Raw genomic sequence first — 71570 nt, 5'->3', positions numbered from 1 at the left:
AGTAGTAAGATGCAAGCTTCTATCCTAACTGCGGGTAAGCCAGGGTAGTAGGTTGCGACAAGGTAACGGCTCACAAGCATTTCTACCATGCATCCTATCTCAGATTATTGCAAAAGTAAAGCGCTAGCTTCTACATTCATGGCATGACTAATAGGATTCTACGAGGTTGGGTGGGATGTGGCACCTGGCAAGTCGTCCTCGAGCTCCTCAGTGTAGTCGGGGTCGTACTCCTCAGGTGTCGGCTCCTCCGGGTCTGTCAAACGAGACATATGGTCGCAATAAGCGACTCCTATAGATATCACAAAAATCCAATAGAAGAATCGAAAGAACCAAATACACTCATAAATAAGCCTAAGACATAGAGCTCATTTTTAGAAGAATTTAGATACTTGGTTTGTATTTTTCGGAAATCATTTGGGGGTTTTAAATTATTTATGCAAGCTATAAACTTGGAAAAAGAAAGAAAAAGGGTCAGGGGGGTTGACCCTGCGGCTTGGGCTTGGTTTCGGCCCGACCCAGCGGCCAGGGGGGGCGAGGTAGCGGGCCGGCGTCGGCCTTCTTGCGGCTGGCTGGCGCTGCTGGGCCTTGGCCTTGTGCTGGGCTCGGCCCAGCGGCCAGGGGGCGGGCGCGCGGGTGCACGGGTGCACGGCGGGGTCTGTGGTCCGTTGGCTGGGTCTACGTGGACCTAGTCCACCCGCTCTCTTCTCCTCTTCGGTCCACGGCGCGCCGGGTGCAGCCAGGAGGCTCTCTCCTCCTCCTTTCCCCTGCTCCCTTCTCCCACGACGCCGATGGGCAGCGCCACGCTCCGGTGGTGCTCCGGTGTACTCCCCCCCCTTTGCTCTTCCACTCTAAGCAGCGTCTCGACTTCCGTTCCCTCTACGCGACTCGGGTGGCGTCACTCTTTCCCCCTCTTGCCGACTACAGCGTCCTGGGGCGCTCCGTGTCGGGGCGGGGGCCGGCCATGGTGATCGCACGACCGCGCCTCGTCCCCGGCGTTTCCACGTCCCTTTCTTGGTAAAGACGCGCGCACGGTGCGTTCTCGAGCTTGGCGAAGGTGCTAGGGGAGGTTTGGGACCATCTAGTGGTGCGCAGCGGCCGGATCGGATGGCGTTCCACGAGTGCGCGAGTCCGCGGTGTTCGCGGCCGTGGGCGTGCTGGTTCGGACGCGTTCGCCGCGCCGTGCTGAGCGCGTAAGCAGCGTGAGTGCGGGGCGGGTGCGAGGTACGTGAAAGGCGGCATTTTTGGATTCCCCCGGGGCGTGTTCACGCCGGCGGCTAGAGGCGTGCCCACGGGATACGCGCACGGTGCTCTCGCTCCGGTCCCGGGGGGGTGTGTTCGGCAAGGCCGGGACTTGTTCCCGACCCGGGTGTGTGCTGTGCGCGGCGCGCGGGTGCGTAACGGGGTACGGGAAGGCAAGGTGGTGCTTTGTGCGTGCTTGTGACGGCAGCCATGGCGCGAGCGCCCGGTTTGGTGGTGCACGAAGACGGGGACCGTGAACATACCAGGGGTGGCGAGGGTGATGGTTGGCGTTGCAGTGGGGAGTTGAGGCCGTGCCGGTGTTCGCAGTGCCGAACCAGGAAACCGTCGCGGAGAAGAGGAAGAAGATGGCGGCGGCGATCTCCTTTGCCCCGACGGCTTGGGCGGCTCGACGGCGCGGACGCTCTTCCTCCTTGCTCCTCCCTCTGATGTGGCGCTTGGCGAGTGGTGTCTAGGCCGCAGCGCGGCGGCGGAGTGGATGGGGGCGTGCTAGGGCTCAAGGAATCGGATTTTATAGTCGACCTCAATCATGGTTCGCGGTGGACGGCGGGGACGGCATCTGGACACGTGTAGGGCTTCGGCGTCCCCTAAACTAGGGCTTGGGGTTGTGGGAGTAGTTGCGAGCGCACTGGCGATCTCCAATTTGCGCCCGTCCGGTCAAAAGTGGGACGCGAGTGGCTTCACCATGGTGCAGAGGCGCTGGGGAAGGAAAAGCAGAGGAGGGCGCCGAGGTGGGGGATGACAGGCTGATGCGTCACGTTGTCCCGATCTTCACGACGTAGGATGAACACCAATAACTAGCTGAAGAACAGCCGGATAACTTGCTGCAAGCAGCGATAACTAGTGCAACCTGGCAAATAAAACTCGAAGCCAACCACCGTCTATAACCGGCAACCTGAATCGAGGATTCGCCCAACCACACTCTCAAGGAACCAACCAACACAGCCTACAATCAATCAAGGAATACCTTGAAGGGAGTAGGAGCACCAATTGGGAGCGGATGAAGCCGCCGCCTATGTAATCCTGCGAGGAAATCACAAGAGCAAAGGGGTAGAGATCACTCTCTGGATTTGTTAGCACGCAGCTGAACAAAGGGGTTCTGTATTTCAATTCTCAAAGTCTTAGATTACAATGAGTCTTAGGGGGTATTTATACTAGCAACAGCCCTGCTAGATAGGTATGAAAACGAAATAGAGTTTCTGAGGGAAGCCAATGTGAAAGGTCCCCTCGAAATGGATTCCCGAAGTGGCTTCGCGTGAGTGTTGGCCTCCAGAGCAGTTTCCAATAAACTGACCATAACTTTTTATTGGGAAGTCCAAATGATGATCCGTTTCTTGGGTGTGAAACTAAACTCAAAGGGCATTCTAGCAATGTATGCCAAGCAGCACGAAACGTTGTAGATTGGTACAGTTTTACTTGGCAAGTTGTACCAACATTCTGTCACGACAGACTATTGACCTTCTGAGCAGTCTGTACTAATTCTGGTCTGCAGGAAATATGGAGTATCCAAACTGGTCGCGACTAGACTCATTGGAAAGTAGACTCGTCAAGCTTTCCAACAAGTACTCATGGACCTTCATAGCTTTCGTGAGTAAAAAGTTATGAAGATTCTTTGCACTGGTCCGTTTTTTTGACGTCCACTGGTCCGTTTTTGACTTCTTCTGGAACTCGCACTGGTCCGTTCTTCATGGTCCGATTCTTCCTTCTCTTCTTCTATATACCTGAGTACAATCAAGGTACAACACTTAGGTAGTATATAATTCTCATTAATGTTAAAATGAATCTCACAAAGTAGCGCGTGGACCTCTTGTTGTAGCTTCTTTGCACGACTACGTGTAATCGGTCCATCGATGACTTGGGCTGGTGTCGGTGTAGGTGAAACTTGAGTGGGTGTAGCTTGACTTGGAGCTTATGACATCTTGCTTGGTGACATGGTCATATCATCCTCCCCCCTTGAAAAGGAGTCGTCCTCGATTCTAAAGTGTCTTCACTTGTGAATGTTGAGAGATCAGCAACATTGAAGGAGTTGCACACGCCATAACTTGCAGGAAGATCAATCTTGTATGCATTGTCATTGATCTTCTCAAGAATACGAAATGGACCATCTACTCGTGGCAGCAATTTTGATTTGCGCTGCTGAGGAAAGCGATCCTTGCGCAAGTGTATCCACACCAAGTCCCCGGGTTCAAATAACACCTTCTTCCTATGTTTGTTCATACTTGCAGCCTTGCGTCCTGCCTTGAGTTCAATTGCTTCCTTGGTCTTCTCGTGTACCTTCTTGAAGTATGCAGCACGCTTGGAGGCTTCCATATTGGTTCTTTCCTGCAATGGAAGGGGCAACAAATCTATCGAAGCAATAGGTTTGAACCCATAAACAAATTCAAAAGGACACATATTAGTGGTAGAGTGCACTGCCCTGTTATGTGAAAACTCCACATGTGGCAAGCATTCCTCCCAAACCTTCAGGTTCTTTTTCACCATTGTTCGCAGCAACATTGACAATGTGCGATTCACTTTCTTAGATTTCACAATGTATGAAAATGTTTCGATGAACTCATCCCATTTGGCATGACGACGGTTCAGTTTTGCCTGTCCTTTCAAGTATTTCAAAGCTTCATGATCAGAGTGAATAACAAATTCTTTTGGCCATAAGTAGTGCTGCCATGTTTCAAGCACACGTACCAAAGCATATAATTCTTTATCATACACAAAATAATTCAGTTGGACACCTCCTAGTTTTTCACTAAAATATGCTACAGGTTTTCCTTTTGGCATTAAAACTCCTCCTATCCCAATTCCACTAGCATCACATTCTATTTCAAAAGTTTTAGTGAAATCAGGAAGAACAAGTACAGGTGCTTCAGTCAAACATTTATTTAATTCTTGAAATGCATTTTGTTGTGATTTTTCCCATTTAAAGTCAACACCTTTCTTTATCAATTCATTCAAAGAAGCAGTGATGGTACTGAAATCTCTCACAAACCTCCTATAAAACCCAGCAAGGTCATGAAAACTTCTTACTTGACTTACATTTGTTGGAGTTGGCCAATCCTTGATGGCTTTCACCTTGCTTTCATCCACTTCTATGCCCTTTCCTGAAACAACAAAGCCAAGAAACACAACATGGTCTGTGCAAAAATCGCACTTCTCAAGATTAGCAAATAATTTCTCCTTTCTAAGCTCTTCCAAGACTTGCCGAATATGATTCACATGTTCCTCAAAAGACTTGCTGTAAATTAAGATATCATCGAAGTAGACAACAACAAATTTTCCAATGAAAGCTCTCAAGACATGGTTCATTAATCTCATGAAAGTACTAGGAGCATTAGTCAAACCAAAAGGCATAACTAACCATTCATACAGCCCAAATTTTGTTTTAAATGCAGTTTTCCATTCATCCCCTGTTTTCATTATTATCTGATGGTATCCACTTCTCAAATCAATTTTAGTGAATATGGTGGAACCACTTAATTCATCAAGCATGTCATCTAAACGTGGGATAGGATGGCGATAGCGAACAGTAATGCTATTTATAGCTCTACAATCAACACACATTCTCCAAGAACCATCTTTCTTAGGTACTAAAATTACAGGAACAGCACAAGGACTTAAACTTTCACGAACAAAACCTTTATCAAGAAGTTCTTGCACTTGCCTTTGTATCTCCTTTGTTTCTTCTGGATTGGTTTGGCATGGTGGTCGATTAGGTAGTGCAGCCCCTGGAATGAGATCAATTTGATGCTCAATCTCACGAATTGGAGGTAGTCCCGCTGGTGTTTCTTCTGGAAAGATATCTCCATAGTCCTGCAAAAGATGAGACACAACACTAGGAAGAGAGGTCATGTCGTTAGCTGAAATTAAAATGTCTTTGTACACAAGTACAAAGAGCACTTGTTCGGGGTTGTTCCTCACTTCTCTCATTTCAGATTTTGTGGCTAGCATGTCTAAATTCTCTCTCTCTCCTTTCTTTTTCTCCCTCAAATTTGGCTTGTGGCACTCACTCACCGAATTGTGGATGGCACTCAATTTCTTTTGCTCTCCTTCCTCTCTACTCACTGGAACAATTTCAGATTTTTTTTTGTAAATGTTCAGCCATGATTTGTTGGGGTGTCAAAGGCTTGAGAACAAACTTCTTCCCCGTTAGATTGATAGTAAACTGATTTGTTCTCCCACAATGTTGGCTATATCGATCATATTGCCATGGTCTTCTAAGCAGCAAGTGACACACCGACATAGGTGCCACATCACTCTCCACTGTGTCAACATATTCACCAATCTTGAATGGATCTTTCACTTTATATCCAATCTTGATATCTTCCGAATCATTCAGCCACTGTACATTATATGGATGAGGTTGTCGTAGCAGCTTCAAGCCAAGTTTATCACCCATCTCACGACTAGCAAGATTATGGCAGCTCCCTCCATCAATAATCACCTTCACCTCTTTAATATGCACCTTTGCTCTAGTTTGAAATAATTTGTGTTGCTGCCCATTTTCAGCTTCATTTGCCTGAGCACTCAAGATTTGAGTCATCTCAAGAGCAGCTCCTTGCTCAAACTCACAGCTAGTAAGGTCCTCATCTTCATGGGCTTCCTCCTCAATTCCCTCTTCACTAGCTGATTCAAATTCTCCATCATCATTCACAATGATCACCTGATTATTGGGGCACTCCTTACTTATATGCCCATGGCCTCCACACTTGAAGTACTGAATTCCACTACTGTTGGAAGTAGAACCCACTGAAGTACTGGTTGATGCTGTTGGTTTTGAACTTGGGACAGCAATGTTCTTTCCACTAAAAGTACCCTGAAAATTAGATCGTGAGCCTCCACTTGAGCTTTTCACCGTAGATGGTTCAGCAGCAAACTTTGTGTTTGATTTGCTTCCTCCAAAGAAATTCCTCGTGGATGGTTCAGCAGCAAATTTTGGCATGGTAAATTTCAGTTTGCCAAATCTTTCTTCATGGTTGCCTCTTCTACGATGTCGGCGACCATATCGATATTGAGAATGATCATCATCATCCTATTTTCCAAATTCTTCATCATCATGATTTCTTCGACCTTAACCTCTTCCCCTACCTCGGTTCCTCCTTCCTTGTTCCCTTGAGCTTCTACTAGCAGCACTTCTATCACTCATCTTCCTGTAAGGTTAGCTGAATACAAATAATTTGTATTTGTGGAATATGAAAGTTTGGTGGCCCTCACAACTCACCTCTCTAACCACCAAGGCTCTTATGAATTCCTCTGCTGCATATTACAAGGAAAACAAATGTGTGGTGGCAACTGAAAGTGATGGCGAGGCGAATACAAGAACTGAGAGTATCGATTACGATGGTTTTTTTATATGGAGCTTGGTAGGGAGTAATACACAAGGAATGCAATCTGAATTCTAGTTGTTGTAAAGTTAAGTAACGATCCAAACTAGAAGTTCTCTGCCTAGTGCTGATCAAAAGATTCGAAGTGTATAAATAGATCACACACACGCAAAGAAATTTTAGAATTGATGCAAACAAGGAGTATGATTGGGATGCAAGTGTTGAAATGAGACCCAACCAAAGTTTTGCACCAAACAAAGATAGCAAACTGGTTGTAGAACTTGATATGAAACTTTCAGCACTTGTGCACATAAACCAACTAATCTTTCAGACTTTCTCTCTGAACCTTTCTCAACTTTTTTTTTACTTCACTTTTTTTTTTTGCACTTTCTTTTCTTTCTTTTTTGACACACTTTTTTTTATATATAGAACTAAAAACAGGGATCAGATTATGATACTTGCATAACTAAAGATAGAAATAAAACAACAACTAGTAGCTAGATAGGATCAAAGTTAACACAAAGGATGATATAGGCTACAGAGATTTTTTTTGTGGGGATTTTTAGATATAAAAGAGGCACAAAGAACACGCGAAGGATAAATGATCAGCAACTAAAACAAAGACTCTAATGGACTGCGACTTAACCGAACTCACTAAAATAATAGATTGAAACAAAGGTCTAAGCAATATATTTTTCTGGCTTTTTGGTGGATAGGACGAAGCAAAATATATATGTAGCTAGGGATAAAATTCCTACCGTGGTAACGAAAGCTTTGATACCAGATGATGCGTCACGTTGTCCCGATCTTCACGACGTAGGATGAACACCGATAACTAGCTGAAGAACAGCCGGATAACTTGCTACAAGCAGCGATAACTAGTGCAACCTGGCAAATAAAACTCGAAGCCAACCACCGTCTTTAACCGGCAACCTGAATCGAGGATTCGCCCAACCACACTCTCAAGGAACCAACCAACACAGCCTACAATCAATCAAGGAACACCTTGAAGGGAGTAGGAGCACCAATTGGGAGCGGATGAAGCCGCCGCCTATGTAATCCCGCGAGGAAATCACAAGAGCAAAGGGGTAGAGATCACTCTCTGGATTTGTTAGCACGCAGCTGAACAAAGGGGTTCTGTATTTCAATTCTCAAAGTCTTAGATTACAATGAGTCTTAGGGGGTATTTATACTAGCAACAGCCCTGCTAGATAGGTATGAAAACGAAATAGAGTTTCTGAGGGAAGGCAATGTGAAAGGTCCCCTCGAAATGGATTCCCGAAGTAGCTTCGCGTGAGTGTTGGCCTCCAGAGGAGTTTCCAATAAACTGACCATAACTTTTTATTGGGAAGTCCAAATGATGATCTGTTTCTTGGGTGTGAAACTAGACTCAAAGGGCATTCTAGCAATGTATGCCAACCAGCACGAAACATTGTAGATTGGTACAGTTTTACTTGGCAAGTTGTACCAACATTCGGTCATGACAGACTGTTGACCTTCTGAGCAGTCTGTACTAATTCTGGTCTGCAGGCAATATGGTGTATCCAAACTGGTCGCCACTAGACTCATTGGAAAGTAGACTTGTCAAGCTTTCCAACAAGTACTCATGGACCTTCATAGCTTTTGTGAGTAAAAAGTTATGAAGATTCTTTGCACTGGTCTGTTTTTTTGACGTCCACTGGTCCGTTTTTGACTTCTTCTGGAACTCGCACTGGTCCGTTCTTCATGGTCCGATTCTTCCTTCTCTTCTTCTATATACCTGAGTACAATCAAGGTACAACACTTAGGTAGTATATAATTCTCATTAATGTTAAAATGAATCTCACAAAGTAGCGCGTGGACCTCTTGTTGTAGCTTCTTTGCACGACTACGTGTAATCGGTCCATCGATGACTTGGGCTGGTGTCGGTGTAGGTGAAACTTGAGTGGGTGTAGCTTGACTTGGAGCTTATGACATCTTGCTTGGTGACATGGTCATATCATCCTCCCCCCCTTGAAAAGGAGTCATCCTCGACTCTAAAGTGTCTTCACTTGTGAATGTTGAGAGATTAGCAACATTGAAGGAGTTGCACACGCCATAACTTGCAGGAAGATCAATCTTGTATGCATTGTCATTGATCTTCTCAAGAACACGAAATGGACCATCTACTCGTGGCAGCAATTTTGATTTGCGCTGCTGAGGAAAGCGATCCTTGCGCAAGTGTATCCACACCAAGTCCCCGGGTTCAAATAACACCTTCTTCCTATGTTTGTTCATACTTGCAGCCTTGCGTCCTGCCTTGAGTTCAATTGCTTCCTTGGTCTTCTCGTGTACCTTCTTGAAGTATGCAGCACGCTTGGAGGCTTCCATATTGGTTCTTTCCTGCAATGGAAGGGGCAACAAATCTATCGAAGCAATAGGTTTGAACCCATAAACAAATTCAAAAGGACACATATTAGTGGTAGAGTGCACTGCCCTGTTATGTGAAAACTCCACATGTGGCAAGCATTCCTCCCAAACCTTCAGGTTCTTTTTCACCATTGTTCGCAGCAACATTGACAATGTGCGATTCACTTTCTTAGATTTCACAATGTATGAAAATGTTTCGATGAACTCATCCCATTTGGCATGACGACGGTTCAGTTTTGCCTGTCCTTTCAAGTATTTCAAAGCTTCATGATCAGAGTGAATAACAAATTCTTTTGGCCATAAGTAGTGCTGCCATGTTTCAAGCACACGTACCAAAGCATATAATTCTTTATCATACACAAAATAATTCAGTTGGACACTTCCTAGTTTTTCACTAAAATATGCTACAGGTTTTCCTTTTGGCAGTAAAACTCCTCCTATCCCAATTCCACTAGCATCACATTCTATTTCAAAAGTTTTAGTGAAATCAGGAAGAACAAGTACAGGTGCTTCAGTCAAACGTTTCTTTAATTCTTGAAATGCATTTTGTTGTGATTTTTCCCATTTAAAGTCAACACCTTTCTTTATCAATTCATTCAAAGGAGCAGCGATGGTACTGAAATCTCTCACAAACCTCCTATAAAAACTAGCAAGGTCATGAAAACTTCTTACTTGACTTACATTTGTTGGAGTTGGCCAATCCTTGATGGCTTTCACCTTGCTTTCATCCACTTCTATGCCCTTTCCTGAAACAACAAAGCCAAGAAACACAACATGGTCTGTGCAAAAACTGCACTTCTCAAGATTAGCAAATAATTTCTCCTTTCTAAGCTCTTCCAAGACTTGCCGAATATGATTCACATGTTGCTCAAAAGACTTGTTGTAAATTAAGATATCATCGAAGTAGACAACAACAAATTTTCCAATGAAAGCTCTCAAGACATGGTTCATTAATCTCACTAAAGTACTAGGAGCATTAGTCAAACCAAAAGGCATAACTAACCATTCATACAGCCCAAATTTTGTTTTAAATGCAGTTTTCCATTCATCCCCTGTTTTCATTATTATCTGATGGTATCCACTTCTCAAATCAATTTTAGTGAATATGGTGGAACCACTTAATTCATCAAGCATGTCATCTAAACATGGGATAGGATGGCGATAGCGAACAGCAATGTTATTTATAGCTCTACAATCAACACACATTCTCCAAGAACCATCTTTCTTAGGTACTAAAATTACAGGAACAGCACAAGGGCTTAAACTTTCACGAACAAAACCTTTATCAAGAAGTTCTTGCACTTGCCTTTGTATCTCCTTTGTTTCTTCTGGATTGGTTCGGCATGGTGGTCGATTAGGTAGTGCAGCCCCTGGAATGAGATCAATTTGATGCTCAATCTCACGAATTGGATGTAGTCCCGCTGGTGTTTCTTCTGGAAAGATATCTCCATACTCCTGCAAAAGATGAGACACAACACTAGGAAGAGAGGTCATGTCGTTAGCTGAAATTAAAATGTCTTTGTACACAAGTACAAAGAGCACTTGTTCGGGGTTGTTCCTCACTTCACTCATTTCAGATTTTGTGGCTAGCATGTCTAAATTCTCTCCCTCTCCTTTCTTTTTCTCTCTCAAATTTGGCTTGTGGCACTCACTCACCGAATTGTGGATGGCACTCAATTTCTTTTGCTCTCCTTCCTCTCTACTCACTGGAACAATTTCAGATTTTTTTTTTGTAAATGTTCAGCCATGATTTGTTGGGGTGTCATAGGCTTGAGAACAAACTTCTTCCCCGTTAGATTGATAGTAAACTGATTTGTTCTCCCACAATGTTGGCTATATCGATCATATTGCCATGGTCTTCTAAGCAGCAAGTGACACACCGACATAGGTGCCACATCACTCTCCACTGTGTCAACATATTCACCAATCTTGAATGGATCTTTCACTTTATATCCAATCTTGATATCTTCCGAATCATTCAGCCACTGTACATTATATGGATGAGGTTGTCATAGCAGCTTCAAGCCAAGTTTATCACCCATCTCACGACTAGCAAGATTATGGCAGCTCCCTCCATCAATAATCACCTTCACCTCTTTAATATGCACCTTTGCTCTAGTTTGAAATAATTTGTGTTGCTGCCCATTTTCAGCTTCATTTGCCTGAGCACTCAAGATTTGAGTCATCTCAAGAGCAGCTCCTTGCTCAAACTCACAGCTAGTAAGGTCCTCATCTTCATGGGCTTCCTCCTCAATTCCTTCTTCACTAGCTGATTCAAATTCTCCATCATCATTCACAATGATCACCTGATTATTGGGGCACTCCTTACTTATATGCCCATGGCCTACACACTTGAAGTACTGAATTCCACTACTCTTGGAAGTAGAACCCACTGAAGTACTGGTTGATGCTGTTGGTTTTGAACTTGGGACAGCAATGTTCTTTCCACTAAAAGTACCCTGAAAATTAGATCGTGAGCCTCCACTTGAGCTTTTCACCGTAGATGGTTCAGCAGCAAACTTTGTGTTTGATTTGCTTCCTCCAGAGAAATTCCTCGTGGATGGTTCAGCAACAAATTTTGGCATGGTAAATTTCAGTTTGCCAAATCTTTCTTCATGGTTGCCTCTTCTACGATGTCGGCGACCATATCGATATTGAGAATGATCATCATCATCCTCTTTTCCAAATTCTTCATCATCATGATTTCTTCGACCTTGACCTCTTCCCCTACCTCGGTTCCTCCTTCCTTGTTCCCTTGAGCTTCTACTAGCAGCACTTCTATCACTCATCTTCCTGTAAGGTTAGCTGAATACAAATAATTTGTATTTGTGGACTATGAAAATTTTGTGGCCCTCACAACTCACCTCTCTAACCACCAAGGCTCTTATGAATTCCTCTGCTGCAGATTACAAGGAAAACAAATGTGTGGTGGCAACTGAAAGTGATGGCGAGGCGAATACAAGAACAGAGAGTACCGATTACGATGGTTTTTTTATGTCGAGCTTGGTGGGGAGTAATACACAAGGAATGCAATCTGAATTCTAGTTGTTGTAAAGTTAAGTAACGATCCAAACTAGAAGTTCTCTGCCTAGTGCTGATCAAAAGATTCGAAGTGTATAAATAGATCACACACACGCAAAGAAATTTCAGAATTGATGCAAACAAGGAGTATGATTGGGATGCAAGTGTTGCAATGAGACCCAACCAAAGTTTTGCACCAAACAAAGATAGCAAACTGGTTGTAGAACTTGATATGAAACTTTCAGCACTTGTGCACATAAACCAACTAATCTTTCAGACTTTCTCTCTGAACCTTTCTCAACTTTTTTTTACTTCACTTTTTTTTTGCACTTTCTTTTCTTTCATTTTGACACACTTTTTTTATATATAGAACTAAAAATAGGGATCAGATTATGATACTTGCATAACTAAAGACACAAATAAAACAACAACTAGTAGCTAGATAGGATCAAAGTTAACACAAAGGATGATATAGGCTATAGAGATTTTTTTTTGTGGGGATTTTTAGATATAAAAGAGGCACAAAGAACACGCGAAGGATAAATGATCAGCAACTAAAACAAAGACTCTAATGGACTGCGACTTAACCGAACTCACTAAAATAACAGATTGAAACAAAGGTCTAAGCAATATATTTTTTTGGCTTTCTGGTGGATAGGACGAAGCAAAATATATATGTAGCTAGGGATAAAATTCCTACCGTGGTAACGAAAGCTTTGATACCAGATGATGCGTCACGTTGTCCCGATCTTCACGACGTAGGATGAACACCGATAACTAACTGAAGAACAGCCGGATAACTTGCTACAAGCAGCGATAACTAGTGCAACCTGGCAAATAAAACTCGAAGCCAACCACCGTCTTTAACCGGCAACCTGAATCGAGGATTCGCCCAACCACACTCTCAAGGAACCAACAACCACAGCCTACAATCAATCAAGGAATACCTTGAAGGGAGTAGGAGCACCAATTGGGAGCGGATGAAGCCGCCGCCTATGTAATCCCGCGAGAAAATCACAAGAGCAAAGGGGTAGAGATCACTCTCTGGATTTGTTAGCACGCAGCTGAACAAAGGGGTTCTGTATTTCAATTCTCAAAGTCTTAGATTACAATGAGTCTTAGGGGGTATTTATACTAGCAATAGCCCTGCTAGATAGGTATGAAAACGAAATAGAGTTTCTGAGGGAAGGCAATGTAAAAGGTCCCCTCGAAATGGATTCCCGAAGTGGCTTCGCGTGACTGTTGGCCTCCAGAGTAGTTTCCAATAAACTGACCATAACTTTTTATTGAGAAGTCCAAATGATGATCCATTTCTTGGGTGTGAAACTAGACTCAAAGGGCTTTCTAGCAATGTATGCCAACCAGCATGAAACATTGTAGATTGGTACAGTTTTACTTGGCAATTTGTACCAACTTTCTGTCACGACAGGTCTGTTGACCTTCTGAGCAGTCTGTACTAATTCTGGTCTGCAGGCAATATGGAGTATCCAAACTGGTCGCCACTAGACTCATTGGAAAGTAGACTCGTCATGCTTTCCAACAAGTGCTCATAGACCTTAATAGCTTTTGTGAGTAAAAAGTTATGAAGATTCTTTGCACTGGTCCTTTTTTTGACGTCCACTGGTCCTTTTTTGACTTCTTCTGGAACTCGCACTGGTCCATTCTTCGTGGTCCAATTCTTCCTTCTCTTCTTCTATATACCTGAGTACAATCAAGGTACAACACTTAGGTAGTATATAATTCTCATTAATATTAAAATGAATCTCACAAAGTAGCGCGTGGACCTCTTGTTGTAGCTTCTTTGCACGACTACGTGTAATCGGTCCATCGATGACTTGGGCTGGTGTCGGTGTAGGTGAAACTTGAGTAGGTGTAGCTTGACTTGGAGCTTGTGAAATCTTGCTTGGTGACGTGGTCATATCACAGGCGGGGGCCACCTGTCAGCCGCGCGCGGGAGTGGCCGGGGCGCTGTTGGGTCGCCCGGCCGATTGCGAGCTGGGCGCGAGCTGGGCCGCACGCTAGCTGGGCCGTGCCGCGGGGGTTGGGCTGCGCGCGGGGGAGCGCAGGCGCGGGCGGGGCGTGGCTGTGGCGCGGGGGTTGGGCCAGAAGCCGTTTTCTCAATTTCCAGCCCCAATTTCTGCTAATCCTATTATCCATCCCCTTGGTTCCCTAATTGCCTAACTTAGTTACCAACTCGTGCACAACCTAAAAGGAGGGTTCTCTAGGGGTCTAGGGGCCTCATGAGCACAAGCCAAGAGATGGCTTTACAAGAGAAATCTATATTTAAATAAAGGTTGTTGATTTTATTAATCACCACATAAAATCAATAAGAGCCAAATCACATGTTGAATTAAATATGCATATGCTCAAAAATTAAATAGGCTCTACTTGTGCATCTACAAGGGATTTTCTTAGTATGAATTCACCAAACAAGGGTTATTTTTAGAAAAAATTTTCAGGTGGTCTTTTTGGTAATTTATGAGAATTTTTGGGTCGTTACAGTCCTTCCCCCTCATTGGAATCTCGTCCCGAGATTTAAGGTGTGACGTACCTTTCGAAGAGGTAGGGGTATCGTAACTGCAGCTCAGACTCTTTCCCCCAAGTGGCTTCTCTTTCTGTGTGGTTGCTCCACAGAACCTTGCACATGGGAATGGTAGAGCTTCTAGTTTCCTTGGTGGCTCTGTCTAGAATCTTGACTGGGTACTCCCGGTACTCTAGTGTTTCCTGTAGGTCTAGTGACTCAACGGGCACTTGTGTCTCTGGCAGTTTCAAACACCTGCGCAACTGAGATACGTGGAACACTGGATGCACTCTGTCTAGCTCCTCTGGTAACTCTAGCTTGTATGCTAACTTGCCAATTCTAGCAACGATCCGGTAGGGGCCTACAAACCTGGGTGCCAGCTTCCCTTTCACATGGAATCTGAAAGTCCCACGTAGCGGGGAGACCTTGAGGTAAACATGGTCCCCCACTTTGAACTCGACATCCCTCCGATGGTTATCTGCGTAACTTTTCTGTCTACTCTGAGCGATCTTCAAGTTCTCTCGCACATGGGCGACTCCTTCTTCGGCTTCCTTGATTTTATCAGGGCCAAAGAACGCTCTCTCTCCCACCTGTGACCACATCAGCGGGGTTCTACATTTCCTTCCATATAGGGCTTCGAAAGGTGACATCTGAATGCTGGCCTGATAACTGTTGTTGTAGGAAAACTCTACATGAGGTAGGCTTTTTTCCCAATCTGACCCATACTTCAGTACACAAGCTCTGAGCATGTCATCCAGGACCTGGTTCACCCTCTCAGTCTGCCCATCAGTCTGCGGGTGGTATGCGGTGCTATAGTCTAGGCGAGTGCCGATTGCCTTGTGCAGGCTCTGCCAAAACTTGGATACCCACTGGGGGCCACGGTCTGATACTATGCTAGCAGGTGCCCCGTGAAGCCTGAGGATGTGATGTACGTACAAGTCTGCCAATTTGTCAGCTCGGTAGTCTGTCTTGACTGGCACGAAGTGGGCTACTTTGGTGAGTCGATCAACTATCACCCAAATGGAGTCATGGCTTTGCGAGGATCGGGGTAACCCTACGATAAAGTCCATGGTTATGTTGTCCCATTTCCACTGTGGTATGTCTAGGGGTTTGAGCAACCCAGCTGGCCTCTGATGCTCGGCTTTGACTCTATTGCATGTGTCACATTGAGCAACATGCCCAGCGATGTCTTTTCTCATATCTTTCCACCAGAAAACCTTCTTCAGATTAGCGTACATCTTGGTACTACCAGGGTGTATGCAATACTTGGAGTCATGTGCCTCCGACAAGATCTGCTCACGCAAGGCCTCGTCACTTGGTACACAAATTCTATTTTTGCACAAATATGTCCCTCTGTCATCAATTTGGAACTCGGGGCACTTTCCCCCTTCCATGCGTTCGTGGACCTCTTGGATCTCAGGATAGTCCTGCTGGGCTCTGCGGATTCGATCTTCCAGATCATATTGTATCCGCAACTCACTGAGCAAACCCTTTGGTACGATCTCGAGTTGTAAGTCTCCCATCTCCTGGCATAACTCTGGTGGTATGGCTCCCATGGACAAACTATGACAGTAGCTCTTGCAGCTCAGGGCGTCAGCAACTACATTTGCCTTCCCCGGGTGGTAGTGGATCTCTAGATTGTAGTCCTTTATGAGTTCTAACCACCTACGTTGTCTCATGTTCAGGTCTTCCTGAGTGAAAAAGTACTTCAAGCTCTTGTGATCAGTGTATATATCACACTTGTTGCCGATCAAGTAGTGTCTCCAGATTTTCAAGGCATGCACTACAGCTGCCAACTCAAGGTCATGGGTGGGGTAGCGTTGCTCATGGTCTTTCAGCTGTCGTGACGCATATGCTATCACTTTCCCACTCTGCATCAGAACACATCCGAGTCCCTGTCTCGAAGCATCACAGTAGACTACGAAGTCCTTCTGAATGTCAGGCAAGGCTAGCACAGGGGTGGTGGTAAGCTTCTGTTTCAAGGTCTGGAAGCTCTGTTCACACTCTGGTGTCCACTCAAACTCATTGGTCTTCTTGAGGAGGTTGGTCATTGGCTTGGCGATCTTAGAGAAATTCTCAATGAATCGGCGATAGTACCCGGCCAAACCCAGAAAACTGCGGATATCAGTTGCATTACGGGGTTGCTCCCATTCTTTCACGGCTTCTATTTTGGCTGGGTCAACTGCAACTCCCTCAGCTGTGAGAACATGTCCAAGGAAGGCGACTTCTTCAAGCCAGAACTCGCACTTACTGAACTTGGCATAGAGTTGGTTCTGCCTCAACTTCTCCAGAACTATTCTCAAGTGCTGCTCATGTTCTTCGGCGGAGGCTGAATAGACAAGAATATCATCAATGAACACCACAACGAACTTGTCTAGTTCTTCCATGAACACCTTGTTCATCATATTCATGAAGTAAGCCGGGGCATTCGTGAGTCCGAAGGACACGACAGTGAACTCATATTGCCCATACCTTGTGACAAAGGTTGTCTTAGGTATATCCTCCGGTCTGATCTTCATCTGATGGTACCCAGATCGGAGATCGATTTTTGAGAAGAACTTGGCATCCTTCAACTGATCTAATAGGTCATCGATCCTTGGGAGAGGGTATTTGTTCTTGACAGTCACGGCATTTAAGTTCCGGTAGTCAATACACATCCTCATGGAACCATCCTTCTTCTTAACGAACAAGACAGGGGAACCCCATGGTGAAGCACTGGGTCTAATGTACCCCTTATCTGCCAACTCCTTGAGTTGCTTCTTGAGCTCTTCCAGCTCATCGACTGACATGCGGTAGGGCCTCTTAGCAATGGGGCCCGTTCCCGGCAGAAGGTCAATCACGAACTCCACATCTCTGTCAGGTGGCATACTCGGCAACTCCTTTGGAAACACGTCAGGGTACTCACTCACTACAGGCACCTCCTCAACTGACTTGGATTCTAAGGCGCATATCATGGGCGCCTTCTTCTCATGGTTAGGCTCACATCGAAGCACACGACCACTCGGGTGCGTTATCTCTACATACCTCGGTGAACAAGATATCACTCCCTTGTGTTGGGTCAGCCAATCCTTTCCTAAGATGACATCCAGTCCATCTGATGGAAGTAAGGTGAGGTCGGCTAGAAAAGGGTAACCCTCAATGGTGATACTCACTCCCTGACATTTTTGGGTGCATCTGAGGTTGCCTAAAGGAGATATGGTGTCTATAGGTACCTTATGTGGTGACACGGGTAGGTTGTGCCCTCGTGCAAATCTAGAAGATACATATGAGCAAGTTGCACCAAAATCAAATAGAACTGATGCCATAACATACCGTACACCGCGTCGGGGGCGTCCTGAGCGTCCTGCGCTGTCAGGTGTATGAGACGGCCGCGGGTGGCTCCCACAGCTGGCTTCCGGAGTGTGCCCTGAGCAGGTGCCTGCCTGGTCGCAGCCGGGGCAGGTGGTGGAGCAGCCTTCGCAGGGCAGTAGGCCGCCTTGTGGCCTGGCTGACCACAGTTGAAGCAAGTGAAAGGCACACTGCCAGTGGAGGTGGGTGCAGTGGCCTTCCACGTGTTGGTACTCTGCACGGGGCGGCTCTGAGTGGGGCGGTGGTAGTTGGCGGTGTGGGTACCACCTCCTCGACTCGGAGCCGGTGCAGTACCCTGAGCAGAGCGGGGGCGCGACGGAGGGGGCACGTGAGCACGTGGCCTCTGGGGTGTCGGGCCACGAGAAGAACCCTCGGACCGGCGCTTCTTCTCCTTGTACTGAGCATCGGCCTCCAGGCGGTCCCTCTCCATCTCCAGGGCCTTGTTGATCATCTCCCGGAGGGTGTAGCAGGTGTGACCCGAGAGGGCCACCTTGAGGCACGTACTCAAACCCTTCTTGAAGAAGTACATCTTCTTCTTCTCAGTGTTGGACTCATCTGGAGCATACCTCATGGTGCGGGTGAAACGAGTGGCATACTCTTGTACCTTCTGAGTGCCCTGGGAGATGTTGCGGAACTCCTCCACATTGGCGTCCATGACACCCTCAGGCACATGCTGCTCACGGAACGCCTCAGTGAACTCGGCCCAGGTTATGCCCCCGGGGTTCTCGTGGGTGTCACTGTAGCTGTCCCACCATGCGCGTGCAGCGCCAGTGAGCTGGTGAGCGGCGACTCCCACACACTCCTCATCTGTGCAAGTGGTGAGGTCCAGCTTCTTCTCGATCTCACGCAGCCAGTCCTCAGCGGCAATGGGATCATCGTCAGCACAGTCAAACATAGGAGGCCTCAGCTTGAGGAAGCCTTCTAGCTTCCTTTGGAAGTCATTGGGTGGACCTCCTCCAGGATGACGCAGTATGCCATCCGCCAGTGCCTCAAGAAGGCGAGTCTGGTGATCCATCACCTCAGACACAGACGGTGGCGGCGGTCGTGGTGCATCATTGTCCCCGAGTTGAGGGGACCTAGCTCTCCCGTGGGGCTCCTCTAGGGCAGGCTCTCCTGAGGCGGGCTCCTCCCCCTCCAGTTCGAGTCTGGGGGCAGGAGAGGCAGCTCCTCGACCACGCCCACGCCCACGGCCGCGGTACTCCATCTCGGGTGAAGGGGAACGAACGTTGAGGCGTTCAGAACGGCGGCACGCCATCTCTCTGCATGGATTAGGTCATGATTTAATGTGTTAAAACAGTGTTTAGATAATTAGGCAATTTAATTCATAAAACATTCTATCCAACACTCATACAAAGAAGCAAATAACATCGATAAAATCCATTAAGACCCAAACATTCATTACATGAGTTCATTACACAGCGATGCCTTGGGCAACTACACCAGAGGGCTTGCGGGAATCGCTCTACATGCAGGTAGGCTCCAAAAGAACAGGACATTCCGCTCTACTACAGATAGTGAGTTACATGTCGCATTATTTGCCACGTAGGGCACATCATTAGAAAGACTACTCTACTCTACTGGGTAGGGACGTAAGGTGGTGTGGTGGGGCGAGAGCTAGGGAGCTGCTCCTCAGAGTCCCTGTCCATAGCCTCGAGCTCGGCGTCAGTGCGGTGAAGTCGGCCGGCGTACTCCTCCACGGCCTCGAGCTGTATGGTCCTCGGTACCTCAGGGTAGTGCTCAGAAGGGCAAGCTGTGAGGTTGAGGGTGGTGGGTGCAGGACAGAAAGAGTGCTTGCGCGCCTCCTTGCGCATCTTGGGGGGAAGGGGCTCCTCGACACGGGCGATCTCCTTGACACACTTGTTGTCAGAAGCGATCCAAGCCTGACGGGTCCTCTGGGCCTTATCCCTGAAGTACTCTGTGGTCTTGATGAGCTCAGCTAGGAGACGAGTGTTGTGGGTGGACTCAGCCCTCAGCATCTCGTTCTCCTGTGACATACGCTCGTAGCGGGTCTCCAGGCACAGCTTGCTGAAGATCTTCTCCTTCTCCCTCTGACGGAACTCGCCCAAGAGCACGCGCTGGCGCTCAAGTCGGTTCTCCAGCTCAAGCACCTTAGCATCCAAGTGGTCGCCTCAGAGCTCGTAGTCCCTGGCCTTGTTCTGCCACTCCTAAATCTCCTGCCTGAAGGCAACCTCGCGAGCTCGGCTGAAGTCCTCCAGGCGGTCACGGTTGCGGCGCTCTGTTAGGATAGCGTCCCTCAGTATCTTCTTCTTCACCTGCTCCATCTCGATGATGTGGTCGGCTGTGAACATCAGGTCTCGGTAGCGCTTGTTCTCAGTCTCGACCGCCGTGATGTAGCGATCCTAGGCCAAGATGTAGCGGCCCGAGAACTGAAGACAGGGGTCTGTCTCCTCCTGAGCGAGCTGGTCCGCAGCCAACACTCGGATGGTGGCTCCCTCGACGTAGGTGAGGTCCAGGACGCGAGGAAGTAGACGGAATCTGCCTCCCTGGATATGGGCCTGGCGAGTCACGGCCTGGACGCAGTTGGTGACCGAAGTCTCGATCGACAACTCCTGGAAAGCTGTCACTCCAGGAAGTGTCGTGCTGGCGGGGACGGTGAGGTTGATCACAATGTGACCCTGAAGCTGTCCGTCCGGTCCCGCCTCTCCACGACAGACGTAGCGGATCGGCTCGGTAGGGACTCCAAGCTCAGTCAGCACGTCGTACAGCAGGGGCACAAAACCACCGTACTGCTGGGCGTCCACAGCCATCTCAACGATCAACATGGTGCTCTGCATTTACCCAAAGAATAGGGTTAGAGATGAACTTAGTGAGATTTTAGGTGGTGAAAGAATAGATGTAAAGTTAAGCCATGCACAAAAGATGCAAGGTCGGTGAATATAGGTCGAAAAGACAAGTCTCACTCCTGATGTTTGTCGTCCAATCCTAAGGGTCTCGTCCTAGGGTCAAGTATGGCTCTGATACCAACTGAAACGATCTAGATTTCCACGAAGGGAAATCCCCAGATTCGAATTGTAAAATGAATTAACGCGCGAAGGAGTCAATTTGAAATACCCGAATTTCAGCTGTTATACAAGTCATACACGAACAAAAGAGAGTACAAGAGGGGTTTACTCATTATTACATCGCCACTTGGCGGAATCACACTCACACACACAGCATACGGAACAGCATCGGGTAGATAGCGAAGGTGCGAACTCCGGATCCTCCAAACTTGAGTGTAGGATGAGACACCTACTCCTCCCAATCGTCGCCCGCGTAGTCGTACTCAGGCTCAGAACCTGCTGCCAAAGTATCAGTACGATTTGTACTGGCCACTGGCTCCCACCCTATGCTTTTTGTGAAGCTTTGTGGTAGGTGGAAGGCAAGGGGATGAATCAAAAGACCTAATATATGGCTGTAGTTTCCTATGCGAAAAAGTCAAATTTTATATTAATAAGTCAACTTTTATTCCAACTCCTTTCACACACATTCTCCCATCCCAGCACACACATCTCACCACACTCTCACTCTCTAGGCGGCAAGGACGACTCCAGCTCGTGCCTTGCCTCAGCGGCCATCGCCGGATCCAACACAAACCCAGGGGAAGGTAGAAAGGACTCCTCTCTCTAGTCAAGTGAAGCTGTACTTAGGAAAGATCCATAGCCGCGAACGGCATATGTATCGATCGATCAACCAGAAACTCTGCAGAGGTTTACACCACTCACAAGATCACCATCATCGATGCTGTACATCGTCTAGGTTGATTCCGGGCTGCCTTCCAACTAACACGATGCCACCCTACCACTCAGAACTGGGGCCATACCGGAGTACCACCGGCATGCTGAGACTGTGAGACGTAGCACCAGGCCCCTAGGGTCACTACGCTGTCTTAGGAGGGTGTGGGTCCCATGCCCGTACCTCCCTACACTATCCGCTAACAACCTAGTAGTAGTGGCATCGCCCTAGATGGCCGTACATCCGTCCTCCTCCCATGAAGGCGAGTGAGGGTGCAAGGCTTCCTAAGACCCGGTCCACAGAACATATCAGTCCTTAAGCGACCAAGCAAGACATCTTCACGTGGGGTCGGCCAATGCCCCGCTCAACGGGACATCCGGTCACCCCGTGCTAAACAGCACCTCCCATCCCGGCGCTTCGTCCCACGAAGACACTCCACTCCGGGACCTCACCCTGTCACATGTGCCTGCCACAGGCATCTCTCTTGGGAAACGCCTAGGTAGCATCTCCCGGCAAGACTCGTCCCAAGACTCGTCGTACATTCCTGCTCGGTCGACTCAACCCTCACCACACACCCAAAACACACGCCAAGATCTCCCCCAAATTCCGATATCGGCATTCCATGCCTTAACCAACCCAACAACTGCCCACCAAGCATCACATCACAGATATAATGCAGAGTAGGGTACCAGTAGTAAGATGCAAGCTTCTATCCTAACTGCGGGTACGCCAGGGTAGTAGGTTGCGACAAGGTAACGGCTCACAAGCATTTCTACCATGCATCCAATCTCAGATTATTGCATAAAAGTAAAGCGCTAGCTTCAACATTCATGGCATGACTAATAGGATTCTACAAGGTTGGGTGGGACGTGGCACCTGGCAAGTCGTCCTCGAGCTCCTCAGTGTAGTCGGGGTCGTACTCCTCAGGCGTCGGCTCCTCCGGGTCTGTCAAACGAGACATATGGTCGCAATAAGTGACTCCTATAGATATCACAAAAATCCAATAGAAGAATCGAAAGAACCAAATGCACTCATAAATAAGCCTAAGACGTAGAGCTCGTTTTTAGAAGAATTTAGATACTTGGTTTGTAGTTTTTGGAAATCATTTGGGGGTTTTAAATTATTTATGCAAGCTATAAACTTGGAAAAAGAAAGAAAAAGGGTCAGGAGGGGTTGACCCTGCGGCTTGGGCTTGGTTTCGGCCCGACCCAGCGGCCAGGGGGGCGAGGTAGCGGGCCGGCGTCGGCCTTCTTGCGGCTGGCTGGCGCTGCTGGGCCTTGGCCTTGTGTTGGGCTCGGCCCAGCGGCCAGGGGGCGGGCGCGCGGGTGCACGGGTGCACGGCGGGGTCTGTGGTCCGTTGGCTGGGTCTACGTGGACCTAGTCCACCCGCTCTCTTCTCCTCTTCGGTCCATGGCGCGCCGGGTGCAGCCAGGAGGCTCTCTCCTCCTCCTTTCCCCTGCTCCCTTCTCCCACGACGCCGATGGGCAGTGCCACGCTCCGGCAGTGCTCCGGTGTACTCCCCCCTTTGCTCTTCCACTCTAAGCGGCGCCTCGACTTCCGTTCCCTCTGCGCGACTCGGGTGGCGTCACTCTTTCCCCCTCTTGCCGACTACAGCGTCCTGGGGCGTTCCGTGTCGGGGCAAGGGCCGGCCATGGCGATCGCACGACCGCGCCTCGTCCCCGGCGTTTCCACGTCCCTTTCTTGGTAAAGACGCGCGCACGGTGCGTTCTCGAGCTTGGCGAAGGTGCTAGGGGAGGTTTGGGACCCTCTAGTGGTGCGCAGCGTCCAGAACAGATGGCGTTCCATGAGTGCGCGAGTCTGCGGTGTTCGCGGCCGTGGGCGTGCTGGTTCGGACGCGTTCGCCGCGCCGTGCTGAGCGCGTAAGCAGCGTGAGTGCGGGGCGGGTGCGAGGTACGTGAAAGGCGGCGTTTTTGGATTCCCCCGGGGCGTGTTCACGCCGGCGGCCGGAGGCGTGCCCACGGGATACGCGCACGGTGCTCTCGCTCCGGTCCCGGGGGGGTGTGTTCGGCAAGGCCGGGACTTGTTCCCGACCCGGGTGTGTGCTGTACGCGGCGCGCGGGTGCGTAACGGGGTACGGGAAAGCAAGGTGGTGCTTTGTGCGTGCTTGTGACGGCAGCCATGGCGCGAGCGCCCAGTTTGGTGGTGCAGGAAGACGGGGACCGTGAACATACTAGGGGTGGCGAGGGTGATGGCTGGCGTTGCAGTGGGGAGTTGAGGCCGTGCCGGTGTTCGCAGTGCCGAACCAGGAAACCATCGCGGAGAAGAGGAAGAAGACGGCGACGGCGATCTCCTTTGCCCCGACGGCTTGGGCGGCTCGACGGCGCGGACGCTCTTCCTCCTTGCTCCTCCCTCTGATGTGGCGCTTGGCGAGTGGTGTCTAGGCCGCAGCGCGGCGGCGGAGTGGATGGGGGCGTGCTAGGGCTCGAGGAATCGGATTTTATAGCCGACCTCGATCATGGTTCGCGGCGGACGGCGGGGACGGCATCTGGACACGTGTAGGGCTTCGGCGTCCCCTAAACTAGGGCTTGGGGTTGTGGGAGTGGTTGCGAGCGCACTGGCGATCTCCAATTTGCGCCCGTCCGGTCAAAAGTGGGACGCGAGTGGCGTCACCATGGTGCAGAGGCGCTGGGGAAGGAAAAGCAGAGGAGGGCGCCGAGGTGGGGGATGACAGGCGGGGGCCGCCTGTCAGCCGCGCGCGGGAGTGGCCGGGGCGCTGTCGGGTCGCCCGGCCGATTGTGGGCTCGGCGCGAGCTGGGCCGCGCGCTGGCTGGGCCGTGCCGGAGTGGAGCGCGGGCGAGGGTGCGAAGCTGGGCCGTGCGGTGCGAAGCTGGGCCGTGGCGCGGGGGTTGGGCTGCGCGCGGGGGAGCGCAGGCGCGGGCGGGGCTGGGCCGTGGCGCGGGGGTTGGGCCAGAAGCCGTTTTCTCAATTTCCAGCCACAACTTAAGTCTTTCTAATTTCTGCTAATAATATTATCCATCCCCTTGGTTCCCTAATTGCCTAACATAGTTACCAACTCGTGCACAACCTAAAAGGAGGGTTCTCTAGGGGTCTAGGGGCCTCATGAGCACAAGCCAAGAGATGGCTTTAGAAGAGAAATCTATATTTAAATAAAGGTTGTTGATTTATTAATCACCACATAAAATCAATAAGATCCAAATCACATGTTGAATTAAATATGCATATGCTCAAAAATTAAATAGGCTCTACTTGTGCATCTACAAGGGATTTTCTTAGTATGAATTCACCAAACAAGGGTTATTTTTAGAAAAAATTTTCAGGTGGTCTTTTTGGTAATTTATGAGAATTTCTGGGTCGTTACAAAGTCGTCAAAAAAGTAGATGCTGGAATATGAGTAAAAACTGGTGTTTGATTGATTGATTGATAGATTCCCGATTACAAGGCCCTAGGGTCTACATTTATACCCTGCTCAAAGAGCTACAACCAGACACGACTAGAACTCGAATTCCAAATTAAACAGAATCCGTATACAAAATGATTTAAATAACTAAGGAAAACATAAAACCATCCTCCCGTGACAAACTGGGACACCTCCACAAGCCAATCGGCAACCTTCAGGTTCTTCTTCCGTATCATCGGCAGACTCCCTCATCATAGCCATCGGCACAGATTAACGCTGACAATCGGCACAAACATATCACCACCCATAGACTTAGTCATATTCAGCTGTCCCTTCATCGGCAACCATCCTCATCGGCAAATTCTCCTGCAGACCAAGTATTGCCGCCCTATCTTGCCGACCTACACATTACCGATCATGGATACGCGTCCAAAAACGGTGTCAACAGAATCTCTGAGTTTTATTTGAAAATCTACAAAAACTCTAGAGCTATAGCTGATCAAGAATAAGAAACATGGCACTTGACTAGACTGTTCTATCTTTTAACTGCTCAAGACAGAAGTGACAGTTACAAGTCCCATGGTGAAAGGTAAAGTAAGTAAGTTTTAAGTCTTGATAGTTTACTCTAACTCAGAGATAAGACCTTATTTTTGAAGCATGTGTACCGTCAATTTTTAAAGTATTGCAGCAACTTCTAATCTATCCTTGCTTAGGGACGAGCAAGAGGTAAGCTTGGGGGAGTTTGTTGACGGTCCTTAAGTATCAAATTTAATTATCAAATAAACAAAGAAAAGGATCCAAATGAAATCAACATCTAGACTTAGGGTTTTATCTGACAGAATTCCACGAGTTTTGGTGTTTGTCTATTTCTACAGGGGGTTATCAGGAAATATGGAAGAAAGACCCACACGTCGGGATTACATAGAGATATTAACGTGCCTCGCAATTATCTTACATCTAGAAGACTCCAGAAGCCACGGGAAGAAAGCGGAAGCTGAAAGGTCCCAGAGGCAGGGCGCCCGCCCTCCTTCCCTGGGCGCCCACCCTGACTTGGAGTCCAAACAGGACTCTCTTCGGGGATTGCTCTCCACCGACCTAAAGGATCAAGGATAACAGTTCAATCAATGTCGGTTTGATCCAACGGCCCATATTCACTTGAAGGGACTATAAAACCAGACCCCCTGGCCCCTGGAGGAGAGAGCCTCTCAACCCTAATTCATTATTCTTCAAGAGAGAAGAAGCCTCTGATCAAGATTAGAGCCACCACATCAATTAGACATCTAGATTAGCATAGCTACATAGGATTAGAGCTAGAAGGAGTCAATCTTCGATTGGTTTCCGGATCTGTCAGGAGGATTCTTGGTAATTCTCTAATTGTTCTTCTAATTATCTTTGTTCTTCAATATTATGAATATGACTTTGTTCTACTTCAATATATTGCTTATGACTTTGCTCTACTTGCTTATATTCAAGATTATATTGTTCTTAGTTTATCATAGTTATGTACTTGGCTTAGTTAGATTGGATCTATATACATGCTTAGGATCGTATAATGTTTATCCATTGGATCCATGGGTAAATGATAGATATTGTGTAGGTGTGGTGCTTATACCGTATTTATCTGCGATTGTACCCAATATGCCAGATCGTGGGGTAGTTCGTGATAGTGACAGCTTCATTGATTCTTATATAGTCCCCCTCTCGTGTATTGGGCTGGCAGAGCAATATTATTACAGGGGAGTGATTGCTATGTTTCTCATTTACCTTGCTAATATCACTATGCATGGGCGTAGTCTTGTCGCACAATGATTGCTAAGTATGCTTGCACTAATTATGATAATGCTAGACTATACAGTTGAGAATAACTTAGGAAATATTCTTGTAGTTCATTCTAATTCCATGCTAATGACTTTCTAGAGTATCTAATTGAGGTGCTTATCATATTTATATGTGGCTAAGTTATGCTGATCAGATTAATTATCTTTGTCACTATTCATTATTTCATATATCTTTTATGTGACACTTATCCCTGTATGAAAGAGTTAGATAAATGTTCTCAATTATACATGCAATGATAGATACTCAATCTCATATTCTATTCTGTAATCAATATTGATGATTGTTAATCCCTTCCCAGTGGTAAAAATATAAATAACGATACCTGGAATACTTCCCGGTTAAAATGCTACATCGGTATTAATCTGTGCGCTTGCAGATCCCATTCATTATTTATTTAGAAGAGCAATTGCATATTTCAATACCGCGTCTCTCATGTCATGCTGGGGATGACAACTTGGCTTAAGTGGTATGAGGGATAGGTTTGGCATTTTTGGCACCAATTAGAAAACTAAGTCTACTTTTGGTAATGATGTTAAGAATACCCAACAGTGACTCCCGCGAATTCTCCAAATTTCCCACCGACGCAATAGAAAATATTCACTTAATTTTCTCAAAAGCGCCGAATTCCGCCTCACAAGCTCAGCGGAAGGGAGAGAGAAACTCACACTCCTCTCAACCCTAGGAACTAAACCTCCCTTGTAAATGTGCCAACACTACCAAGTGTACACCACCATGTGCAAGTGTGTTAGCATTTTTACAAATATTTTCCCAAAGGAGTTAGCCTCTCAAACTTGTCGCGCCACTCGATCCTAACACATATGCAAAAGTTAGATCGCTCAAGTGGCAATAGATGGCCGATATGCAAACAAGTTTGCCCCTCTTGATAGTACGGCCATCTATCCTAAATCCGGTCATAAACTTCTCTACACACCTATGACCGGTGAAATGGAAATGCTCTAGGTTATACCTTTGCCTTGCGCTTTCCATTCCATCTCCTCCAATGTTGATGCAACACATGCACCAACCAATCACCAAATGATATGATCCACTTCATATCATCACGTGACCGTATTGGTTCATCGATCTTGACCTCACTTGCTCTTCACCGTTGCCTCGGTCCATCGGCGCCAAGTTTTGCTCAAGCTTCACCGTCACACGCGGTCCCTCGCTTCAAAGCCTCCGACATTCCCTTCACTCTTGCAACCGGTCCATCGAGCCAAGCCTCATCTTGATCTTCTCCACCTTGGTCACATGACTCCATGTTATGTCTCATATGCAATGAGCTCCTTCATCATCACATCATCACCTGTGGACTAATCTCCTGTGTATCTCACATAAACACTATTAGTCCACCTAAGTTGTCACTCAATTACCAAAACCAAACAAGGACCTTTCAATAAGACCAGTCTCAATGCATAGTTTCATGGCACAGTTACCAAAACTATAAACTAGGTAACCGAGTCATATGAGTTTTATGGGGTTGAAACTCCTCTCTCATTTGATAAAACTTATTCATTTAATAACTCTACCAAATCAGTAATTTTGCTTGTGTGGCACCCTATTTAATGTGCATGACATTTCCATTAAACATGCATTAAGACTGGTCTAAAACTCATATGATTTGGTTACCTAGTTTATATAGTTTATAGTCTTGTTAACTGTGTCATTAATTATACATTAAAATTGGCCAAAGAGAACCAGTTTTATTTCTCGTTTCAAATTAAAATTGATGTGGAGTTTTAGAAATCGAGCTCTGAAACCTTGCATTGACACTAGCATCAAATCAACTCGCATCAAATCGCTGGACCCGCGCCCACGCATGATGACGACGCTGCGTTGGCCGTTGCTGCGGCTGCTCCACACCGGTCGCCACCGGCGCGTGCAACTGGCCAACTGCGGCCTCGCGCCGCCACCTGCGCGTTTTGCCGTGACCCGCTAGGGCCACCACAATCGCCGCCTCCGGCTGGGAGAAAGACGATCGCGGGGGAAGGACCCAGCGACAAGCGTGCGTGGGCCACGCGTGACCTCTTGGGCTCTTGGCTCAAGCCTTGTTTAGGTCTTATTTAGTTCCAAAAATTTTTTGGTTTTCAGTACTGTAGTATTTTCGTTTTTAATTAGCAATTATTTTCTAATTATAGACTAACTAGACTCAACAGATTTATCTTGCGATTTATAGGTAAACTATGCAATTAGTTTTTATTTTCATCTATATTTAGTGTTTCATGCATGTGCCGTAAGATTCGATGTAATAGAGAATCTTGAAAAGTTTTTGGTTTTTAAGGTGAACTAAACAAGGCCTTAGTTAACCCTAAAAATAAAAAAAATCAAGATTTCTGTCACATCGAATTTTGCGGCACATGCATGGAGCATTAAATATAGTTGAAAACAAAAACTAATTTTACAGTTTACCTGTAGATCATGAGATGAATCTTTTAAGCCCAGGTACTTTATGATTGGACAATGTTTGCCAAATAAAACAAAAATACTATAGTGTTAAAATCCCAAAAAAAATTAGATCTAAGGCCTTATTTAGTGCTACTGTAAATCATGACGAATCTTTTAAACCTAGTTACTCTGTATACAAATAAAAATACTACAATAATAAAAACCATAAATTTTCGTGAACTGAACAAGGCCTAACACAAGGCCTCAGATTGGCCCCGGCTCTAGTGCGTGTTTGGCTTCGAGTTTTGCAGGGCCACGGTTCGATGGGAAATGGACAGTGGTATTGAGGTCTTGTTTAGTTCACCCCGAAAACCAAAAAGTTTTTAAAATTCTCCGTCACATCAAATCTTTCAACACATGCATAAAGCATCAAATATAGATGAAAATAAAAACTAATTACGCAGTTTACCTGTAAATCACGAGACGAATCTTTTAATCCTAATTAGTATATAATTGGATAATATTTGTCGCAAACAAACGAAAATGCTACAGTAGCGAAATCCAAAATCTTTTCGCATCTAAACAAGGTCTGATTCGTGAGTGCAGAAAGAAGTTGGCACCACGCCGGATTTCATAATCACTGTCGGCGCCGGGTTGAAATCATAGGTGATAAAATAAATGTGTTTCTAGGAGTCAACCTAAAACCTCAATGTTCACTCCTGCAAAGTTGTAGATCTCGTCGAGTACTACAACCTCGATATTGACTGTCTTTTTTTTATATTGTTAACTATCTTAATAAATCTCTTCTTAGAATTTATATTGAATATTTGGACATATATAAATCATCTTAAATTAAAAAATATCAACTACAAAGTTTTAGATGTCTTTGAAATCTACAATTTTTATATAAACTTTATCTTAATCCGGTCTCAGATGAGTGTGATTCTGGGGCCAAGTAGGTTTTGGCACCAGGAGGAGCTCGTGCCCCCGCACACCAGAAGTGTCATGTGGCGCCGAGGAGGTTCTGGCGTGAGTGGGGTGAGTGTGATGGTCCTTTCCTAGGGGTTGCTAGGGATTACCTAGGGGTGATGGAGCGACGGCAACGCTGTTGCATCGACATTAGTGGGTGTGGGGGTGGCGGCGTGTCCTGGCGGCGATGGCATGTGGCTAGGGCAGGGAGGGCATACATGACGGAGAGAGGAAGGAGGATGAGGTGTCAAGAGAAGGGATAGGGGAATAGATTATTTCTCTTGCCTGCCTTGAATTGTTGCAATGCTCCTATATTTATAGTCTCGTCTTGATCCTCAAGCAACCTAATCCTATGAAAAGGAGCTCTTATAGATTCAGACTTGTTTCATTACAAGTAAATATTTATTTATTCTAGCAAAAATTTTATCTATTTTATCTAAGAAACTCTGTTCATTTTCCTACTTTTTCTTACTTTTCTTCTTTTATTCTGGATTGCCTCGAATGTCAGGAATTCAGTGGAGCAGTGGTGTCCCGTTTGGACCGACTTTTGGCCCCTTGATCTAGGCACATGACAGTGGGCTGGCCGGTGACCAGCCCCAAGATGGGGGGCATGGGCAGAGCGAGGGCAGCACAACCATGAGCGTGGCGGGGGCCGGCGCGGCTCTATTAGTCGTGTGGGGAAGATGATGATGGAAAATAAGAGTGAACCATCTTTTTCTATGTAATAAATGACATTGTGGGTAATTACTAGCTAACTCCATGAAGAGGTATAGATCCCATGTTTTCCAGAGCATCCCTTGAGGCGCACCATGAAATCCTTGGGGTCCGGACCTCGGATTTGATTTTCTAGTGAATCTAGATCCCACGAAGAAAGAGTGTTTGTCAAAAAAAAAAGTTTAGGTCCAAAGCTAATTTTAGTAGGTTTGAGCATTTGGTGTTGTTCTACACATCTTGGAGACTTTGCCTCTTGGAATGGGCAATGCTTTCCAACGTGCTCTCTTCGTTCATAAAGAAATGCAATTATAGGATTCACGCTTGTCAAATTAACTCAAGTTTGATTAAATTTATAATAAATAATATTAGTTTTTATGTCTATAAATAAATTTATTATAAAAATATATATATTATAATTAATCTAATGTATTTATTTGTATAAAAATGTTATTATTTTTATATAAATTCAATTAAAAATTATTTTTTGACATTAAAAAAATAAAAATTGCATTCTTTTGTGGATAGATGGGCCACTTGTTATTATTCTCTTGACCCACTGTCCTCGCTCTGTTCAAGCACAGGAAATGTATGGATGTGCAGCAGTAGAATATGATTAGCAACTCCCTGTTAAAGCAGTGTTCTGAATCAGTTTCTGTTGTCGCGCTGTGCTTGCTCTGTTCAAGCACAGGGAAATGCATGGAAGCGCAGCAGTGGAATATGATTAGCATCTCCTTTGTGTGGGCTGTTTAGTTCGATTTTTTTTGCCTTGGCTAATGTAGTACTTTCGTTTATATTTGATAATTATTATATCTAATTATGAATTGTCTCGTAAATTACAAATGAAATATACAGTTAATTATTTTTTATCTATATTTAATGCTCTATGTATGTACCGCAAGATTTGATGTGACTGGAGATCTTTAAAATTTTGCAAAAAATTTCAGAAAAATCAGTTATATTCTGTTGCCCCTTCGCTCTGTTCATGCACAGGGAAATGCATGGATACGCAGCAGTAGAATATGATTAGCAACTCCCTGTGAATGTGAAAGCAGTGTTCTGAATCTTTAGGATAGAGAAGGATTAGTAGCTGTGTGTCAGTGTGTGTTGAGTTCATTATGACGGCCGAGCGAATAAATAATTAAATAAATCCGGTCTTATTCTAACACGTACTACTAATCTCGAGAACAAGTATCAACTGATACAAATGATAGGGAGGTGGACCAGAGAATACGGGGAGTGTCAGGGGAAGCAGACTTACACCTACTGTGGCTCTAGTAGTACCTCTGATTTGCTGCTAGGAAACACTTTTTGCTTTTTTGAAAAAGTAAGAATAAGAAACTCAAGATACTCTCCTCCATTCCATATGCTGCGACCTTTCGATTTTTCTCTTTTTTGAAAAGTTCAATCTTTCTTTTTGTTTTTTCTTTAGCTCACACATGCAGGCACGGACCGGATCAAGAATGCTTGTTGTCGTTGTGACTTTTCAAATGAAAAAAAAGGATGCTTGATGTTGATCAATCAGTATATTTATTTATCGTACCATATGCATGCATCTTGCTCGCTTAAGTGTGCTTAACCAGTTAACCCACTATTTAAACTCAAAAGGGCACGTGCGTGTTTTGTTCCTTAAAATAATTACACCCAAGGACATGTTTGAATGTTAATTAGCATCACAGTTATCCTAATTGGCATACAAGACATACACTAATCAACGTATTAGCACTTATAAAAAATAATCTTGCCATCATAATTACTAAACAATACTATAACATACTAATAATCCTTAATTATTTAAAGATACAAATAATCATGCCATCATATTACTAAGCTATAATCTTGCCATCAAAATTATATAGAAATATAAATGTTACTAATATTGACCAACACGAATTCTATAGGGACATTTTTTATGGGGGAAGTAAGTTATTAATCTACCTTTTTTGAGGAAATTTATCAGTCTATCTGACTTGGCTCATATACCTTTCATCCTTTGCACAATTGTACTTGAGACTTCTCAAGATCACGATTAATTCATTGACTCCCTCCGTCTCACAAAGAATATATCATTTTTTAGAAGTCCAATATTTTTTACTTTGACCAATTATTTATAAAAAAATATTAATATTTATAATGCATAATTAATATCATAGCTAAATTATGGAATATATTTTTATAATAAATTTATTTAATGGTGTAAATATTGTTCATATTTACTATAAAATTAGTTAAATTTTGAGAAAGTTTAAACTTTTTTTGAACAGTACTAGACAATATACTTCTGCTACTTTTGGTAGAACATCCTAGATGGAGGGAGTACTTGATTGTGAGTCTTGGAGGATCATCTACTCATCTGACGACCATTTAAAGCCGATCGCCACCTAGTAACGTCCTTCCTCGTGCTCGTTGTGACGAACTAGTAGCATGGTCTGTATGGACGACAATGCATTCACAATTTTCGAAAAGTTTTCTATACTATAGGCCCAGTTTAGTTGGAACCATTTGCAAAATGGTCAAGATTTCTCGTCACATTAAATTTTACGATATATATAAAAAATATTAAATATAGATAAAAAAATAATTAATTATATAATTTATCTGTAATTTGTAAGATGAATTTTTTTAAACCTAATTAAATCTATAGTTGGACAATAATTACCAAATGTAAATGAAAGTACTATAGTAGTTAAAGCCAAAAATTTTGGCGAACTAAATGCCTCAGATGCCACTTCTTGAGAAAAAAATTCCTATACTTTTGATACTTTTGCATGAGGTGCCGTAGCTGTCTTGTGAGCAACCGGAGAAAAAAAAACATAGCTTTTCTTAGCTTCTCCTTATAAACTTTATTACAAACTACCACTAGATCCATTTTTGCAAAACGTTTCGAAACATTTTCAACTTCACCAAATAAACTACTATACGAGAGGAGTTGAAACCAAAGCCCTGCTAAACTGGCCTTATAATAAACAACATCGAAGTTTATTCTTTTCCTAGTTCAACCAAATTTGATCAGCTCAACGTATTTATAAACACTTAATTTGCATTGTGCATCTATATTTCATTAATCAAATGATTTATCATTCCACCCTCAAAACAATCAAGCAAACACATTTGTCGATTTAAATTTCTACCGTGTAAAGAGATACTGAAACATCATGTCCTAAAGAAAAGCTAAATCCTTTCTGTATCTTCAATTTATTAGCCAACCGATAGTTTAATTATTAGTCTTACTAAAACTAGTTTATATTATTACTCCTTTTCTTTTTGAAATGGGGTATTAATACTGTTTGAACGAAGTCTACCAACTCTACCATACACACAGTAAAAAGTGATACGGGTGACAATTGTCCGGATGCCACCCATTATCCATCCCAGCATCGGCAGTGAAGTTGAAGTCCGGCTTCCTGCCTTCTTTATATTAGCATGCTTTTCCTCCGCTCCAATAGGCCACGGCAGCAGCCTCGGTTCTCTCCGCCGTGCCTCCCTCGCCTCCGACGCGGCTTCCGGGCGCCTCCTCGCCGCTCTTCGCTCCTCTCGTCTCCTTACCAGGACGCCTATCGGACCGCTGGTAGGTAGTCGGTGCGCAGCGAAAAGCCGATAAAAGGGCCGGTTTTTCTATTCTCCGAGTTTCCGCCGCGTTGCTACTCCTGGCAACTTTTGATTTCTCATTTTCTCCACGGTTTCTTCCCAGGGCTTGTTTCTTCGATCGCTGATGGAGCAGCAGGCGATTGAGATTTATCGACAGCCGTTGGAAGAGCCGGAGTTGTTTTGGGCGCCGATTGAACAAGCGGAGCAGGGACTCTATGGCTTTCTTGGCGATCTGCAGCTCAGCGTCGCGAGTGGCAGCCCCCGCGGATTACAGGTAACGAAGATCGCCTCCTCGATTACACTTATCCGTTGGTCGCCAGCTGAATCTGGGCGAAAAATTGGATATTTTTTTTGGTTGTTGTTGTTGTTGGATGAATCATGAATGCAACCAAGCATCAAAGTTGGCACCTTTTTACTGATCTCTGCCTGCATTTATGCTTCTTGGTTCCGCTACGTTTTTGACGGCTGCGTCCTTGATGTCCGACGGTGCTGCAGGAGATTAGTGAACAGGGAGTGTCGTGGGTTTTGGCTGGTGCTAAGGCCGGCACTAGGGGAGATTTTGGGGGGCTGTTCTATTCTATCTTTTCATGGGCGCGAATGTGTTAAAAAAAACTAATCCTCGTCGATCGTGGAATCGGCTCGTAATTGGGTTGTTTTTCTATCTTAATACAATGACCCCCCCAGTTCTCCAGTGTATTTGAGAAAATAAAAATTGGTACAGGGGAGGCCACCGCCGACTGCTGTCATTTGTTTCAAAAAGTCAGTTTTTTTTTAATCTCAAATCTTCAGAGCAATATCTCTCAAATTCTGAAAAAAAAAACACCCTGCACGAAATCAAGGTGCACAATCTAAACAGGAACACTTGTGTCACCTTGATCTCCAGAAGTCCAATAACAAGATCCATCTGTTGTAACAATACATCCTGCCATCCTGGTAGATTTTTTGTTTTTTGTTTTTGAGCAAGATTGGCAGGGGCTCTACCTTTTCATTCAGTAGGAAGCAGTTAACAAACTGTACAACAAAGATAATCAGAACAGAAAAGTGAAATAAAAAAAAGGACATTTAAGCAACGTAAACATAAATAGCTACAGCCATCCAAGGCCTGTAACTATGAGAAGCTATTCAGGGTCCTCTCTTGCCATTTGAAACGACTGAATGTCATCCTTTATTGAATCCAGTAGACGCTGCGCATCAGTAGCTTTGTTGTCGAAAACTCACACTCACCTGCATTGCTCCTTCCATAGATTCCAAGCTGTGTATACCACGATTTGTGCACGTTTAGATTCCATAGAAAACTCGCCTGCTTTATGTCCCATGCGCTGTGTTCAAGTGTCCACCAGTTTTTGATCCTTGATGAATGTTGGTTTTGCTTCAATCCTTGTTCTCCTGACCAGACCTCTACCTGCTGCCACACCTGCTTGGAATAGGCGCAGTTGGCCATCTTGGTAGATCAACCCCAAATTCTTAGCCATCTTCTACTAAAGATTACCTGCAGAAGGTTCACGTTTGATTTGTGAAGGCACATTCTACAGCATGTTAAGGCTGGACATCCTTTTTGAGTGAAATTTCTGGATGATCATCTTCAATTCTTCATCACTAGTAAAAGAAATGGACCCATGAGTTTCTCATCAACACGTCTGACAATTTCATATGTTGTAAAACAAAGGAACAGGGCAATCAATATTGACGTTATGTTTTCTTACAGATAGAGAATTCTGGAGCACGCGTTGAGGATGGCGTTTTGATCCTACAACTGCTGGAAGAGCCCCAAGATGAGGCAAACCTAAATGATTGGTTGTCAGGTATGTGCAATGTTTAACTGTTACTGACAATTCCCAAGGTTCCCTACACATGATAAATACCATTATGGCATTATCTATGGCTTGGAGGAACATTTATAGAACCTTTCTTGCAGGTGATTTGCATCCATCTCCATTGTTGGACACAAATGCACATTATCAGGTATGGTTGTCGAATTTATCAAATAGATATTCAGATGTTTAAACTTTAACCACCTGGTAGATTTTTGCACAACTAAACTTTTTACATGCTAGATAAAGTGGATGAGATAAGCTATTGACAGTCAATTTTCTCATGGCAGACAAAATGTAGGAGAAGTGGCCGAAGAGGAACTCGGAAGAGAAGGACGTCTCCTTGGGTAGACACAAGTTTATTGTGAACAATGTCCCTTTAATTGAACTAACATAAGAAGAAACAAAAAAAAGGATGAAAAGTTGCTTGTGTACTAATCCTTGAGAAAACTATGTGTATCTGCTTTGAAGAATTTATTAATTATTGCTCTCCATGACTAAATAAACAAAAACAGCTAATATATTTTTTTTGGATAAAGAAGTACAATATAATTTTCAGGTAACCAAACCATTCATTTGGTTACCAAAGAGTGTCTGAACATTAAATTTAATAGTTTCATTGCACCCACTTTGTATTCAGATTCTTTCTTAGCCTATCACCCATCAGCGGAGAAATTTTACATGACTTTTGGTTGTTTGACAGAACCCGATGTTCTTTGAAAGTCGTGTTAGTAGGGAGTACACAAGTAGGAAAAACAATAGCCGGTGGACTGCTAAAGAAGTGGAGATACTGGTACAAGGTGTCTCTAAATTTGGTGTTGGACGATGGGTCATGTTGAAGCGGCAATTTTTCAAAACGTCAATTAGGACATCAGTTAATCTTAAGGTGAAGTATATTACTAATGCATTGCACTATGAAGTAAATTCATTCTTAGATGCTATTGGCTAATATGATACTCTTGTATTGTTGTTTCATGGTTCAGGACAAGTGGAGAAATCTGTTGAAAGCTTACCAGGTCAGAATGCCATCTAATAAAAAAGTGTTGTTTCTTTAGCCTTCTAATACTAACTGCTAAGTACATTTCTTGAATTCAATCCAGGGAAATTCACAAAAAACTACACAGCTGTATCTTGAGCCATCATTGGTTGAACAGATCAGGAAGGTGGCAGAAAAACATCCATATCCAAATAAAAGGCACAAATAAGAACTGCGACTTAATCATTGTATAGACTCTATAGCATGGAGTTAGCCTTATCTAAAACTAAAAGGGAAGGGAACTGTAGAAAGCAGGTTATTTGTGAAATGGAGGGAGGGTTTTTGAAGATGCTGAATCTTTTACTTTTGTCCATCTCTGTCCTCTGTAAAGACCAAAACCACTCTCTGTAAAATGTTTGGTGGTTCAATTTCAGTTCTTGCTCATTTGGTGGTTAACCACAGTAGGGTTACTGATCCTGCTCGTGACCACCTCTATGGGAAGTTCACAGGTTCTTATCTTGATTCTCTAGGAGTGGCAGCAAAGTAGCAAACCAGAAACTTACTGCTTATGAGGAGCAACTTGTAGCTGGCGTAACACTGTTTGCTATGTCATCAATTGGTAGAAAAAAAAGTTACCTGAGTTCCCGTTTCTCTCTGTAGTTTGCTGTAAAGTACAAGATTCAATTTTGGTGTGTGCAAGGTTCTATTCATAGAAACCTTGGAATATTTGAACCTCTCTGAATATTAAATGCTTCATGGGAATTGTTGCAGTTGCAGGCTGGCATGTACTACTCAGAAAGTAAAATGCAGTAGGAACATTTTCAAAGATACAGGATGAGGCACTTCCTTTAGCAGGACGTGAGTCTTGTAACCCTTGCTTGGAACTTGAGAATTTTTTTTTTAATTTTTAGCCCAAATTTGAAACAAATTTCAATTTTCACCCGGTTTGCAAAGTTAGGCCGTTTGGCCCCGCCACCATGCATGGCGGGGCAAATACACTGCACCCCGCCATGCATGGTGGCGGGGTACACCCTGCCACGTGGCCGCTGCATGGCTGGCCTGGGCTGACGTGGGCCGACGTGGAACCCTCCATGGATCATGGCGGGGTAGGGAACCCCGCTGTGGATCATGGCGGAGTGGTTCCTGGCAAAATGGCCCGCCCCGCCCTCGGCTTTCGAACGCCTCGTCCAGCTCTCACCCGCAGCCCCTCCCCACGTCCGCCCGCCGCGACCCGCGCCCGCGCCGCTGCGCCCCGCCCCGCGTCGTCGGTGGCCGTGCGTGGTTGGGGCAAGCGCGATGAGGAGGAGGATAGCGATTGGCTTTACGATGGCCCACTGATCTTCTTCCACGTGGTCGAGATGCACTACCCTTGCAGGGTTTACAGACAGTTCGGGAGGCTGCAGGGGATTCCACCGCTGTATTCCACGAACGCTGAGCTGCATAAGTATGATGACACTTTGTTTGTTACCATTAAGTGGCTCATTGCTAATGCAATATGTTTTTGTGGTATTAATCGTAGGTTTCGGTCTACGCAAAAGGATTGGGCGGTCAGGCACGAAGCACATTTGCAGACTTGGTATCACAGGCATGTTCCCCTCCTCAACGAACTGCCACCGCACGATCCGGCCACATGGATGGAGTACCTACAGTGGCTGCACCGGAGTAAGAGGACTCATCTCATGGTCCCGTACACCAACACCCCTGCAGATGAGGGTGGTGAGGATGACATCGCCGATGCGTTCGACGAGGCGCAAAGGGTTGACAAACAGGTTCTTAGGGCCCCCTTAAATAGATATGTGGTAAGTAACTTGGACTTTCATCTATTATTTGATGATTATGGCACAACATTTGTCAAAATGATCGAGTTAATCTTGTGTGTGATGTTGTAGTCACAACAGTTGTCAAACTACTCCGAGAAAGCTAATAGGCAACTTTTCCGGACTAGAGACGACAAGAGCAACCCTCTTTGCAGCTTTGTCAAGGTACTTTCGACAAAATAATTCATTATTACAAGTCAATTACAACTCAATAATGCATGTTGTCATTTTATCCTGCAGAAAATCAAAAAGGACTGCAAGAAGTTAGCGGCTAAGCTGAGCTATGCAGACATAACGTATGAGCCTCCGTTGAACCCCATGTTGTCTAGGAGCCAGACGGCCTCGATGTCCACCAGAGCTGCTTCGGCTAGGGCCGCTTCCTTCTCTGTACGTACTCCGCAGTACACAGGAAGGGTCCGGCGGACGAGGACGATGAGAACGAGGCCCTTCAGTACTCCACGACTAGTGGCGACGACGACGACGACGAGTTACAGTGGGAGTTCACCGGTCACGAGAAGATGGGTACCTCACAGCTAGGTGGTGCTCCTATTGGTACACAGGGGGTGGAGTACACACAGGAGGAGTACACACACGTCGAGCACCAGGTGCCTATGCTGTGCTTTTACTTTTCTATATTTGCATGATTCAAAAATTAGAGTTGCTCATTAGGGTGCTTGTTTGCATGGTACTACGTCCACATAGGAGTTGGAGCGTGTCGATAGGCGGCAGCGCGAGAGGTAGCGGCGGGACCGCACGGACGTGGGGTGGACAAGCAACGTGGTGCCTACCAATCCTAAGAGGTGACGGAAGCCACGAAACCGCTACACCCTTGGCGATGATTAGACTAGACATGTTTAGCAGTTGAGACTTGTCATATAGTACCTGTGACATATTGTTATTTCCAGCACGTTGGTCTTGGTTGTACAACTGATGTACCTTTTTTAAACATTAGTGAGAATTATTTTAGTTGTTCATTCTCTAGTATCTTTGGTATTTGCGTAAATATCTCTATCTTGCCAAACTAGCTGTGAACCAGTACTTAGCACGACAGAAACCAAACAAAGGCAGTGCAGTAAAGGTTCTGGGCATTTTCTGGCAACCCCGCCATGGCTGGTGGCGGGTTAGGGGTACCTCGCCCCATGGCGGGGTACCCCTAACCCGCCACCAGCCATGGCGGGGTTGCCAAAAAATGACCAGAACCCCATATACCTTTCATGGCACTACTCAAAATGGCCAGAACCCCATGTGCAGTAAATATTCCATAAAAACTAGCTAGTAAACCTGTTAAACATGCAAAAAAACAAAACTTTTAAATGTTATATTAGTTCAACATATTAGTAAATCTTTTAAATTGTTATGTTAGTTAAACATTTAGACAGCTGTGGACTTTGGCGAGAAGCGATCAAATTGAAATACGTCGGAATACAAATTATTATATGACAAGTTTCAAAGTACAAAATCTCATCCCTAAGCCACTCACATACATTACCACATCAATCAAACTACGTGCACCACTGCGTAAGCAACTCGTCCTCGAACTCCCAATCATCCACTACAACCTCCTTACCCATGCTCGCCTCCGCTGCCTTGGCCTCACTGGCCTGTCTCTCATAGTAAGCCACCTCCGCCTCTTCTGTGGCCTGAGAGTATAACTGCCCCTCTTCCTCGGTCATGTCTGTTGGCCACCATGAGTCGAAGACCGATGTCTTCTGGTTGTGGTATGCAGCCTCACCCTCGTCTAAGCCACCGACAGGCATCGGTCCTGACGCCTCACCCTCCTCCGCAAGACGAAGTAGCTCGCCTATCCTTCCCATTTCATAGTCATGCTCGTCCTGAGGGTACCCCAATTCCTCGGCAAGACGAATGAGGTCGCCTATCCTTCCGGTGTCGTCGTCTTCCTCCGCCTCGGCCTCCTCTTCGACCACAATCGGACGGCTAGCGGTGCCACCAACTCCAGTGTCCCGCCCTAATATCCTATTCTCCGCGTACTTAGCACGACCCACATCTGCTTGCCAGTTCCCGGTGCATCCAATCTCTGTAAGTACAAAATTTAAAGAATTAATAACATATTCATTCCAGAGAAACAAAAAGTTTGACTTTCAAAAATGAAATGACTCACTAGCACATAATGAGGCAATAGTATCGTTCAAGCATTGCATCTCAGCTCTCTCAGCCTCCTCCGCAGCCTTCCTTGCATCCTCTTCAGTCTTTCTTGCACGGTACTCCTCTATCTCCTTTTCCCTCTCCTCGGACCACTTCTTCCATGCAATACTCGCAGGGTTACGAACACGCAACTCCTGGGCGAATGCAAACATTTTCTTCTTATGGTCCTTCACAAAATCAGTGACGTAGTTTGCAGGATAACCTCTCATCTTGCGAACTGCTACTCTTGCCTTATACTCATCTTTGAACTTAAACACGTCATCAGATGATTCCCATTTGCATTTCTGAGTGCTCTGTTACGGGAAATATATGAATACAAAGTTAGCGTACAAAAATAAATATATGAGTACAATAGTACTAAATGTGCACAGTCCTAGCAAACCTCATCATAGTCGATCATGTGGCCACAGAAGTGGCCAATACCAAGACCTGAAGGGACTAGGCCGTAGCTAGCTTCAACACCACATTTGCACATCACGGGATTCGCAATAGACCTCCGCTTCTTCTTCCACTCTGGAACCTCCTCCTGCTTCTCAGGCTCTGGCAATGGCTCTTTGGACCATAGATCCACTCCGCGAAGTAGGGCTACAAAAGAGTTTCAATTGTCTCATTGGGAATAAAAACATCAAAAACCAATAAGAAAAACAGAGGGCACAGTGACTTACGCTACAACTATAACATGTATAGAAGCAACGTGCCGCAGTATTCGGATGTCTCGACTGGCTCACGTGTGCCGGATGTCCACAATCACAGTTAGGAATAGGTTCCTTGAGAGGCACGGGGGCATCCTTGCAAGACACATCGGGGTACAACTCTCTAGGACGACCCTTTTTTCGCCAAATCGACTCACGATACGAGTCCTCCATCTAAAAACGTGAAAATAATTCAACACAAATCACATAACTAAACAAAGTAACGTAACAAGAGATTTACTAAACATATTAAAAATAAACAAATGAACTTATCTAAACTATGGAAACGTAAAGGTTGTAAGAAATTTATCTTCTTCAAACGAGGGGTGACCGGAAAAACGACCGGGAACGGCCGGCCGCAGCGGGGAGGGGCGACGAGGCGGGGCAATGGGGGTGAAGGACGACGCGGAGGGGCACTGGAGAAGAGCGGAGCTCGGGTGTGACAGAGGGAGAGAAAGAGAGACCCTCATGGTGAGAGAGGGAGAGAAATGAGAAGAGGTGGGTGTTCGGCCGGCTAAGTAGGGCATGGGCATACCCCGCCATGATCCACGGCGGGGTACCTCTACCCCGCCATGATCCACGGCGGGGTCCACGTCAGCCCACGTTAGCCACTGAGGCCATGCACATGCCAAGTGGCAGGGTGCAGTGTATTTGCCCTGCCATGCATGGTGGCGGGGCCAAACGGCCTATTTTTATAAAAACTTTCGAAAGCGTGTCAAAATTGAAATTTGTTTCAAATTTGGGCTAAAAATAAAAAAAATCGAACTTGAAAGAATGTACTTTTGATCTTCTTTTTCAGTTTTATTTTCTTTTCAAAACCTTTTGGAAAGGTTGCAACTCAAAAAAATTTTTGAATCTTATATATTGTACTTCCAACTGAAGAAGTTTCAACTCTTAATGAAGTGTCTGCATCTGCTTTAATATTTTTTTTTGCGAGCAATCTGCTGCATTATTTGACAGTTTACATCAAGGTTTGCAGTGTGCAACCAAAGCTCATACTCCGACCAAGTTTGTGGTGCTCTCTACATATATCTGCCCTCTATATGCAACATGCTTCAAAACCCATATTTATTTATGCAGCCGTTTCTCTCGCATTTTTTGCATATATGTTGTTGAGACTTTTTTTTCTCAAGTTTGTCCACGAAGCAGCAGCATATACGAAACCAAAATTTCCGAACCTTCAGCTGCGTTGATAGACAAATGCAGCTTCGGACTGGTTTGTCTTAGCACTGAGCATTGAATATGCAGACATTAAGGCCTTGTTTAGGGGGTGTTTGGCACTGCTCCACAAACTCCACTATGGTCTTGTTTAGTTCCGAAAAATTTTGCAAAAACGACACTGTAACACTTTCGTTTGTATTTGACAAATATTATCCAATCATGGACTAACTAGACTTAAAAGATTCGTTTCGTCAATTTCGACCAAACTGTGCAATTAGTTTTTATTTTCATCTATATTTAATACTCCATGCATGTATCTAAAGATTCGATGTGACGGAGAACGTGAAAAATTTTGCAAAATTTTCTGGGAACTAAACAAGGCCTATGAAGCAGCTCTAAAAAAAAACTGGAGTTCGTGGAGTACCTCTTTAGGTGCTCTCACAACTCCATCTTTTTTTTCTCGAACTGAGTGCGTGGAGCTGAAACCGTTTAGCTAAAAACGTAGAGCGGAGCTAAAAACATAGAGCAGAGCAGTCTCAAACACCGTTTTCAAAAAAAATTGGTTTGGGGTACTGTAGTACTTTTGTTTGTTTATGGCAAATATTGTCTAATTATGGACTAACTAAGTTCAAAAGATTTATCTCGCGATTTACAGGTAAACTGTGTAATTAGTTTTTGTTTTTGACTATATTTAATGCTTAATGCATGTGCCGTAAGATTTGATGTAACGGAGAATTCTGAAAAGTTTTTAGCTTTTGGGGTGAACTAAATAAGGTCTAAACATGAGTGGTCTACCTATCATTTACAGTGCACATATTTGATGACTGGAGATGATGAGAACATCTGGATTCAGGCTTTAGTTACTACAAGGTGAAAGGAGAACCTGAAGAGTTTACTATAAGCCCTGGGATGGGAAGTATCGTCAACTTTGGCCCTGAAACAATCCACAAGCAGCCGCTGTGCCCCGTGGTAACTGATAAAAGGGGCCTGGGGACGCACATGATCTCAGACCCAAAAATGCCAAATTCACAGATTGTCAGACAAAAATGCAGTTGGCTTTCAGCCGCTGGCACAGAGCCGACGGAATGCAACTTCTCCAGGGCTTCTCTGCCGCACTGACCAACACTGGCTGCATCAGTCATGGCCGCCATTGGCCACAGGACCTCTCTCGGACTCGCCTTGCTTGTCCTCACCGCTCGCCAACCGGCTCTGTCTGCACGCCAACCGTGCCTGCACGCCAACCGAGGAGGCGGGAGCATCGCCAGCCCGCAGCGTTGGTTGTTGGGCTGGCCTGTTCCGGTCAGTGCGTGTAGTCTTTGGGCTCCTAGTCCATTTCAGCCAGGCATTCAGTGGGCTCTATGACAAGCGACGGGCCGAATCGCTTCACAGGTAGGCCGAGAAAATTCTGTATCTGGGCTTTTCTTCCTCGAGCCGCCTGCAATTGGTACCGTTTTATTTTTCTTCTCCCGTGTCCCGTCATCTAGGATCCGTGTGTCTTGTGCTTAGAAATGAGAAATGATAGAGGTTGAGAGCCTTGGAGATGGTTATGCAGATATATATATATATATATATGCGAAATGGCCGAGTCGTTGAGCCATCTTATCTCTCAAACTGCATGCGTACAGGACTGCCGACGCATGACCGATTCCATCACCCAACACATGCGCTGCTGTTGCCTCTGCTTTGCCCAACATCTGGCCCAGCTCATGCAGATCGGACATGAGATGAGATGAACCCATCACGAGGCTGTTGCCCAGATTCGATCCAAAGAATTACGGACACGGATCCCGCGGCGCGGCGGCCCGTCCATCCTTTCTCGCTTGGACTCCACTTGCTTGTCCTCATCATCACCGCTCGCGCGTCACTCCGTCGTGGGCTCGGGCCGCTCGGCCCAGCGCCACCCGAACCTTCTTCCTCTTCGGCCGTTTCCCACTTCCCTTCTTGGGCCCCACGCGTCATGCTCCGTACCCAGAGACGAGGAGGTGGCAATGGTTCCCGTAGCGGGAGGGGTTTGCACGAATCCAGCACGGCTCGACGCTCTCTCCAACAGCATCTCGCCAGCTACGCGCACCCGCGCCGTGACCCCACGAAAGCCGCATATTTTACTGACTCCGTGGGCCCATGCGACCTCGTGACCTCTCTCTCTCTCTCTCTCCGTGCGTGTGCGGGTGCCGGTGCGTGCTCCTCTCTTCTTCTATCTCCTCGCGAGCCCCGCTGGCTTAACGGCCTGATCTCCCAGCCGCCGCTTCCGCCTCCGACGGCCTATCGCGTCCCACCCACCGGCCTCCATCTCCATGCAGCCGCGCTCTCCGGCGGTGGCGGAGGCCGCCGGCGCCGGCGCCACCATGGTGCCCGGCGTGGGCGGGGTCGAGCCGGCCGTCACGCTGGACCAGGTGCCGCGCTGGAGCGACCCGGACCAGCGCATCTTCCTCGCCTCCGCGTCCGACGAGGCGTCCGCGGAGGGCGCCGGATCCGAGGCGACCTCCGCGTCCGGCTTCATCTCCTTCTCCGACCCGCTCACGGTCGACGACGACGACGGCGCCGGTGCGGGTGGCCGCGCCGGGGCCGCCTCGCGCTTTCCCGTCGACCAGGAGATCAACTCCAGGATCTACCTCTGGCGTGGCCAGCCCTGGAACCTCGAGGTCGACGCCGTCGTCAATTCCACTAACGAGGTCTCGATCCCTGTCCCCCGCTCCTCCTCGCATCAGTGCTGCGAATTGGTTGCGATTTTTTGGGTGCTAGTGCTATAAGCTCCTGTCTCTGTCTGCAGAGCTTGGACGAGGCGCACAGTAGTCCCGGGCTGCACGCTGCTGCTGGGTCAGGGCTCGCCGAAGAGTGCGCCACCTTGGTACTGTTTGTGACAGAGCTTCTGCCAAATTAATGGCCAAAGTTTGTTCAAATGTGCTGATGGTTACTGTTAAGCATCAACTCTTTTCTCTGTTAAGCATCAACTGTTTTCTTGGTCGACCATTTTGTAGGGAGGTTGCCGAACTGGGATGGCCAAGATGACCAATGGCTACGATCTGCCTGCAAGGTAAGCTGGGCCTATGTTATTTGTATTTTCACTTATTGGAAAATGTATATATGTGTTTGAAGATCTTTAAACACCGTGGACACCTAAGCTACAACATTGATGTGTTATGTAGTTCCACAATGACAACTGTACCCCTTTACAGTAAATAAGTTACTCGATTCAGAGTTCCCAGCTTCATGTTTCCTGCAAGTCTCGAGCAGCAAGGACAACATAAGAGTTTCTGCTTATGGAATCACAATAGCGATCCTTTTGTCTGCATTTTGTACAGAATATTCTGATATAGCACTGCTGCGATGGTTCTTTCTGATTAAGCAAATCATACCTTTTCCTTCCTTGCGTCTTATCATACACCACATATCCATACCCTGGTTCCCTTTATATAACAAGCGCTGTTGTTGAACCCATATAAGTTATTACTTCAAGCAAGCCCAGAGGCCAGTAGTTTCTATGAAAATTGGCTAGTAGTTGAAGCTTTAATGAAAGTCTTGCTGCAGCTAGCTGTTGAACACTCACAGATTTACTCATATCCAACATGCTGTTCTGTGGTTGTCTGTATTCTCAGTTATGCTAAGATGCATGTACCAATTCGTTATGCAGGAAGGTCATCCATACTGTGGGCCCTAAATATGCTGTCAAGTATCACACAGCTGCAGAGAATGCACTTAGTCACTGCTATCGATCCTGCTTGGAACTGCTCATTGAGAATGGTCTTGAAAGGTACATGTAGGATCATATTGCTTAAATCTAATTGCTAATTTTAGTTTAACAAATTATGTCTGAGTCGTCCTGTTTCACATAGTGAACTTTATAGATTTATGGACAGTATTAGTAATTTTTTCGTTGCTTATTTCATTAGCATCGCAATGGGTTGTATATACACAGAAGCTAAAAACTACCCTCGTGAACCAGCTTCTCATGTGGCAATAAGTAAGTTCTTCTTACCTTTGTTTACTTTGTCTTTACTTGTGCTGTGGAATCTTTCTTATCATCCTATGCATGAATGAAAATATTTTATCTGTAAATATTGATGTTAGCTGTGGTACAAACCTTAACAAAAAGTAACTCTCAACACCCCTCCCACTTCTCGCAACCATGTACAGGACAAATCAGTGAGTGGTAGAAAATGAAAATTATGGATGAATTGTTCTTTCTGCAGTCATGCTTTTACTCCATGAATATTATAGATAAATAGTTGTTTCATTCTTTGTCAATTTATTTATACTCTGTAGGAACTGTTAGACGTTTTCTGGAGAAGCAAAAAGGCAAAATAGCTGGTGTTGTTTTTTGTACTACATCATCATCTGATACAGAGATATACAAACGGTACTTAAACTGAACCCTGAAATCTGTATTACCTTCTATTTGTTCATCAGCCGATTATAAGCAATTATACAATGCAGATTGCTCCCACTATATTTCCCTCGGGACAAGCAGGAGGAAGAGATTGCGATATTAAAGCTCCCAGCTGATGTTGGGGATGAGAATGGTGAGACGGTAATAGACGAAAGGAAAATAAGAATAAGACCTTTGCCTGCTGGTGTGGTAGACAGAACAGTGTCTGCAACTCTTGTTGATCTTCCTCTTTCTGATTCTGGATCGGCATTGAAAAGGTGAAATTTAAAGTTTGACATACTTTTCTGCTTTCAATATTGGACGATACAAATTCAAATATATTTTTAAATTTTGGTGATAGCTGGATTTATATAACTTGAAGACTTAATGACCTTCCTTGTTCCTGATGCTGATCTGCACTAGTTTTCCACAGCACACCATGCACATTAACCAAGGAAGTACTATTTCCAAGAAAATAAATCAAAGTGAAATGATCATCTATACCCCTAATAAATGGCATATATAACAACTTTTCTTTCCAAACATTTAACTAGGGTGTAGGTTAGAAAGATGACAATAACTACACTCTTGGTATCCTCGATGGAAAAACATTGTGGAACGTATCCCTAGGCCATGGACAAATATTGTTTAATAGATGGAGAATTTATCATATCCTTTTTCTCATAGTAATTAGCTTGAATTGTATTTTTGTCTTGTTTTCTGAAAGAAATATCCTTATTATACTTGCTAAGATTACTGTTCCTTTTCTAGAGAACCATTCCCTGTCTAAGTAATTTGTTACAGGTTTTTGTCTCATAGTTGTTTACTTTACATGGTCTCTTGTATTGACTACATATTGTCATAGATCTTTATCTTCAAATAGTTGTTCTTCAACTCACTTTGTCTGGTTATTCTACAGGGGTTCTTTCAAGTTGGATTCATATTTGGATCCTTCGTTTATGTCAATAATTAAAGATCCAGATCTGCGGCGCAAGGAGCAGTGGGAAAAATCCGCTCAAGCTCAAAAGGGATTTAATTATGCTAGGTTACTTGGATATGGGGATCTAGGTTGCCCTTCATTATCTTCAGCAGAGGAATACTCACTTCATTCACGATACCTCGCTAAAGCAAATTCTCTTAATCTTTCTGAGATTGCTGAAATGAAAATAATGTATGTAGGTTTCGTATTTTATGATTTTATACTTCTCGCTTGTGCTTAATTATGTTCGTATGTAGTCATATTTAATGACATACGTTCCAGTGTCTTCACTGCCCGTATTCTGATATTCTCCACCAACTGCAGTTATCGTGGTGGAGTTGATATTGAAGGGCGCCCGGTTATGGTTGTTGTTGGTGCACACTTTCTTCTTCGATGCCTTGATCTTGAACGATTTGTTCTACATGTAGTGAAGGTAATGGATCTTGATGCATATGTCCTGAAACGTTGGATTAAGTGTCAGTATGCACTCTCTAACCATGCAGGTGTGTGTATATCTCATCATGGTTCTATGTGCACTGACCACTGCATCAGTTAAAATTGGGAATACTAGTCTCTGGTATATTTTGTTAGTAAACCATGCACATGTTGTGTCTCAGTGAAAAAGAATAACCAGCCTGTTATATTTGCATGCTTTTGTTTATTTAAAGAAAGAAAATCCTTCATTTATTGAAAGCAAAAATGTTTTTACATACAAATGTTGGGATACCATTGTTCAGAATCAGTGAATCTTGATGAAACGAGAAACACGGAGCCACTTCCTCACAAACTACCTACTGAAGTATAACCGAATTGCCCACAATTTCCCATCAGCTTAACCATTTGGGTTGAACTGGTGGATATATGTAACTTAATATGGTATCAGGACCACTTTGATTAGCACAATTAAATAAATTACTTGTTCATTGATCCTATTCCGTGTCTAAAGCATGAGGGAGCCTCCAGTAAGTGAGAGCATTGAATTATAAGTTTGCAAAAGGTGGTCGCCATAACTCCAATTTTTCAATTTTTAAGTTAGTAAGTTACAAGAAGCCTCCACTTGAATTCTGCCAAAAAAAAGTTCCCACAAATGTCCCGTAATACTTGTACATTGGTGGGGACTGACAAACAAAATAATTAACTCCTCTGGTGCTAGGAAATAAAACTTGTTTAAACTGTAAAACTTTTATAAATGCCTCAATCCAAGTACTACAGTCATCTTGGTCACAATTATATGAAAGTGAGGAATGGTCTTGCAGAAAAACTAAAGCAAAGTTAATATGTAGAAATGGCCTCTAAGAATATTTCAGTGTATTGTGAGGGAATACTCTTGCAAATGTGAAACTGAAAGAGTTCTTGCTCTTTTCATTTGATAATTTCATTGATTTCTGCTGTCCCTGTTGGAACATTTATATATGCTTTACTCATTTTGTGCATCTGTTGGTTTTTTATGACACTCATCTTGTTTTGGTTTTCCTCAATAAGTTAATTCTGAAATTGTGTCATCTTTCTTGCCATAGGAGTTCGAACCTTTGATTCAGAAGCCATATACAATTGTATATTTCCACTCCGCAGCATCATTACAACCGTAAGTGTCTGAGAAATATGTCACTGAAATTCCGTATTTTTTGCTTTTAATCCATATAGTGTAAAAAATTAACATCTTATTGAATTTTCAGGCAACCAGATTTAGGATTCATGAAGCGGTTACAACAAATACTAGGGCGGAAACATCAGCGCAACCTTCATGTCAGTAATAATTATGATGAACCTGTATTCTATTTATCCTATATAAGGCAATAACAGGTTCACTCTTCTAACAACATTGACAAACAGGCAATTTATGTACTCCACCCAACATTGGGTTTGAGAACAGCTGTTTTGGCAATGCAGATGTTTGTAGATGGAGAGGTACCTCCTAGTTCAGACTTCAGACTACGGTTAAGACTTTTCCTCACTGTGCTGCATGAAATCTTAACATCCTTTTTTCCTCTAGGTCTGGAAGAAAGTTGTATACGTGGATAGGCTTGTGCAGCTGTTCAGATATGTACCACGCGAGCAACTTACAATTCCTGACTTTGTCTTTCAGTAAGTAGCCCTGCACCCTGCACGATACTTCCAGTTCTTGGCGCATTTGCACACGAACTAGAAAACTGACTTTTACCTGTTAACTTATTGCTGCAGGCACGATCTGGAGGTGAATGGTGGGAGGGGCCTAATTGTTGACCCAAGAACAAAGCACATTTATCAGAGGACGTCCAGTTGATATGTGCTGGTTCTGAGGCCTGAAGTTTGTTAGTTCTTGCACTGTACCATTCTAATGTTCATTCTTGTAACTGTATTCCATGTATTTCTTTCTGTATCTAGTTAAGTTAGTTTATTCCATTCGTTCATTCTCCTGCCTTCCGCAAGGGGATTCTCATCTGTATCTGTTGATATGTAGAACTGAATAAAAGTGGTGTTTACTCTAGATGTTTGTGTTTTGCTTATCCTGTACAAATTTTGGCAGTTGATATGTTCAAGTTTATTTCAAAGTTTCATCCCTTCTATTTTTTTTTCTGCGTATAAGTTCTGAATCATGATTTTTCCAAGTGATACCTAACTGGCATTAAATAATGGTCTTGTTTGAGTGCTTGAACTTCAGCTTACAGAACAACAGAAAACTTCGGAAAGTACAAGCCACCCCAGTACCGAAGAGTTGAAGCTTCTCTCAACAGGCTTCTCAGCTAAAGTTAAATCCTAAAGTATGGATATTTCATGACAAGGTAATTTTTCTTAGTCATCCAAAATGTATTTGGTTTGTTACGCTGTTGTGGAGACTAGGCATTTTGGGTTCACAATTAGTTCAAATAAAAAAGGGAATGGAAAATTGCAAAATCCATCTAGGGTTCCACTTTTTTTATAAAAAAGGAAAATGACCACATAAAGTTTATTTCCTTTCTCTGATGACTTCCAGTTTTGTGTTCTCAAATACCGCCTGCCCCTTGTGCTAGATAACAGCAAATTAGCTCAAACATAGTAACATGCATCGTGCTGTCAAGATACCAAGCAAGCTAAGCTCAATCAATGGCCTACCTTGTGAGAGACTGATTCATGACCCATAGAAAGCTTGATATTTGAGTTGATGTTGTGTTAGGGAAGTCAAGTGCAGCAAGTGCTAAAGAATGTTTTCTAGCTACATATTCTAACTAAAGTTGTGCCATAATTTCTTTGTCAGGTACTCAGGTGTATGAACCATCGACACATTTGTTTTATATATAGTAATATAGGTGATGTCATAGTTGATGTCTACTCTCTTCGCGAAACAATCAGTTTAAGTTTTCAAAGTAATAATCTCTTGTTATAGGTTCGGTAGTTCCACAAAATTGATATACTGTATCAGCAATTCAGCATGTTTTCAAGCATGTCTACTCTATCTCTATTTGTACGCACCGTAAGGGACAAATAAAATGAACAACATACGTACTGCCGAATAGGTGTGCCAGAGAGCACAGAGTTATCTAAGAATTTCATTTACATTTTGTCAGATATTGACGAAACGGTGGCCGTTTGTTTTTGTTTAGTTGCGGAAAGCTGATGAGCAGGCCAGGCAAGTAGGCGAAGCATATTCGCTCATAAACAGTCACTTCGGCTCATCAGCAGCCACACGACTATGATCGGACGGTTCGCACAACACGGCTGGAAGAAACGGAATCGTTCTCTGCACATTACAAATGGCGTTTGATGTGTGTTCAAGTTCGTGCTGACGCACTTGTTATGATACTTGGAACGCGGCATTGGCTATAGTTGACTAGGATTATATAAAGCCCAGGTGATGCTAGTTAGTAAGAGCATCGACATCAGGTATATTCCTAGGATAAACCTTGCCTATTAGTGATGCAATCCCGACAGTGTCGCTTAATACTTTTCCATTCTTGTTCAAACGCTGAAAGTCGCCTCTTTGCATCTTGTGCAATTTCCCTCCCAAAGGTGCGCAATTCTGATTTTGTTTCATGATGATGTTTGGTTATTATTAGAAGACCATAGTAGCTCTGAGAAATTTAGAGTTGTTGCATAACTGCAGTTGTGCCGAAAAACGCATAACAGCAGTTCGTAAGAAAGATAAACCTTTTGCAGCAGTTCTCTAGAGATTCCATTCAGTTCACCTTTTGTTCTTCAGAAAGATACACCTTTCTCAAATTACAGGTGACATGTAGTCCCTTTCTATCTATGCTGCTTGGCAAGATGAGTTTCACCTACTCAGAAGTCACATGTAAATTACTAGCTAAAGAGCATCTTTACTTACCTGCAACACATGATTACCGTGTGAACGTGCATGCAACTGCTCACTAATCTATCCATCTAACCACCATTGACAATGACAGGTTTATAAAAAAAACATCTTTCTCAGTTTAAGCCCCAGTTTTAAATCGAGTTTTCGCTTTCATCGACTAAGGTTTTCCTTCAATAATTCCAGTATGTCCCAAGAAAAGGCAGCAACATAGTATGTCCCTAGTTTTGCGGAGGAACTTCAGACTGAACCCCAACTCTAGATAGCAAGTCCGCAAAGTGAGAGCTCACTCTCTGATACCGAGCCCAAGGTTTTCTTTTTCGGTAGAAATTTTTTTTTGGCACCTACCAATAAATAAGAAATTTCGGACATTTCGGAAATTTCAGATGAAATTTAAATAAATTCAAATTGATTTTTTTAAAAATTTGACATCATTTTACTAAAATAGCATTCTAATGTATCACTCATCACAAATTTATATAATATTAACGAAATAACACAATATATTATTACGGTAGTACAGCGGGCTGACGGTGGGCGAGCTGCATATGCTAGTGTCACGGAATATGTGAGTGAGAAAGTTAAATAATTTTGAAGAAATTTAGGGCTTTGATAAGACTAGAAGATATGGTGGGTCATTTTATTGTTGTTTGGAGTAATTTTGAAGCAAAACATGAATTTAACCGAAAAAATTGACCGATATAAAATTTTTTCGGACCTCCCCGAAAAATACAAAATTTCGAAAATTTCAGCGAAATTTCGCCGAAAAAGAAAACTCTGACCGAGCCTCTATCTATATATAGTAGCCTTGCCGATACATATTGCAGCTCGTCGAGAAAGGGGAACTAAGCTAGCCGTTGAGTGGACACAGCGTGCGGCAGAGCAAGTGAGCGGCAGCGACCATGGCTGGCGAGCAGCTCAAAGTTCTGACGGCGCTGGACCAGGCGAAGACGCAGTGGTACCATTTCATGGCCATCGTGATCGCCGGCATGGGCTTCTTCACGGACGCCTACGACCTCTTCTGCATCTCCCTCGTCTCCAAGCTGCTGGGCCGCATCTACTACACGGAGCCCAACACCCCCAGCCCCGGCACCCTGCCGCCCAACGTGTCCGCGGCCGTGAACGGCGTCGCGCTCTGCGGCACGCTCGCCGGCCAGCTCTTCTTCGGCTGGCTCGGCGACAAGCTCGGCCGGAAAAGCGTCTACGGCTTCACGCTCATCCTCATGGTGCTCTGCTCCGTCGCGTCGGGCCTCTCGTTCGGCCAAACCCCCAAGGGCGTCATCGCCACGCTCTGCTTCTTCCGCTTCTGGCTCGGGTTCGGCATCGGCGGCGACTACCCGCTGTCGGCCACCATCATGTCCGAGTACGCCAACAAGAAGACCCGCGGCGCCTTCATCGCCGCCGTGTTCGCCATGCAGGGCTTCGGCATCCTCTTCGGCGCCATCGTCGCGCTCGTCGTGTCCAGCGGCTTCCGGAACTCGTACCCGGCGCCGTCGTACCAGGACAACCCCGCGGCGTCGCTCGTCCCCGAGGCCGACTACGTGTGGCGGATCATCCTCATGTTCGGCACCATCCCGGCGGCGCTCACCTACTACTGGCGCATGAAGATGCCGGAGACGGCGCGGTACACGGCGCTCATCGCGCGCAACGCCAAGCAGGCCGCGGCGGACATGTCCAAGGTGCTCAACTCGGAGATCGAGGAGGACCTGGACCGCGCCGGCGAGCGCAAGGCCAGCAACGAGTGGGGGCTCTTCTCGGCGCAGTTCGTGCGCCGGCACGGGCTCCACCTGCTGGGCACCACCACCACGTGGTTCCTCCTGGACATTGCCTTCTACAGCCAGAACCTGTTCCAGAAGGACATCTTCTCCAAGGTCGGGTGGATCCCGCCGGCCAAGACCATGAACGCCGTCGAGGAGGTGTTCCGCATCGCGCGCGCGCAGGCGCTCATCGCGCTCTGCGGCACCATCCCGGGCTACTGGTTCACCGTCTTCTTCATAGACATCATCGGCCGCTTCGCCATCCAGCTCATGGGGTTCTTCATGATGACCGTCTTCATGATCGGCCTCGCCGCGCCGTACCACCACTGGACCACCGCCGGCCACCACACCGGCTTCGTCGTCATGTACGGCTTCACCTTCTTCTTCGCAAACTTCGGGCCCAACAGCACCACCTTCATCGTGCCGGCTGAGATCTTCCCGGCGCGGCTGCGGTCCACCTGCCACGGCATATCGGCCGCGGCTGGCAAGGCCGGTGCCATCATCGGCGCGTTCGGGTTCCTGTACGCTGCGCAGGACCCGCACACGCCGGAGGCCGGCTACTCGCCCGGCATCGGCATCCGCAACGCGCTCTTCGTGCTAGCCGGCACCAACTTCCTTGGGATGATCATGACGCTGCTGGTGCCGGAGTCCAAGGGATTGTCACTTGAAGAGATATCCAAGGAGAACGTTGACGACGACGAGGCGGCCGCTTGATCTCCATGTATGCGACCTTTTCTGATTTGCAAATGATACACCGTTGCACATACCTAGCTGTTTTATGCATGACATTCTATTTGTGAGCTTGTGACATGGTACTGGTAATGCTACATGTATATTTGGTATGGTTTTCAATGGTAGGTGACATGCCCATCGACTTCGTCAATCTCAAAATTTATCGGTCCAACTTGGTTATTCAGAAGTGTTCATAGGGATAAGATGTGCGTACGTGCATTTATAGGAATGAGTGTACGCTTGTGTTTGTGCGTCTACGTCTGTAACTAGATCTTACAAAAAAAAAATTAGAGTGAAACAACAAACCACCTGTACAAGTGACTAAGCTGTAGCAAGATTTTTATTAAACCCATCTTCGCACTGTTATAAAAAAAAGGTTAGGGAATTTGGTGTTTCTGCGCCTACTCTGTATTTCAAATGTGATTTTGCCTATTTTATTTTAACTTTATAGTTTTGCCCTCTTGATTTCGAAATGAAGCAACAATTTGATCCTACTTTGTAACACCGTTTAGCCTGGTGGATTAAATGACAAAAATGAAAAATGAAAAGAAAAGAGAAGGCACCCACGCAAAAGACAACAACACCCTCGTTTGTGCTCTTGAATGGATGCTGTTACTTTGTGAATGCACTTGTGTGATTAATTTGTGATTGTTCGGAACACTAAAATGTTAAAAAAAGATTGTAAAGTTTTGCACTGGTCTGAGAATAGGGGAAAAACACAAAGAGCAAAATAAAACAGGGGCAAAATCATAACATTGTTAGAAGGATTTCACATAGCAGGGGCAAACTCTTCCTTCGTTTTAAAATCGCAGGATCACAGTTAAAAAAATGAGGGCAAAATCACCATTTAACATGAAAATAGGGGTATAAACGCTTAAGCCCCCAAAAGGTTAATACTAGCAGGTAAGCATGAAAATGGGTGACACCAATGATAAGAGCATCTTCAAGAGTCCTTCTAAAATTTGCTCTATAAATTATTATTTGGGTCGCACCCTACCTATCTCATATGTGACCTGGATTTATAGCCCGTGGTCCACGCTCATTCAAGTTAGAACAACTGGCATATAGTGATGGTACAGAGTCTAATCCCATTTCTTTTAGCATTCAATGCCTCTCAATATTGGTCTGTCTAGAACAAAGGAATGCAAAACAAAGGAACAATGTGAGAAAATGTAAGAATGACGTAGAGCAAAAGGTGAAAAACTATAGGATCCGAAAACATAGGAAAATGCAACTTTGAGTTGTTTAGATTGCGAGAATATGAAAAAAAAATCATCACATGTCAATAAAGTGGGAGACCAGATAGAGAAGGCAACCGAAGAATAGGTCGAACACGTGGTGGTGATTGGTAAAGTTGGCTGTGCAAGGGGAGTTTTTCAAGGAGGTGTTACTTCCTTGGGGGACATTATGTGCCATATGGCCCATGTAATACTCTCGTAGAAAGCGTGTTCCTCTTGTGCTTGTTAGTTGTTAGTTAGGTCCATTCGACTAAGTTGGAGAAAGCAATGGCGCGTGTTGTCCAGGTGTTGTACTAAAGTTTGGTAGGATCAGTGGAACATTCTCCTCGGTTGTATGATTTTTAGACCTAGTTTCTATAAAAAAACTAAGCGGACATTTATCCTTTTTTTTCTTTCTTCATTTAATAGAAATCGTGGCAAAGCTTGTATTGTCCTTTCTAAAAAAATACTTAGCAAGGATGAATTCTGGTAAGACGGTAGTGATAAATTAGTTAGGGCATATTTGGATCCTTCTCTATAAACTTTAAAAGACTTCAGCTCATTTTTTAGCTCTAAAATTCTAATATGAGATGGACCAAAGTTTAGAGCTAACTTAGACCATCTATTTAGAGCTTTAGTTCTAAAGTTTAGAGCTGTAAAATTTAGAGAAAAAGATCAAACAGACCCTTAGTCTAATCTAAATGGCAAAAGCCACGCCGCACCAAAGCATGTCATTCCGTACCATACCGGGCAAGGCCTGGTCCAAGCCCGTGCACGCCACAGCTCGGCATACGCTTGTATGCGTGTGGCACGTCGTTCGTCTTTTTCAACCTAACAACAAGTGCCCATACTTGTCATCTTCTTAAGCTGAGTCAACTTTTAGTCAAAATCTCATACAAGGCTAAGACTTTGACCTAACAATTTTAGCCTAAAATATTATTTAATATTAGTTAAAAAAACTAGGCGAAGCCCAATCAAAAAATGACATTTTGTATCATGGTACTGTCAAAGCTTGAACTCTTTTAGCCCAATTATTTGTGGGCCGACCAATCTGGACGACATGTAGGAAGCAAATGCTGTATACCCGTCTCGGCCAATCCAGAGCACATGTAGGAAGCAAATGTAGGCGTGTCTCCTGTGATGTGAGCTATGGCTACATGTGCTTCACAATGAGGGCACACATTGAATCGATATTATGCTCAAAAATTGTGGACTAGATGATGCAATGGATCATGTCGTTTAAAACCACATTAAAATTGAATTGTTGTATTTAAATTAGTGACTTTGAATTTAGATTATTTGTGTAAACTACTAACTATTTTGAAGGAAAAATTTAAAGACTGTCATCATAATTTTGCTAAATTAAAGACTCATGTGAGCCCCACATGTCAGTGAGATACCAATAGCTTTGAAGGGAAGATTAGTAGTGTCCTGATTTGAGAGTCTTGCTGGAGCTGAGCCTATGTAACGAAAAAAGCACGCTATTGCTGGAGTTGTTATACGTAACCGATTAAGGCTCGGGTTCGTTTGTCTTATAAACCGTATTTTTTTTTTCTAGCAGTTAGCAATGTTAACGGTGTTTTTTTTCTTATAATAAATCAGCGAATAATATTTTCAGCATAACTTTTCACACCAGTAAAAGGTTGGGTATACGAGTGTAAGTTCACTTACTTTCCCGCCTATAATAAGTACATAACACACATGCACCTGCACCACATACGAACTACTCCTGGACAGCGAAACAGAGGTGCGACTTGACTTGCATACATGGAGAAACAAAAACACAATTGAACTGAAGCGCCTACACAAGTCTCCCCATGTGCAGGTGCAGGAAGAAGAAGAAGAAGAAGAAGAACCAGCTCCCGTGTGAACGCGTTCGATTCTATACCATCTGGGTCTCCGACGGCCGCACCGCGCGGGCGCCGACGGCCTCCTCCTCGGCGTCGTCAGCCTCACCTGACATCTCCTCCAGCGACTTGCCCTTGGACTCCGGCACGAGGAAAGTGAGGACGAATCCGAGCATGTTGCAGCCCGCGAGGACGAAGAGCGAGTTGCGCACGCCGATGCCCGCGGGGTACCCGGCGTCCGCCTTGCTCTTGTCCTGGTTCTGCGCCGCGTACAGGAACCCGAAGGCGCCGATGATGGCTCCGGCCTTCCCCGAGGCGGCGGAGATGCCGTGGCAGGTGGAGCGCAGCCGCGCCGGGAAGATCTCAGCCGGCACGATGAAGGTGGTGCTGTTGGGCCCGAAGTTTGCGAAGAAGAAGGTGAAGCCGTACATGACGACGAATCCGATGTGGTTGCCGGCGGTGGTCCAGTGGTGGTAGGGGATGGCGAGGCCGAGCATGAAGACGGTCATCATGAAGAATCCGAGCAGCTGGATGGCGAATCGTCCGACGACGTCGATGAGCGCGACGGTGAACCAGTACCCCGGGACGGTGCCGCAGAGCGCGATGAGCGTCTGCGCGCGGGAGATGCGGAACACCTCCTCGAGCGCGCTCATGGTGTTGGCCTTGGGGATCCAGTTGATGGCCGTGAAGATGTCCTTCTGGAACAGGTTCTGGCTGTAGAAGGCGATGTCGAGCAGGAACCAGGTGGTGGCGGTGCCGACGAGGTGGAGGCCGTGGCGGCGCGCGAACTCCCTGGAGAAGAGGCCGAAGGTGTTGCTCTCGGCGGTGACCATCTGGTCCAGCTTCTCCTGCTCGTCGACGATCTCCGTGTGGAGCACCTTGGACATGTCGGCCGCGGCCTGCTTGGCGTTCTTGGCCACCAGCGCGGTGTAGCGCGCCGTCTCGGGCATCTTCATCCGCCAGTAGTAGGTGAGCAGCGCCGGCAAGGCGCCGAGCATGAGGATGATGCGCCACACGAAGTCGGACTGCGGCACGGTGGAGTTGAAGTGGTCGTCCTTGTACGCCGGGGCAGGGTACCCGGCGCGGAACGCGGCGGAGATGATGAGCGTGACAATGCCACCGGCGAGGATGCCGAAGCCCTGCATGGCGAAGACGGCGGCGATGAAGGCGCCGCGGGTCTTCTTGTTGGCGTACTCGGACATGATGGTGGCGGACAGCGGGTAGTCGCCGCCGATGCCGAACCCGAGCCAGAAGCGGAAGAAGCAGAGCGTGGCCATGACACCCGTGGGGGTGTGGCCGAAGGAGAGGCCCGACGCGATGGAGCAGATGACCATGAGCATGAGCGTCATCCCGTAGACGCTCTTGCGGCCGAGCTTGTCGCCGAGCCAGCCGAAGAAGAGCTGGCCGGCGAGCGTGCCGCAGAAGGCGACGCCGTTGACCGCGGCGGCGACGTTGGGAGGGAGCGAGCCGGGGTTGTCCTTGCTGGTGTCCGTGTAGTAGATGCGGCCCAGCAGCTTGGTGACGAGGGAGATGCAGAAGAGGTCGTAGGCGTCGGTGAAGAAGCCCATGCCGGCCACGATGATGGCCGTGAAGTGGTACCACTGCGTCTTGGCCGCGTCCAGCGCGCTGAGCACCTGCAGGCCGTCTCCCCCGCGCGCCATGGCGGATGGATGGATGCTAGCTGCCCCTGTCCAAGTTTGTTTGTTCGGCTGGGGGGATTTGGGAGATGCCTGGAGGGAGCTTGAAGCTTGTGGGTGTGCACAAATGGCGCGGCGCGGCCACGGGGTATATGTAGCTCTGCTCAGAGCTCACTGCTGCTCGGTCCACGGCGGAATATTCTACTCTGCTTCTTGGGTGGGTTGCGTTGCGGCTGGGGGCTCCAGTCGGGTGTCGCCCTGCGGCCGGCGACGACTGGGATGGCTGGGCTGGCATGACCTGCACACGCACGCGCTTGCTCAAGTTGCTCGCGCGCCCGCACGGATCACCATCAGTTTGACAAACCACTCGCTGATTTATTATGAAAGAAAAATACTGTTAATTGATAAAAAAAAATATAAATTATAAGACAAGTGAATTACAGCATTTTAAGCCGATTCCTCTTGTCCGAATTGAAGTTGAAACAGGGGAGGGGAGGGGAGGGGATCATCATCCAAGAGCTCGAGTTCACTCTGTGCGTGACGTCACGCGCCTGGGTTATCTTTTTGCCGTTTTCCGCCCCGGCGGGGTTCCGTTTGGCCATGACCGGAGCCTCAAGTCCACACCCCTTGCAGCCATTATGGAGAAACTTGGGTTGCTGACAAGTGACAAGGACATGATGAGCGTGAGGTGCGAACGCAGTTAGCGCTTGTTTAATACACTAGCAGGCTAGCAGCACACATCGACGACTTCGAGTCTCCACCACGCAGGCAGCACCCACCCCCAATTATCGCGCAGCGCCTAGTCACCAAATTCAACGGATACTGGCCCTAGAAAAACAGTGGATATTGTTGCAGCATGAATTATTCCTCAATTTCAACTACCATTGACATGTTTACAAGGAACCCTCCCCCAATCTCTCTCTCTCTCCCCTACCCTTTTTATATATTTACTTATATTTATATAAAGAAGACTCAAACATATATTATCAGTTACAGCAGGGGCTCCTTTGGTAGGGTTCATACCTCCTTCCTCAAAACATTTTTAGATCCGAATTCTCCTTGAAAAAATGTTTCTGTGGTGATTCTCTATCACTTCTTCAAAACCATTTGACAGTTATTCTAGAATCGAGTTCTTCAAGGAAAATGAGAAGCAAGTAAATCGAAACAGATGAAAAATATCCTTTTTTTGGGTGATTCACCCTTGTAGTGCTTAGATGATTCAAGGGGAAATATTTCATATTTTAGTACATTTTGCAAGGATTATGGAAGAATCACCTGAGAATATAAAACGCTTCTTGCATCCAAACCACAACAAGAGTATATAAATTTGGGAATCAATTATTAGATTATTTTAACTGAAAAGTGACCATAAATTAAGGAAATTATTCTTATTATTGAATGTCCTAGTGTGATGGTTGCTAGACTTAAAGAATAATAAATATGGGTTGAAACACTCTCCTCGCTCTTCAAATAAAACTAGTGTCTCCATAAGACCCAAAGGTCAACTGCTACCGCATATGCTAAATGTGTGTTACATGCATGCATGAATACCTGTGTGAAAGACTCATACGTTGCTTTGTGATAGTTCCTATTAATATTACTTACAGTAATTAGTCACCATGTACTAATGTTCATGCACAATGGTTACTAATTAAGTTATAGTGGGTAGAAGCTAATGTCATTGCGTTACAGGAGTATTATTCATTGGCACACACAATAATAATGGTCATGCATTAGGGTCCTCATTAACGGCATGCATGGTGTATGTGTTTCTCATCTTGTGGCTTGTGAGTTGTGACCCTAGTATGGGTGTATAAATAGGGCACAATAGCCATTTTGGTACCTCAATTATTACTCGAGGCTCAATTTCGTTCCTAAATTTTTAAAACGGATATTTTGGTCCTCAAACTTTAGTTTTAGGCTTAGTTTTATCATACAATTGTGAAGATGATCCTTTCAGTCCTTAAAATTTGTATTTTTGGCTCAATTTCATCCATAAACTATCAAAGTGCATTTAACTTTTTATTTTCAACTCAATTTTGTTTATTCAAAAATAAAACATTATATTTTAAACATAATTTCATTCATAAATTATCAAAATAATAGATCTGCTATTATTTCAATATATCCATGTATTCTTGAAGAGTAAATAGTGTTCGATGTAACTATAATTGCTTCCACAAATATCAATTTAGTTGGATATATATAAATGGTACAATTATAAAGTAACACTAAAAATAACAACCTGGAATTATCAATGGCCATGAAAGAGTTTTTGGATAAATATTATTTTTTCTATCTTCAATTGTTGGTGGTGTTGGAGCTAATGATGTGCAATAGTGCAGCATTCCACGTACAACGTAGACGAAGTTGAGTTAAAAAATAAAAGTTTAAAGAACAAAATACACTTTAATAGTTTTAAAATAAATTTGAACTCAGAATACAAAGTTTGAGGACAAAAACGACCTTCTTCATAGTTCTAGGATGAAACTGAACCTAAAAGTGTACTTTGAAAGTGTACTTTGAGGACTAAAACAGTCGTTTTGAAAGTTCAGAGACGAAATTGAGTCTGGAGTAATAGTTGAGGGACCAAAATGACTATTCTGCCTATAAATAGAAGCAGCCTACAAGTGAAGAGTGGATTCCCATTAGAGAAAAGACTACGGATAACACACATGAAAAGCATAATAGTTCCTTTATCATAAGGATAACAAAGCAAGGTAAGAAAGAAGAGGGGAGAGACATTTCCAAGATGCAAGGAGCAAACATGACTCAAGGTGGGTTTGTGTTGTTTAGCACATGATGAATGGCCTATTTGTGATATGCACGTATGTAAGTTATGTTTTGGTTAAATCAATTTGTGCTAATAAGATGAACTATTTCAACTTACATCAATTCCCAAGAAAATTCATTGGTCATATAGGCTCATAGCATCCTAGCTACAGAAAGAAGAGTCAAAAGTCTCATGGGGGAAAGCAAACTCAAGGCCAAGAATATAGTAGAACCATTTTTTAGAAGATTAAACCATGAAAGGCCTAGACCAATGATATATAAGAACATCAAGGTTTGTCGCGCATGCCAGTCGACTATGGTCTTCGAAACTGGTGCACGAACTAGGCACTATAGGCTTGAAAGAGCTTTAGGGCCTGTTTGGAGGGGCTTCAATGAGCTCCGACTCTTTCACTGTAGTAGGAGTTGGACCATTTTCCTAGTGCTATAGTAATCTACAATGTCCGACAGTACCCTATAGTGCATATACCTCCCAAGGCCCAATCAAAATCTTTTTGTCACAATGGTGCAATAGGGACTTATTTGGATCCCACTAAATTGTGTAATATAGCTTTCACAGTTTAAGCTTGGGGGCCAAAGTGCCAAATAACGTAGCTCTGTTCCACCTTTACACTATACCTTATACAACCCAGAAGGTGTCTCTTATTAGCTTATACCAGATTGTGCATCTTAAGGGCCTGTTTGGTACAGCTCACAACAGCTTCATGAGCTGTTGTGAGCTGTTTTTTTTTGCCAAACACTTATTTTCAAAACAGCTTCGTGGGTGAAGCTGTTTTTCCCCTCCTCTAACAAAAACATAAGTTGGATGAAGCTGAAAAAAAGTAGCTTATTGTAGCTTCTCCCTCATTTCTCTCTCTCAACTATGCATGAAGTAGTTGGTGAAGCTATTTTGCCAAACACTTTTTCCAAAACAGCTTAGCTTCATCTAGAAAGTCACTCATAAAGCTATTTTCTAAAAAAACAGCTTTACTAGTGAAGTTGAGCTGTGCCAAACAAGCCCTAAAAGTTATAGCTAATCCAAATGGTTTTTTTTACAATCGGCCTTTCATAATCCAATAATCCATAAGCTACAATCTAGTGTGAATCAGAGAGGACAACCAAAATTGTCGCTTGCGGACTGTAAATCTTAAAACCAACCCTTTGATCAATTTTACCCTTAGTCAAATTTATTTACCTTTGAAAGTTTTTACAAAATCTACTAATTCAAACAAATACACTAATACGACATGCTTCACGGAGAATTTAATGGAACTAATTTGATATAATATATGTTGGTTCATTTGTCTATAAACTTAGTTAAGATTTTAGATATTGCAATTAAGAAAAAAACTAAAATAACTTGTAATTTTAAAAAGGAGGGAGTACCTTTTCAGCTAATGGATGTTATAAATGACAATCCAACATTAATGATTTAGAGTCTGTTCGTTTGGCTAATAAGTTATGTCTGAAAATATTGTTCGCTGATTTTTTGTAAAAGAAAAAATATTACTGAATAGTTAACAGATTTCAGCAGATAAGCTCAAGTAAATAGGCTCTTAATGTTTTGAATTAGTAGTATCCTAGAAACCTTATACCATTATAATAGAAAAAAAATCTTTACTCCCACCCATTCCGACAGGGAGTAGTTTTTTTTTTTGGCAGAGTGCTGGCTGTCCTCACCGTCGTCAGCTTGTTTCGGATTTTTAAAATATAGTATTATTTTAATAAATGTTGTAGATCTAGGTATCATTAAACAAAAATTGAAAACCAGCACCGTGTCGTGTCAACTCTCCAATTTGACGGGAAAAAAACAATTTCCTGAATCCGATCGTTATCTCAGTCTCCCTGAAATCGCGCGGGGGATTTCGTTCAGTTTGCCTGCTAGTTCACTCTACCGAGACAACTTCGGCCTTCTTTAGTGCACCCAAAACCAAAAACTTTTAAAAAATTTTCGTCACATCGAATCTTAAAGCACATGCATAATGTATTAAATATATATATAAACAAAAACTAATTGCACAATTTATCTGTAAATCGCGAGATGAATTTTTTTGAACCTAGTTACTCCATGATTAGAAAATGTTTGTCATATAAAAACGAAAGTGTTACAGTAGCTCGGTCCAAAATTTTTTTGGAAACTAAACAAGACCTTCATTTGTTCAAAAGAAAAAAAAACTCAAGACAAAGCTATCCGCTGTGAAAGCGGCCGTTGACCCGTCCTAGTCGTCGCTGCCAGCGAAGCAGTAGTAGTACGAGATATTCGTTGCGGTGTCCGTGTGGACCGTAAACAGCGGCTCGTCATGCCGATACGTAAACAAAGGGACATCTGTTCTGATTACCGTACGGAACTGCAGCTTGTGCATTGCGGCTACTGTTATTTGCTGTTTTTTTTCTTTTTGCAATTGCAATTCAATTCGTACGATTTTTTACGTTTCTTTATAAATCACTCTCAGATTATAAAATTAGGACATCAGTGCATACAACTCAAAGAAAAAAATTCAGCAGAGGGACAGGGGAGGCTGGAAGATGGCCATCCGAGTCACGAAGTTCTAATTCGAGTCACGAAGAAGGTATATATAAAACCCTAGCCGTCGGGCCGCCTTTTCATGCGGGTGGCTCGCACAGCCACCAACAATAGCCGCCAAGTCCTCTCCCCTTCCCTCCACTCCCCGTTGCGCCACCATCGGAGTTGGCTGCCGGTAGGGCTGCGCGGCCGACCGAGATGGCGACGGCGGGGCTCTCCTCTTGTCTGGTGGTGTGGCGACGCGGGATGACATATGCCGATGGGTGTTGCCTTGCTTGAGCCACGCGGGGCTCGGTGAGGCTACTTGGGCATGACTATGATGGCGTCGGCCAGAGGCCAGGGCAGGCGCAAGGTGGTGGCGACGGCGGCGGGTTTCTTCCTTCCGTAGTCCCCTTTCTTCCACGTGCCCTAGTGGTTGGAGTCATCGGTGTGGGAGTCATCAGCTCGATTATGGCCAGTGGCCAGATCTCCGCAGCCAAGGCCCTCACCTCAGAGGGGCTATGGTTTGCCGAGGCGGCGAGTTTGGCGATGGTGGCTACCGACATCGATGCTGCCTTGTTCGTTTGGCTGATAAGCCATGACAGAAAGTATTGTTGGCTGTTTTATTGTGAGAGAAAAACACTGCTGAATGGCCGGCAGATTCGGCTGGTAAGCTCAAGCGAACAAGGTGGCTCGGTCGAGCAGAGCGGAGGCTGCCGCAGCGGATAGGCTGTGGCCAGTGCTATGCATGGAGTTAAGGTACCATGGTGAAAGCTTTACCCCACTTAGGCCCATGACAACGATGTCTCTAGACACCGTTTTCTTCCTTGGAAACGTCAATCGATCGGTCATCTTTCCTTTGTGCGGCTTTTTCCTGGATGAAAACGTGGACCTTCTGAACAAGCGATGTCGACGCTAGTGGTGTCGTGTTCCTCCTTGGAGGTGTCGTTTTGGAAGATTATGCTCGGCCAGTCTATTGAGGTGGTCAGTGTCGTGGTAAGGAAAGATGGAGAGCTAATCGAGGATTCAAGTTTGCGGTGTCACACAACAGAGGAAGGTGGTCAGGAGGAGGGCGTTGGCGTGGCGATTGGAGGGCCTCGCATCTGCTGGCAATGGACCACGAAGTTGGCAAGGAAGCCGTCGTGGGAGACGCCCACGAAGTTGGCAAGAAGGCCGGCGTGGGAGGTGGGGGTCAGTAGATTTGAGTTGCCGAGATGACCTACGTGGTATGGTGGTGGACGGTCTCGCATTGTGGTGACTTTTTCGGATGCGAGGAGGCGTTCTGACTAGTAGCTGGAGGACATGTATGACACTTTTTATTTTTGTTGAGGCAATTTAGGTCTGGATGCTACCGCGTGAATGTATTGTATTTGTGTGGTGTAATAAGCTATATGTATTTGTCGATACATAGGCTGGCAGGCTGAAAGCGGAGCACGACAATGGCCCAACCTGTCGGCGATGTACAAGGTGTTGAGAACAACATTGCCATCGGCGTGCTATAGTCTACTTTTTCTGTCCCTGAAAGCTGCAACTTTAGAGTTGTTCTAAGTCAAACTTTTATAACTTTGACCAAATTTATAGAAAAAACGCTAAGATTTATAGTACTAAATTAATAACATTAGATTTATTATAGAATATATTTTTGTAAGATACTTATTTTATATCATAGATATTGATACTCTTTTTTATAAAGTTGGTCAAAGTTAGAAAAGTTTAACTGACACGGATTCTAGGAGTTGAAGCTTTCATAGACATAGAGAGTACTGTATTTTCCAACTAACGGCTCTCAGCTCTAGGAGAAAATAAAAAAACAAATTTGGTATCGCAAGCTCTACCAAATAAAGTAGGGTTTTTTTATTCATGCCATTGTAATTCTTGAACTTTGGAGATCTGCCATTACAATTCACGTATTCTGAAATTTGCCATGGTCTTCTTCTACTTAATTCTTGCCATTTTATACGTATTCAGGGTGTTTGGGCCCATTGTCAGGCCATATATGTGTACATATTTTCGTGTAGACCAAAACACCCTTGTTACCTCTCTTCCTCTCCCTCGTTGACATGTGGGCCTGACACGTCAGCTTCTTCACCCTCCTCTGTTTCGATAGTCTTCTAGATGCGGCCATGGATGGAGCACGAGCAGACGTCGGTTTCCAGCTACGGAGCATGAGAAGACGAGCAGGCAGGTTCTACAGCACCAGAGCGACGGCGACGTCGGGGAGAGGCCTGGCTGGAACGCCCGCGTGGCCATGATTTTGGTGTGGGAGCCCGGACTCGCGAGCGCGGGCGCGAGAGCGAACACCTGCAGCGGGCGGCTAGGCTCGCGAGCAAGAGCGGCGTGCCGGCGAAGAGGCGCGAGAAGTTGTGGGCCATGGCTGCCGGCGCCGGGAAGTGGCCTAGCCAGAGCTCCCCTGTTGCTCCCCGATGGAATCCCCAATTGCTCGTCCTGTTTCATTTCAGCAGGCCACACAACCATTCGATCGAGCACGCACACACATAGCTCAACTGACGCAATGACCCTCATATGTGTGGTCCCGAACGCAGCTAGAGCTCAGCGGCACGGCGTACGTTCGCACCGTGTTATCGAAACATATCAGAGCTGTTGAACAACGGCCGTGGCAGCAGAACCCAGAATGTCGATGGCTCAGTCTATGTCGCGGCCATGGCAACGGTGCAGGATCGGCCTCGCGAGAACCTCCTGTGATGTCCGTCAGCCTTCCCATCTCGCCAGATGCTGTCCTTATGGGATGGCGGGAGGTTGAAGAAGAAGCTGATGTGTGGAGCCCACACGTCAGCCAGTGGAGGAAGAGAGAAGCAGCGGGGCTGTTTTAGTCTATACCAAAAATACGTAGCAGTATACGGCCTGCCAGTGGGTCTAGGTATGTAGAAGACGTAGAAAATGGCAAGAATCAAGAAGAAGAAGAATTATAATGGCATGTTTCAGAATAGGTGAATTGTAATGGCAGATCTCCAAAGTTCAAAAATTGTAATGGCAAAAGTCCAAAAAACCCAATAAAGTACCATAATTTTTCAAAACGATTCCTAGTTAGCGTCATTGCAGCGGCCGTTCCATTTGACCTGGGCAATCGGCCGTTCCATGTGTGTGCTGGCGTGTACTTCCCGCAGACGCAGATGCGGCCGTCTGCAGACTGCAGCTCTGCAATCGAAAACACGTTTTCTTGTCCGGACTATGAAACTGGGATAGTATCATCATCTGCGTGCGATGCATGATAGGCATCATTGCAGCAAATATATAGAGTATTAAATATAGATAAAAAATTTTTACATTAAATTTTATGACACATGTATAGAGCATTAAATATAGATAAAAATAAAAATTAATTGTACAGTTTGCTTGTAAATCGTGAGACGAATCTTTTGAGTCTATTTACTCTATGATTGGACAATGTTTATCAAATAAAAACGAAAATACTACAGTATTAAAATCTAAAAACTTTTTAATCTAAACAAGGCCATATGTTGACGATAGGCATTGCTTTAAGGAATATACCTTTTTAGAGGATCAGGTGTTCACCCGCCTATGGGAAGGACCGGGTTTCTAATAATGATAAAATAGATGTACACTACTATATGCACTGTATTAGGTTTTTGCAGCCAATACTTTTTATCGTCGTTTTCCACCAGGTAGCTTGTGGAGGCTCTCAATTATCAAATGATGAACACCACTCCCCTTGTTAAGGTTGGTGACTAGTGATCCTTTAATTTGCTAGCTTGTTCCTTTGGTTAAATTGTGAATCAAAATAATCTTTTTCTTCATTTTAGAGTATTATTATAGATCTAGGAAGCTCCTGAATTTTTAAGTTTGCGCCCACATGAACTTACGCTAAGGTTGGTATGTAGCCTATACTTTTAACTGTTTGCTTGGTTATATTGTTTTTAATATATTAGGATGAATGTGATGGCCTCTAATATATTGGAATGATTCTGTGATGTCCTCTTGAACAACTCTTCCCTAACGAATTCTTTTGGGATATAGATACCATCGCCTGCCAAAACAGTCCACGAAACTGGGAATGAAACCAGTCAGAAAACCATAAATTGAATTGTCCAGAGAACCATCAATGAAATAGACCATAACACTTTAGTTGATGCTGAAGTGGTAGATACTCGTAGACAACGTGATAGGGAGGCAGAGTTTCTATAATCATGAACCACAATCATGCCATCATTAATCAGCCTAAAGAGACTAAACCAGCACACTAGACATCCTATCGTGGTTGTCCGAGTGCACCTAACATTTAACTTGGATCATAAGATTTATTTGACTTAGTTAAATAAAATAAAGGTCAAGTTCAATAAAATTCAACATAGATCTCATTATTATTACCATCAAGATAATTAGAATCTCCCAAGTTAACGGTTGCGTATTTTAGTTTTTTTGATAAAAAATATATTTTTTTCTCATTTGTTTGGAACATGCCTAGCTATCCACTACCAAAATGGTGGAGTTCTCCTAGTATTTTTAGTGAGTAATAAAACACTACCACTAGTCAAAACACTAGAGAATCCTCACTAGGAGGTATTTACTAGGAAAAGTTTATACTAAAATTTGAATGCTAAAATACTAGAAGAACCCCACACTACTAGGAGAAATTGAAAAATCTGGTTGTGATCCTCGTTTGTTAAAAACAATATTTTTTCTCATCTGTCTCATCTAGATTAACAGAGACGTCGGATAGCACCCTCGTCGCATCTACTACCTCCCGATGAGCTTAAAAAAAACAGACAAACCCTTATTTATTTGATCATATCACTTATTTGATTAAAAAAATATATTATTTCTCATTTGTTTGGAACCTGTTGTCTGTCTCATATAGATTAAGTCTCATCTAGATTAACAGACGTCAGATGACACCCTCGTCGCATCTACAACCCCCGACTATACAAAAATCAGACAAGCCCCTCTTATTCAACCCCAGCCGCGTAACGTCTCCGTCTTTGGGTTGTCGTCGCCTGCCATGGAGTACTCGGCAGGTAAACTTCGGCCTGTCGATTCTACACGCGGCATAGGAACCCGGGGCGGCGGTTGGCCGGACTGCAAGTTTCCAGGGGAAAACCAGAATAATCAGACGAGAAGCAAGGGAACGGACGCTTGGAATGTACGGGGGCATATCCGCTTGGACCGTTGACGATGACCGCCCCCATGCCTCCGGCCGTGTCGGCAGTTATCGTTTGTTAGCTGCATGGCTTCATTATTGATATGAATTGGTTTGAAAAAAAAAACATTATAATGGTGGGGTCAAGTCCATAGTAGCTTTATTTGATTGATTATACTATTAGCTAAACTAATAACAGGGTGATTGCTATATATTCTACCACTGATTAATGGTTTGTAGCATCCAAGTGATTGCGCCGAATTTGTTGGATAACTCTTGGACTGTTCCTTCGACCGATACATTGTTTACAGCATCAATTGACCTGCTTCATCATCAGGTTCAGGTCGGTTTGAAGGTCTTAAGGCCTTGTTTAGTTGCTGTCCGAAAATATTTTGGGACACTGTAGCATTTTCATTTGTATTTGATAAATATTGTCCAATCATAGATTAACTAAGCTTAAAAGATTCATGTCGTAAATTATAAGCAAGTTATGTAATTAGTTTTTATTTTCATCTATATTTAATGCTCCATACATACGTTTACAGATTCGATGTGACGGAGAATTTTGAAAAGTTTTTTTTTGTTTTTGAGGAAGTAAACAAGGCCTAAGTCTTGTCTGCCTGGCTTTATTTACTTCCTAAAATTTTTGTAAAATACTACTATAGCACTTTCGTTTGTATTTAATAATTATTGTCTAATCTAGACTAACCAGACTCAAAAGATTCGTCTCGCAAATTACATATGAACTATGTAATTAATTACTTTTTATTTATAATTAATGTTTCATATATGTGCCGTAAGATTTGATGTAACATACAATCTTGAACATTTGCAAAATATTTAGGAAGGTAAACAAGGCTTAGTTTGTCCTGGCATTTCCCTTTGTTCTACTCGTGATGGATCGGTCCCAGTCGGAAATGACCTGTAGCATACTCCTAGGTAACCCGGCTGGGAACGAGCCTAGTTTATCCGGTGATTATGTTAGTTATTGAGTAGTATTTTTTTATAATAATAAATTAATAAATAATACTTTTAGTCGTAACTTTTCAAATAAATAAATAGACTGTTTTGCCACACAGCACATGAATACTTATTTTTCTTTCTGAAAATAGCGTGTGGTACACTATTTTCGTATAAGTACGTTGTACGATTGATAATAATAGGACGAATTAGTACTGGAAAAACCAGCCATTTATACATGCTCATGCGTCGTTGAATTGAACAGTGCATTTTGAGAAATCAGCTTGGCTTGTCAACTTGTTCGTTTGGGTTTATCAGTCGGATCTGCTAAGCATTCAGCAGTA

The 71570-nt window shown here is 44.7% G+C and overlaps 4 protein-coding genes across 4 annotated transcripts; 3 read left to right on the top strand and 1 right to left on the bottom strand.

Annotated features, from left to right (window-relative positions):
* Window positions 34302-38013, top strand: LOC8059304. Its single transcript, XM_002467116.2, has 8 exons — window positions 34302-34436; window positions 34560-34730; window positions 36162-36258; window positions 36372-36418; window positions 36558-36614; window positions 36971-37153; window positions 37251-37283; window positions 37368-38013. The coding sequence occupies exons 2-8, from the start codon at window positions 34581-34583 to the stop codon at window positions 37470-37472; spliced, it is 672 nt and encodes a 223-aa protein (XP_002467161.2). The 5' UTR covers window positions 34302-34436; window positions 34560-34580; the 3' UTR covers window positions 37473-38013.
* On the top strand, window positions 45241-50961 carry LOC8059302 (protein GDAP2 homolog). Its single transcript, XM_002467114.2, has 14 exons — window positions 45241-45748; window positions 45847-45924; window positions 46055-46110; window positions 46708-46827; window positions 46967-47037; window positions 47340-47433; window positions 47511-47720; window positions 48362-48613; window positions 48746-48854; window positions 49939-50006; window positions 50098-50167; window positions 50255-50329; window positions 50415-50506; window positions 50603-50961. Exons 1-14 carry the CDS (start codon window positions 45371-45373, stop codon window positions 50682-50684), a joined length of 1755 nt encoding a protein of 584 aa, XP_002467159.1. The 5' UTR covers window positions 45241-45370; the 3' UTR covers window positions 50685-50961.
* Window positions 53323-55595, top strand: LOC8071390 (probable inorganic phosphate transporter 1-3). Its single transcript, XM_002467113.2, has one exon. The coding sequence runs from the start codon at window positions 53591-53593 to the stop codon at window positions 55157-55159; it is 1569 nt and encodes a 522-aa protein (XP_002467158.1). The 5' UTR covers window positions 53323-53590; the 3' UTR covers window positions 55160-55595.
* Window positions 58006-60175, bottom strand: LOC8071389 (probable inorganic phosphate transporter 1-8). The gene has a single exon (XM_002464513.2). It carries the CDS (start codon window positions 59900-59902, stop codon window positions 58277-58279), a length of 1626 nt encoding a protein of 541 aa, XP_002464558.1. The 5' UTR covers window positions 59903-60175; the 3' UTR covers window positions 58006-58276.

This window comes from Sorghum bicolor, chromosome 1 (genome assembly GCF_000003195.3).
Source record: "Sorghum bicolor cultivar BTx623 chromosome 1, Sorghum_bicolor_NCBIv3, whole genome shotgun sequence".
In the NCBI taxonomy this organism is placed as follows: Eukaryota; Viridiplantae; Streptophyta; class Magnoliopsida; order Poales; family Poaceae; genus Sorghum; species Sorghum bicolor.
This window is presented reverse-complemented; position numbering and strand designations above follow the sequence as displayed.

Excerpts from the sequence above, each read along its gene's own strand:
- LOC8071389 (XM_002464513.2), bottom strand. The coding sequence starts at position 59,902 with ATGGCGCGCGGGGGAGACGGCCTGCAGGTGCTCAGCGCGCTGGACGCG.
- LOC8071390 (XM_002467113.2), top strand. The coding sequence starts at position 53,591 with ATGGCTGGCGAGCAGCTCAAAGTTCTGACGGCGCTGGACCAGGCGAAG.
- LOC8059304 (XM_002467116.2), top strand. The coding sequence starts at position 34,581 with ATGGAGCAGCAGGCGATTGAGATTTATCGACAGCCGTTGGAAGAGCCG. Across the intron at positions 36,419-36,557 it reads ACACAAATGCACATTATCAG|ACAAAATGTAGGAGAAGTGG; the intron begins GTATGGTTGTCG and ends TTCTCATGGCAG. Across the intron at positions 37,154-37,250 it reads GGACATCAGTTAATCTTAAG|GACAAGTGGAGAAATCTGTT; the intron begins GTGAAGTATATT and ends TTCATGGTTCAG.
- LOC8059302 (XM_002467114.2), top strand. The coding sequence starts at position 45,371 with ATGCAGCCGCGCTCTCCGGCGGTGGCGGAGGCCGCCGGCGCCGGCGCC. Across the intron at positions 48,855-49,938 it reads TTGTTCTACATGTAGTGAAG|GAGTTCGAACCTTTGATTCA; the intron begins GTAATGGATCTT and ends TTCTTGCCATAG. Across the intron at positions 50,330-50,414 it reads AGATGTTTGTAGATGGAGAG|GTCTGGAAGAAAGTTGTATA; the intron begins GTACCTCCTAGT and ends TTTTTCCTCTAG.